Source organism: Colletotrichum paranaense (assembly GCF_030867605.1).
Source record: "Colletotrichum paranaense strain IMI 384185 chromosome Unknown Scaffold_8.1, whole genome shotgun sequence".
NCBI classification, from domain to species: domain Eukaryota; kingdom Fungi; phylum Ascomycota; class Sordariomycetes; order Glomerellales; family Glomerellaceae; genus Colletotrichum; species Colletotrichum paranaense.
The window spans coordinates 1,966,543-2,028,571 of NW_026848966.1; the positions used below are offsets into that span (position 1 = coordinate 1,966,543).

Consider the following 62,029-nt stretch of genomic DNA (forward strand, 5'->3'; position numbering starts at 1 on the left):
CTCCGGCTCATGAGCGTCGTAAGGTATCCCACAAGATCATCGACTTAGACCGCTCACTCGGGATACAAACATGTTCAACGGATCGATGTCAACTGTTCAACTTTTGTTTCAACTTGTTTCATTTTGAAGTTGAGCTGTACCTTACTCTTGAAGAGCCCTGCCGTAAGGTAGTATGCTATCGCGGTTCCTCCCGCTTCTAGGTTGTTCTTTCCAATTGTTGACGCCAGGTAACCTTCAAGTCAAATGCATAGGGTAAGTACCCATCAGTCGCTCCCTCCTTCACTTACACATCTCTCTTCAGGCACTCGAATCTCAAGACCTTCCCAAATCACCCAAACACCACGCTTTCCAGAAATCAAGGAGACAAAAGAAAGATGCGCCACCTCTCCTACAACCTCGCCTCGACCAACTTCACCCCCACGTCATCCCATCGTCCTCGTCGTCGTGATCGGCCAGTCTCTCTTCCTCTGCGCCAAGTTGGCCGATATCTTTCCATCTCAATGGGTTCTGCTCCCATCCCCACTCGATGTGGAAGTCCACACCGCGGGCCTCAAGAAACCATGCCACGAGACACTCTATTGAGCAAGGCGCCGGCGTCGGGCAATCGCTTGCCAGGGGACCTGACGGCATAACCTCGCATCCCGAGAAGTCACGGAGCGCCGGTCGAGAGGGAGTTGCTGCAAGGTCGACCATCTGTTGGAACCGGTCGTACATGTAGAGCCAGTGGCCCATGGCCGCCGCGCTTCCGTACGCAATTTGATCGGTTGGTCCTATTCGAGTATCAGGTCAGCTGTCATGTTACATTATTTCAGGCATCTCGCAGATATTCGCATACCGACACCGACGCGCCCGCTCATACGCGCACAGTAGAAGTAGTGTTCACCTCGAGGGTGTGGCAGAATGAGCGTGTTTGGGCCCAGCTCCTCCAGCGTCTTGAATTGTGGTCTCGCCCATAACGACGTGTCCGGCCGAATCCGCAGTACTGTGTCATGGGTGTAGCCGTTGGTGACACTCCAAGCCCACCACCTCTCCGCCGCCAACGATACGGTTCTCAGCTGATTGTTCAATCTTCCCAGTCTTTCGCCACACGGTGTCGCCGCCATCGCCTCCGTGCCGCCGGGATATTCCACCTCCGTCTCGCTCACAGGCAAAACGTCGACCGATCGCAAGTGTGTGCCATAGCACTCCCTCAGGTTCGCTTCAATGGACTCCTTGGTTCGGTTGAACACATCTACGTCACCAGGCTCGTAGAGCATGTAGGCGAAGACGTCGATCCTCGAGAAAGCCGGGTGGTCGGCGATGAGCTCCGACATGTGCGTCTTGCAGGTAACGTGGTTGGTCCTGTACAGGCCGGCAATGATGACAGCCAGACTGCGCTCCTTTTCGCGCTCACTCGGTGGCACGTACAAATCGCATAGCCCACGAATCGATAGTCTCCCCGTATCCGACAGCTCGAGTTGACCAGAGCTTCTCTTCGACTTGGTGATTGTTTGCGACCCGCCGTCCTCGCTCCGTCCCATAATGCCTCCCTGTGTCTTCTTGCAGGCCGGCTCGAGGTCGCTATGCCAAACCGTCGTCCACGTATTCTTCAACATGGCATTTAATACGACACGAACGTGGCCTTGTTGATTCTCAAGAATGACTGTGCGCCCGCCCTTGTGCAAATCACCTGTCGCGGTCCACCACACGGCATGAGAGCTGCCGTCATCATCAACCCTGTTGAGAACCAGGTCGCCGTCATCCTGCAGAACGAGAGCGTGACGACCGCTAGGCGATGTGAAAATAGGCGTTCCCGCGGACAAGAGGACCCCGTCAGCGTCCGGCGTCATAACAGCTGTACGTGAGCCAGCGCCGTTATCGCCACCATCGCTCCCGGCCGGCCCCTTGGGTGTAGACTCTGGCGTAGGTCGGTGTAAGCTAGGCACTGGTAGTCCGGAGCTGGCGACGTGCCAGTGTGGCTGCAGTACAAAGATCGCGGACAGTAAGAAGATGAAGAAGGCGCCAACGAGTACTTTTGACCGGCGAGAGGAGCCATTCCTCAGTATTGTCCATCGAGATTGGTTTGCGATCATGGTGTGGTCGTGAGTCGGACCCATGGTCCTATGGCTTCTGTTAAGTTTCCGCTCTCTTACTGCTGTTCCCGCTTGCTCCTCGTGCTGATGTTGTGAAGGAAATGAGTTGACAAGAAGGGAAAAAGGTATAATTTCAAAAATCCTTCAACGGCCCTTTCGGTATGAGTACAGGTGAAGGGATCCGATCTGGGTCCCTCTGCAGGAACTTGAGCGAACACCCCGCGCTATATCAGATGACGCTCGAACCGGCCGTTGAGCTCAGACCTCCTCCTTTTGGCAGGGTGAGTAAACAACTCCTGCGATCTGTGGACACAAGTGGGTTGGGCGAGAACGAAAATAGACTTTGTGTTTTGTTGCGACGACTCGTAAGCTGCCTTTTCTCGCCAGAGCAGCCCAGCGGACGGTAGCCGAGGCGGCAGAGGGCGGGCACTTCTTTTGGTCGGTGATGGAATCGCCCGCTGCGCAAATCTTTTTCCCCACAAGCCAATCCCGGTCCAGAAGAAGAGGCAAAAAGATTAGGCAAGGCCAGGAGCATAAAAATCGTGGAGAAGGAAAAGCTCAGAGACGGGACGAAGAGAGTTAAGAACCCTCGTCAAAGGTCAACGCAGCAATTCTGAGACGAAGTCAGGGGGGAGGTTCTGGCGTATGAATTGTACGGGAAAGTCTTGGCGGTCCGGACAGCCCGGCGATTGCCAGCAGAGCAGCAAACTCAGAGACAACCAAACTTTTGGAACTGAAATGATCTTCGAGGCTCGGCGTCCCAGCGTAGGGATGGCAGGACTAGGCGGTAAATTAGGACATTTTGCGTGGACGGCGTGGGCGGAAGAAGGAAAGAAAAAGGTTGTTTGATTACGCCCACTACTTTGGGGGCCAACAGAGCCGCCCAGCAAGGCATCCATCTTTTGGAAGGACAATATCACCAATCATCTAGAGATTTGAGGTCTCTGGATAAGGCCAAGGAGATTTGATCGCCGCAAGTGAGAAAGCAAGGATGGCGAGAGGCTGCGGGTAAGATTTTGGGCCAGAAGCACAACACGGCGCGAGCTTGGGGATACGCAAACACTTTCGAGGTTGTCGAACATGAACTCGAGGCCTCGAGAGTCTAGAGCAACAATCGTACGGATACACGTGTAATACGTGAGCCGGGCGAAAGCTTGGGAAGATGGCACAACCAATCGGGCGGCTGCCTTTTGACCCTTGACGTGGACTCAGTGAGGCGCAAGAGGGCGACGACGCAACTCTCTAGCCCCCGTCTCCCAATGGCGCGCGACTTTTTGTGGTCGTCGTGTCTTTTTTAGAGCGAAACGTACGCCCGTTTTGTTACCAACGAGAAGAGCCTCCTGGCCATGGCTTTTCACCCTTACTTGGCGTTGTTGTTTCTTCTCTTATCGGGCGACGAAGCAAGCGGGATGGGAAAACCGCAGCCAGGCGAGTAACCGCTGCTTACACCCTAAGGTAGACACAACACCCATCACTTAAAGTACGAGGGACAAAGGTGGTTAGTCATGTTGCCCGACTTCAGTAATCAAAAACGGGAGCCACTTCTGTCGCTTTCTCTTCCTGCTCTATTTCTCTTTCTAACTTTCTACGAAGCGCCGTAGGCCGCCTCGTCAAGATTAGAGATCTTGGCAAAGCAGACGGGGGACCGCCAAGAAACCCTCTTTTTTTTTTGGCCCCGAGTGCCCTGACTAGGAACGCCTATCGGGGAATCGGGGGCTAACGGGCTAAGGTAACGAAAGCTCTCGACTATCGATGGTGTCTGTGCCGGCGCCGAACGCAAGTTTCTTAGTGCAGAAGAATGTTTTTCTTTCTCGGGGGGGTTGTCTGAAGATGTGATTCCATGCCGCAGTCCCTTGCTGAAGTTACTATAGTTGAAAACTTGAAAATGCAGAAGAGAGACAAACGAAGGTAGATTGCCGATATAGTAGATAAGGTAAAGAGACAGCCGTGGCTTTGTAGGAGAAGGAAGCTCCTGGAGTCCCAGGGCCCAGGTAAGGGGTCAGTTTCGCAGAATCAAAAACTCTCGAGCCCTGGACCTGGGACGCGGACGCGGACGGAGGGGAGGGGAGGGACGGGAAGTGCGCGGGTATCTTTTTTTCTCTCTGTCGCAGTGCCGTGAATGCGACGCCAAATTGCAGAACTGCACCCTACGGCGCCTGCGCACGACGGTTACTACGTAGGCAGGTTCCATTTCTGCGGCGCCTGTCTGTGCCGCACGTACCCTTGATTCTTCGTGAACGACGTCGCGCAAGCGTGTACTCCGAAAGAGGCGTGCTCCCGTCGGCAGTCTTGGTTGGTCTACTGGGGCTTTTTTTCTACGAATACTTCGTTAGCCGAAGGTTCGTGGTTTCGCACTGCCCTCAGGAGGTTCCCCCCCCCCCTTTTCTGTGCATCCCGAGTGCGCCATCGTATTGCTGCAAGAGTTATTCAAATCTCCAAGCTTAGTAGTAGTAGACATGAAGCATGGTACTTGCTTCGAGTTAAATACCCACGGTGATGCTACACAGCATCTGGAGGTTATGGGACTTGAGAGAGAAGGATCTAGACGAGCAGATGCGAGGAGTGGGATACGTTAACTCCATACCGCGTTCGAGAAAGTACTTCTCCTCTTTGCCCGCGGAAGTGTGAAGCCCCCCTCCAGCCTCCAAATCAAAGGCAGATGCTTGTCGCATCTTGACGGCTTCGCATGCACGCATAACGCATCACAGAAAGAGAACAATTCCCGAGTCCAGACCGCTGGGTCTTCAAGCGAGGCGCAATGATTTGAGAGGGCCACCGGACGACCAGTGTCATCCGCCCCGTCGGTAAACGGTGACGATAAGGACGGTAAGACCGGACCTGACGTCGTTGTAAAGGGGCCGTGCGGCCTTCTCTTTCCCTCTTCCTTTCTCTCTGTCTCCCAGACCTGTGCTTCCAGAAGTTCCGATTCCATCCAAGAGAGACGTCAAACAAGTCATCGTCGTCAAGAGAAGTCCTCATCATTTGGGAAAACCTGGTCGAGAGCCCAGCGTTTGACTAGTTTTCACAATCATGACGCGGCAGAGACGCGGCAGCGGCAGCTTATGCGGGAACTAACGAGTGTTGGTATCCAATAGTGTATTGATATTAGCTTTAGTGTATATTTTAAAGAGAGAAAGATGGCGAGTTTTCCAGGAGGGAAGAAAAGGGGGCTTGCTTTGACAAGCGAAGCAAGCCACGATGACGACTCTTCTGTGCTAAACACTCAGATCAAGAAGTCAACATGAATCTTCCATCAACCCCCCTCCCGCCTCTTCGACCAAAAACTGCATATTTTCAATGGAGTCTTGACCTTACACGGTCCTTTCAGGCATACGCCGGAGGCTCAGCAGCGGCCATCTGCCTCTTGCGCGCCGCGTTGATGGCCTTCAACTTGGCCGTGCCGAGACCAGCAACACCGTTCTCCTGGTTGTCACCCAGCCACGGCTTCTTGGAATCACCCAGCATGCTGCCCGCGAGGAAGTACGCGACCTGGCCGAGGATGATGAGCACAAAGGCGATGGGGTACATCCAGTGGATGGAGTAGCCAAAGACGTTGACGCCGATGATGATGCCCCAAAAGTTGCCCGTCAGCAGCGAAATGTTGTAAAACGCGGCGCTGGCCATGCGCAGCAGCAGCGGCACCAGGCTGTAGAAGAGGCAGAGCGCAAAGGTGTAGCCGAGGAGGTAGCCGATGGCGGGGCCGTTCCAGGTGGCCTCGCGGAAGGACTCGCGGTCAAAGATGGCGGCCTGGACGCCGTTGATGCACATACCCCACATGCCCATGAAGGAGAGAACCTCGTAGACGGGGCGGCGGCTGACAAACCACTCCTCTGCGACGTTGGTCACACCGTACAGGGTCGCGCCGAGGAGGGCGAATAGGTCGCCCTTAACCATGTCGATCCCGGGACCGCCGTTGGAGCCGGTGATGTGGTCGCTAGCGAGGAGGACACCGCAGCCGCCGATGGCGACGATGATGCCGACGATCTGGAAGACCTTGTAGCGGACGCGAAGGAGGAAGAACGAGAGGATGATAACGACGACGATGGCCCAGAAGTTGAGGAGCTGGGCCGAGAGGATGTTGGTGTAGCGGTAGGCCAGGACGGTGAAGTAGTTGCCTTCGACATCGAGGAAGGAGAGGATGAAGTACTTCCAGCCGTCGCGGAGGAGGAGCTTGCCCCACTTCTTGAAGCCGTACTTGTAGATGGTAACGGGGAAGTAAATCAGAAACAGCAAGATGTAGTTGAAGACGGTCTGGAAAGCCGGGATGGAGACTCCATTATTAGCGAGAAAGGAGGTGAAGGTGTTTGTCGAAGTGATGCACAGGGCAAGAATCTGGCCGATGATGAGGACGATCCAGAAATCGACCGTGGTGAAGTAGCTCCACCAGTGCACCTTCCGAGCCTCGATGTCGTGCAGACCCTGGCCTACGAGCTCGGACTCGTCGTGGCCGGCGGCGATTTGTGTTGTCGTCACCGGGGCGGTGTTGAGGTTCTTGGTGGTGTCGTCGTCGGTGGCCATGGTGGGCAACGGTGCGTAGGCGTGACCGGGTCCGGTATTGGTTTCTGTGTTCCTGGTGAAGGGTAGGCGCGGTAGCGACAGAATGGACTCGAGTCGACGGGATGCTATGCTAGGCATACAGCGATCTGGGGTGAGGTTAGTCGTCTATTGCCTTTCCCACACGTAGATGTATTGGGGATCATCTTGTTTGCTGGGTTTATTCTACATACCTTGGTACGCACACGAGGGTATTCAGACGATAAATCGTCTGCGCGAAACGATCTCAACTCTCAGTCGAGTTTCGTTCTCGCGATATGTGATTATTGGTATGGATTTGTAGTGATAGTAACTGCTCTGGTCTTTCTCGTCCCCTGGCAGCAAGCGCAAAGACTCAAGTCGCTCGCTGTTTTGTCTATCTTACGATAGCACGGCACATGGACGATGCGCCGGGAATCGGTATGCGAAGAAGTTGGCCGAGACGACGCGCAACATATGATGATCGTCGTAGGGGTTCGAAGCGGTTTGCTGATGCCTTTTGGTGAGGCAGCGCGTGATGTAGTCGATTTGGTACCAGCGCAAAACTTTGTTTCGGGCTTTCGCAACAGAGGGAAGGGGAAGGAGAAGGAGGAGGAAGAATGCGACAAGAGGGTTGGAATTTTATCGCGGCAACATCCCAGTCGGTAGAGAACCAACAGCCCAGCAGAAAAGAAAAAAAAAAACTTCAGCTGCACTATCGCCCTAGGGAAGGTGGTGGTGGTCGGGATGCAGTGGTGGGGAGCTATCGCAGTCGCCACGAGCCTCGAGAGGGGGCCACGGGGGAAGGCCCGCCAGTTTCCTTCTTCATGTGACGCTCCCGCTCGCCTGAGTGGTCCGGCTCCTACAAGAACCACTGCGACAGCTGCACCGCAACCGGCCCAACGTGGCGGGACCGGCCGATTTTCAACCATTTTCCCACCCAGCGGGCCACCGCCTTCCCTCCCAGTGGACGGCGCGCCGGCCAAGACGTCCTTTTTGGGGGGTCCTGACCCCCGTCCGTCAGCGCACTTGCCCGGGATCTGGGTTGCACATGGCCCGTGTTGGCGTGCTTTTTGGGTGCGGTGGTGGGGTACTGCAGTGGGCGGCAACCGCGGGCTCGGCAGCGGGGTCTCTCCAACTCTGTACTTGAATCCTTCGGGAGCTCTGCGCATCAACCTCTCAAGTTCTTCTCTCCAACGTAAATCAAGAATACCTACAAATAGCGATGGCGAACTCATTCATGCCTGAAATCTCGACCGTTTGAAATTCACGTACCAAAGCCTGGGGGCCCTAGCAAATACGATACTTCTTAGCTTCCAATCTGCTACACTATGGCTTCTCTATTTCGAGAAATTTACTTGGACTCATCATTCAGCGCTTGATAGTCTTTTGCCATGCCGAATCTTTCAAACATACGAATGGTGCGAGGATTCTGGTCTCTGTTAGGTAAAAGGGATAGTACTTTGTGGACTGCCTTAAGCATCTAAACAAGTACTCAGAGCGTAACGACTGACGAAACTACATAATTGTAACTTCGTGAGCTGCACAGGGATAAATACCTGCTATTCCATTCTAGTGTTATTTCTCAGATATCTACCTCTTGCGTTGATCGCCTTCCTACACGCTGCCACTTGAACGCAAAAGCCCACAACATGGTAAAGTGCGTAGAATCCAAAGCTGATTTGCACGAGAATGGCTGCTAGTCCGTCGCCCCATCCCTTGCTTGGTACACCAGCTACATACTGAATGCTTATGACATAGGAGCAGTTGATTCCCAGTGCCCAGATCCAATACATCAATCTTCGGCTGGTGCGATGCGTGGTGTTATGCGGCGTCTCGAACCACTCATCAACTGCGAGCCCCGTCAAGATGACAGAGTGACATGCAACAGGATAGGTAGCAAGTATCAAGTAAAACATGCCACCCTTGATTTGGAAGAGGTAGACTAAAACGTCTGCCACTTTTCCATCTGTCTCTAGAATGTATTTTCCTTCCGATGTATAAGTCCAAATTCCAGGAACCAGGAAAGCATCGGTGGCAAACCAAAACAGGAAGAAGACATGTGTCCAAATCGTCATGAAGCTAGAAGTCATGCAAGGCGGCATCCAATCAGTCTCGATGTAATAGTTTCCCAATAAAATATTTCGGCCATTGATACGTCGGTTCTGATTAGTCGATGCCTCGATATTTGTTGCGTCAGTACGGCTCGGCTCATGGTGATTCTGTCTTTGGGCAGCCATTTCCCTATCGCGCGTCGCCATACTTGTCAATTCCAAGGTGTCTTCTTGAGAATGTCGACGATTTCTATGTCCACTGGAAGTATTCTCAAGCACTGTATTTGATACCTCGGGTCGTCCAACTGATAGGTTTGCTCCAGCGGTCATCTCAGCCGAAGTGAAGGTTCCGAGCAGGGCAACGAGGGGCGCAGCCAGGAGCAGAACAGGCAGAAGCTGGCCGAACTCCCATCTTGTGCTGGGCTTTTCTCCCTCTTCCTCTCGAGTATACCATTGCTCGTCGTTATATGCTGTCAGAACTTTGGAGGTTCCCCAGAGAAGAATTGCTAGTAACCAGCTAAGCTGTACAAGAGTCAGCCAAGTACAGGAAACATGACATTGAACTTACTTCTCCGAGCATGGAATTGAAAAGCTCGAAATTTGCCGACACGACTAGAAGAGTCGCAAGTACAGGTCTCACCACCAAATGCCGCCATGCATCAGAGATGATTTGATCGAGGTACTGTCTTCTACTGGCCTGTCTCTCATGGTTTGGAACCAAATTGTCCAGCTTCGTGAAGCAGTCAAGCGCGTAGTTGCTTACTGGCAAGGTGAACCTCCGATAGATTGTGCTAGAAGCACGACCTGACAGTTTGACTGCCCTCGAAGCAAACCCGAAGACGAGTAGGACTGTTGAGATAACCATTTCTTGCAATGCAGACGATTTCCCCAACCGACGGCAGTCGAAGCCATCGAGATAAGAGGGGAAATCTCGTAGACAGTTTGACTGTTGTTCTGATTCATTGGAAAATTTGTAACAAAATTCTGTGCAATTCCTCCTGAAACTCTCTCGATAGAGTTGCTCTCCACAAGCCAGGTTGAAGAAGCACGCCGCAGGCGATTTGGCTAAAGCTGCAGTTGGCTGAGGATCAGTAGAGTCAGCCCGTGGCGATTTCCAGTTGAAGAAACCGGATGGGATCATGGCCACTATGAGAATGAATAACAGGGTAAGCATAAGGGTGATTCGCAATGACCTTTCCAATGGGCGTGTCTGGAAATACCTCCTCAGGACCGTCAGACCAGACAAATGGGTGACACTGGAAAACCAAGCCAGGTAGGTGATGATCTGCCAATGGAGAGCCGATAGGTGTTCGTCCAAGCATATGAATCCGCCGATGAGAATGCTCATTCCTGTGATCATTTGCACATCGCAAATGGCGATTATGCACTGAACGCAACAGGTTACATGACTGTCTTGTTTTCTCTTAAGATTCAAAGAGGACACTCGGCGACTCACCATATCGAAACAATGCCTGACGCGCTTCGAGCGACTTTCGCTAGCGAGTGGGAGTGATGCTCCCGCAAAGATCAGAAGCCTTGCCACCCATGTTCTAACCAAAGCGAGAAGATTGACGTCGACCAGATTCGGTCTCAAATCGATGCAATCCCTAGAAATGTAGACATTTGTGCTGGGAGGCCCTGGGATATTCCCTGGTAGCCGTTCTAGACTCGTTGCTTGGCTTTGTCTCTCGTCATCACTCACCTGTTGCACCGGAGAGAGGTCTGGATCGTATGCTACGAAGTAGTGAACCACTAGTAGGAGGAAGACAAGATATCCTGTTCCGACGAACCCAATAAGGACCTGTGAAAAAAATTCTCAGTGATGTTCAGTGTCTTGTTCATTGAGGGCTTGAGCGATGGGTCCAAAAGCTTACCCCTCGACCAGCTATATCACTGTTAGGCTCCCAGGCGCCAGGTGATGTGCAGTTAAGCTTGGATGGACATAGAGATCTGGACATTCTCAAAATATGATCATCAACTCTCTCTATGGTTCATTATTTTCGACCAATAGTAATGCTATATTAAGCTTCATAAAATTGGAAACAACCACGGGCGAAACTTGTCCTTCTTATTTCAATAGCTGCTTGATCTCAGGGTGCGATGATTACATAGCAATCCTGATAGCGATGCTGCAGAATTGAGACAATGGCTCCTTTGGATCGTCATGCGCCCAAATGACAGGGAGGTCAGCTTCCCTTTCCATTTAGCAAATTAAGATCATTGATTTTCTGGCAGGGAGTTGAGATATTGCCCAAAGGATCAGTTCGTATCACCGCGATGGCGGTCATGGCGGACTAATTTAGATCAGGCTGGCCTATCGCTACCAGCCTGTGCCGCTGTGCATATCGTGAGCTGCATAGCGTTCTGCAAGTGCAACACCCACTCGGTTTGGAATCCGATCGAACGTAGGCAAAAAACATAAAAATACACCCCGACTTTCAAGTCATATTATACACGACAAGTCGCCTCAACTACCTATTTGAAGTGGTAAGTACAGTGGTGCGCGAAAAGGACGGCACCCGTCGGGTTAGCATCGGCTCCGGCTTTCGGCCCCACCAGGACAGCCGGCCTACCCCGGACCATGAGGCCAAACCCCCGAAGCTCCGAAAGTCAAGCTGGTTCTGAGGTAGAAGGTTACCAAAGGTTCCTTTGAATATTTACGTAGGATTCCGATCAAGTTTTGTGCGGGGAACCCCTAGAGTTGATAATTCACGGTGGGCAGGTAGTCACGGGCTCGGTGATTGGAGACACTTCATTTCTCGAATCCTTCCCAAGCTCTGTAACCTCCTTCATAAGCTGGGTTATCTATATATTTCGAGCATCCCCGCATGTGGATGTTCAAAGGGACTTTGCTGAGAAATTTTTGGCAGAGGCGTTTCAGTCATCGCTAACCGCCAAAGGGTAAGCTTTTCTGTGCATCTATGGTCAACTAGGCATAACAACGAGGTCGAGGAGTTCAAGAAATAATGATTTCAGCAGGTCTCCCCGTCTACATGAGCCCTTTTTCTCATTTCATAAGCCTCCTTAGGCTATTAATCAGAGATACGAGTTTATAGAGCCCGTACAGTACAATCGTGACAAGAATGACTGATCGTGTCTTCCGGCCTGAATTGACCACATCCCCACAGGTAATCCAAGTGTACAAGCCATATAACAGAATTGCGAAAAGCCAAAAAATAGCACTTGTAAAACAATATCCGAGTGTTCCAGAAGACCTACCTGTCCAATCGGGGACCGATAGTCCGGCTAAGATGGTGGCATGTCCAGCGAATGGTCAGCTTAAGAGAGCCGAATAGAAGACGCCTTCCTCTGTGAACATGTACTCCGTTGGCGTCCAATACGGCAAAAGCCACTCAGATCCTGCATAGATACCATTGAAGTTAAAAGACATGCAGTAGAATGTCGAGGTCGCATAACGTAAGAGAGAATATACATGTACACTTATCACAACGAGGCTTGAAGTCAAATAAGGCAGCATCCACTGCGTTTCGGGATACACATCCCTCGAGATAACAAAGGATAGACTCATATTGCTTTCGCTATTGTCTTGTTCCGTCAATGCATCGTTAGGAGAGTTTCCTGCCATACGTTTTGCCATCATGGTCGACACGGAGGCCTGTTCGGAGCTCTGGGCTCGATCGGTGCTAGGCGCAGAACCTTGTGTGGACTCCACATAGTCTGTATTACGATCTTTGCATTTTGGTTCCGAGATTAATGAGCCGAACAAGGTAATAAGGGGTGCCGCCAGGAGGAGCATCGGAAGCACCTGACCAAACTGCCAGCCGGTGCTTTGGGGGCTGTTCTCCGGTACTTTTGTGAACCATCGTTTGACAGCGCCAGCAACGAATAGCTTCGAGGTACCCCAGATTAGAAGCACCCAAAGCCAAAGTATCTGATCATCAGAGTTGATTAGCTATCTTGGTGTCATGTAGAGTATCGGGCTTACCTCTCTCAACATGGAGTTGAACAAGTCAGCTTGCGTACGGGATAAGATAGCCACTGAAATTACAGGCCTAATCATCAAAGCATACCGCAATGATTTGGTGTCTAACATGGCCGTTGTTCTACCAACTGCATAGTCTCGACGGAACACGAAGTTCTCTAGTCTTTTCAATCCGCGGCGGACAAGACTACCACAAGGAACGACGACGTTCCGTTGCATTCCCTCAGACAAGCGTGTCGGGAGCTTTCAAGCTCTCGCGAGGAATCCAGTACCAATGACTATTTGTGAGATGAGCATCTCCACAAAAGCAGGCGTATGGCTGATAGGTATGACGGTGTTCTGTCGTTGGTAGAGAGATTTTCCGCAGCCGATAAAGAAAAGAAAGACTACCGAGGTACCGATATTAGCAGCGCTGTCGTGTTTGTGTTTGATGCCTTCCTCCCAGTTGAAGAATGCCGTCGGTACCATGACCACATTGAGCATGAGCAAGAGGATCAGCATCAATACTAGACGGGCATATCTCGCCCACCTCTCTTTCTACAGATGTCTTCTCAACACCGTCAAGCCAGACATGTGGGTGACGCAAGAAAATCAGGCTAAATAAGCAATCGTTTTCCAGTGCATGGCTGACAGGCGATCATCCATACATATGAAGCCACTTGCAACAATGTTTATACCGGTCATAGTTTGAACGTCACACATGCTTAGAATCGACTAGGGAAAGCTTCATTCAGTCATATATTTCAACTTCATCCGAAGCAAAACCTTACGTGGTCGAAGCCGGTTTGTATGCGTTGACAACGAGTTATACCATAGACAGGCTTTGGGGCCCGGCACTTATCAAGTACTTTCCTGATTCGAGACCTCAGCCAAGCCAGTAAGTTTACATCAATCGGATTCGGAGCCCAACGAAGTGGAGTGGAAGATTCATCTTGGTCCGCCGATCCACTCGTCGATACCCGATGCACGGTAGACTCAAGCTGGCGTTCGATGCTGATATGTCGGGGTGGTGGTGGGACTTCTGGATCGCATGCGACGAAGTAATGTGCCAGGATGAGAGCAAAGACAATGTACGCTGTTCCAACGAAGCCTACAATCACCCGGGTAAAGGTTAGTGGCGTCAGACAGAATCTTCTCGCAAGGAATTGCAAACGCAAACGCTGATGCAATACTCGTCGACGTTCAGACTTACTCTAGTTCCTGGTACATCGCTAATCTGCTCTTCGCTCTTATCGCGTGTGCAATTGAGACCTACAGAACACCCATTAAGCTCCATAGTAGGAAGAAATGGAATCAGTAGAGTGGTGTGAAAATGTGGGATGGGTTATCTAGTCTGTCGGCGCCTGCCAGCGAAGATTCGTGGGGCATGTAAGGCAATACCATGGGGGGGAGAAGATAACAAATAGCGGTAAGCTAGGTCACAGCTAATTGCAGAAGACTTTTGAATTCAGACTCTGATAGACCTGTGTTCGGGCTGACGTGGAAGATCACAAACTACACAATCTTCGAGTGTTGTGGCTCCTCGTTGCACCTGTACAGTCATCTACTTGCCAGTGACTCCCGGCCCAAGCCCATGCTCCCAGCATCACAATACACATTCGGGCTTTTGGCGTTACGGAGGCTCCGTAGATTGCGTTGCGAATTCAAATCTTGCTACGGAAACTGCGCTATTGCTAGTCATGTCCTCTCAAGGGAAATGAGCAAGGCTGACAACTTTCGGGTGACGAATTTCAACCTGAGAGACACCTTTATCAACTTGGAAGGAGGCAGATCAATATCGATGCATTGAGAAACTTTGATGAGAAAGCGCGGCTTTTGACCATAGGTGCAGGTTATTCGAACTAACCCATCCGACTCCCCATAGCGGCGAGCAGCGACAACAATCTTTCATCGGCAGGCTTGAACCCGGCCCCACTCGGGGCCGAATCACAGTGCAGTCGGTCTTCCGGAGCCACCCGATGGACTACTTCAACTACCGTTGCAATGACACTTGGGAAGTGGCACGAGTTTCCATGCCAACGTTTTAGTTAGAATAACCTTTCTCAATTAATACCCGGACAGTTACAACCAAGTTCATATTTGCCTTTCGTTAACACCAGTGTACATGACGTCGGATCAGACCGGTCGTGGAAAGGAAGTATCATCCTAAAGTAAATTGTATGTCACAAGCAGACAGGTCTTCTGACAACGCACTTGGTACTGCCCGAATCTTTGGACCATAAGTACTACTATGCGCGAGTACAACTTGGCAAAGCTTCCTTCCTTGGCGTACTCGGGCACAATTTTTGCCTGCCATCCTGCCGCTGGCTCAAAGTGACCGGAAACCCCCAAGCGTAAAACCTTTTTGAGATAGACAGAGGATAACGTCAGTTATGGCGTCACCAACGAAACTTTTGCCTGTGACAGAAGCAGCGCTTAATTCCATCCGATCCCGGATCTGATTAGCCTTCCTCGTCAAAAAGTACAGATTGTCTCCTGCCGATTGTATATACTGAACGTGGAGCGAAAACAATGGCAGCGAAGGAGAGGTAATCATGAGGGCGTAAGCGGATTGGTAATCTTGTGTATTTGGTATATTTGATTAAAAAGTATGTTATCCTGTGTCTTTACTAGACAGTTGCGCCAATAGCAACAAAACAGGCCATGATCATAAACTTTTTCTTCCTACTTCTTCCGCCCATCTTCATTAAGTCTAGACGTCCAGTTGCTTTAATTCATCCTACACATACAATCCCTATGGCGTAGTTTCATCTACACGGTATGTGCGTACATGCTACCCCTTTCCAGGAGGCAGTTCCTTCCCATAACCATCGTCAAATGTCAACCCCTTTACAGAGCAGCAACGATACCAGCAATGGCAGCAAGGGCAAGGCCGCCAACAGCGACGCCGCCCTGGGGAGCAGCGTTGCCGGTGGAAGTGGCAGTAGCGCTGGCGCCGGTACCGGTGCCAGTGACAGCAGTAGAAGCGGTGCGGGAGACAGAGAGAGTAGCGCTGCTGACGGAAGCAGTGGCGTTACGGGCAGAGGTGACGATGGCAGAGGCGGAAGCAGAGGCAGAAGACAGAGCGGCGCTCGCGCTGGCGCTGACGGAAGCGAGAGCAGAAGAGACGGCACCGGAGACGGAAGCGGCGGCCGAGGAGGCAGCGGCGGAAGCGGAAGCGGAAGCAGAGGCCGCAGCAGAGGTAGCGCTGGGCTGGGCAGAGCCGGCGGTGGCAGCGTAGGCGGCGCAAGCAGCAGCGGCGGCGGACTGGGCCTTGCCGAGGTCGGCAGAGTTGCAGGCGGCGAGCAGGCAGGACGCGGCGACGGGGACGAGGGCCTCCTGCTTCTCCTTGGTGCACTGGCAGGCTGTATCGGTCAGGGCGCAGCCAACCTTGGGGATGGCATCGGTAAGGCAGGGAATCTGAGGGGAAGGAATGTTAGTTTGGGTTCATAGGGATGGCCTAAGGATTGTAACGTACGGCGCAGGAGGGCTGGCCAGAGAAGTCCTGGGCGACGACAAGGCCGGCGGCAACGAGGGCGAGAGTGAACTTCATTGTGAACGTTGTGTGGTTGTTGTGAGTATTACACGGTATTAGGTTGATATATCGGGTAAGATATAGGACGTGACGAGGTGGACGACGTTGAGATTAGTGGACGTGAAGTTGAGCAAGACAAGAATCAAGAAGAGGCAATCAACGTCAACCCGAGAAGACGGGATGGGCCATAAATATGAGTCCAACGCGCGCCAGCAAGCCACCACGTTCCTTCGAGAGAGACAGAGACAAGAGCGAGCGAGTGAGAGAGACCCCTGGCCCTGACTCTGAAGCTCTTCCCCTTCTGCCCTCTGCTCGCAAAAAGCTTATCCCAAATATCCGCACCGCGCAGCGGCGGGCGCGCGACGGCGGCGTCTCCAATATCCATTGGGGTGGACTCGTGGAGGGTGGAGGGTTACGTTAGCTCCGCTTGGGGAGGCGTTAGCTTTTCGCTTTTCTGCTGGGGCGACGCGACCTTGACTGGCGAGCAAGGGGGTGTGAACCTTGGGGCCGTCGAGCTACTGCGAAGAACACACACTGGGACTTGGGATCCTGGACCTGGACCCATTCGACCTACAACTAGACCCTAGGCTACGGACCGGGTTCTGGCCAGGAACATGCAACCATGATCTCTTTGGTCAATGGCAAGTTGGCTCCGGTTGGAAAAGGGTTGGCAGGGGCAGAAGAGACGGGGAATCAGCGTGATCATTCTCGAGCTGGGCGAGTGAACTGATTTGTGGCGCCGGTCATTGAGGTGACATCCAATTGACTCTTCTGGCTACAATGGAACGTCAGCGAATTGCTGTTTGATGTACGGATAGGTATCCCTTTTTCGAGCTCATTCGAACAACGGGCTGGCGCGCAAGGAGCTGGATTCTTTCGCGAGGTTGTCCACTATCCAGCTATCTTGCTGTCCAGCTGTCTAGCTGATCCACGCTGTCTCGCGGTCCGTCCGTCCGTCTAACCAACTCACGCTTCAGCTCTCTAGCTCGTGTCCTGACTCTCGATTGCCCGTCGACCTTGGCTTAGCGTCCAGCCTCATCAAAAGTGTGACAGCCGAAAGACGACTACGAGACGGACGAAATACGGGCATCTGTGCGTTTTGATTGGATGGCAGGTGGCTTGAGCCCAACCAAGAACGCGTTGAGCCGGCTGGCTGTGCTGAGACAACCATCGGATTGCATCGAACTGCCTCGACTTGCCCATCATCTATCTGCCCTGTGGCGTCGGCACTTTTCCTTCCCATCAGTCCTGCTTTGCCCCCGGTGCCCCCTCGGAGATTCTGTCAGTCGGTGTGTCTGCCGCTCTCACTTTCTTTAGCTAATCGGCCGCCGGGCAAGCTATCCGCACAGAGATGACTTAAGTTGTCAAGGCCCGACAAACCTGACGCGTCGCCGTCTTGGTAGTAGTACAAAGCACCCGAAAAGAGCGAGTTGATGGCCGGCCGGTTCTACGACCTGAGTGCCGGGCTGGCATGACATCGTGTGAGGTGACATGCGGGACCAGCAGACCAGGGGCCAGGGGCCAAGGGTCGGTCAGAATACTTACCACACGGGGAAACCCAAACCAGAGAGACCAATGGCCGTTTTTGCCGTACTGGTGACTTTGGTAAGGAAGGAAGAGAGAGAAAGGGCCCCACGGTAAACACCTGATTTGACCAATTTCATTAGAGTTTGTCACTGGCAATATGTTCCTTGCAGCAAAGAAACAATGAATTACTCTATTCTGCAGGTTGCCTAGGCGCCTTCTGGTAACTCTGTGGCCGAAGAGACTGGGATGCATACTGTAGAGTTTCTGATTAATTTTACTGAGAAGGAAAGAGAAAGGTTAGTTAGAAAGGCAAAGAAACATTGAACCTTCTAGACTTGCCTTATCAGGCGAGGGGTTTTCTTTACTCACTCAAACTCATCTCGGCTGGTTCAATCATCAAGAAAGATGGCGCTGCCGCGATACCGCGCTGCTGAATGCTGGCACTCTGCCGCTCTCCACGCACATTCTGTAGCCGTTTCTCCTGACCGCCAACTTTGCCATGTGTTGCAACACGCAACCCGGCAGCGAGCCCGTGGAGTAAACACGAACGATATTAATAACAGCAAGCCAACTCCTCGACGACTTGGAAGCTTCCCCGACCTTCGGCTACCAAATAAAACGTGGAGTTCGCTTCGGTACCAACGTTCGGACCTCTTGCTCCTAGTCGCTGCTCGACTCACACCTTGGAAATCTTCCTTGTGCTGCTATGCCGATCCCCGCTGGCAATAAACCCACTCGACACGAGCTCTGATCCCCGTCTTATTGTGCCCATGTTTGTGCCATGCAACTCCCCGCAACGATTCTCTTGTGGCCCGAATATCAACAACCGATGAAGCGTTTCTTTGTTTATATTCCGGTAACTCTGAGCAATGTCCGACTTTCTCCACTATTCATATTCTTTGCTCGTACGCGAAAGCTCGTCCCGTTTAAGGTCGCATCTAGCTGCCATGCTCACTCCCCGCCCGGCTGGTCATGTCTCGATGAAGCCCTCGATCGTGAACGCTCCGCAAGTCGGGGCTGGAAAGTCTCCGGTGGGTTGAATTGGGTTCGTTTTGTCCGGGGGTGGCGCTTGCATTCTTCAACTGCATGCGATAATCACTTGGACGGCCAAAGGTCGAAGAAGCTGATGAGGAGGCGAGCATTCATCGAAGATCAAGAGCGCCGAAGTGAACTGGGAGAAAGGTTATTTCTACATTGTCTACATCTATTCTTACTACTTAGCAGCCCCGCGTGCTTGTACCATTCAACCAGAAACACTTTTCGGCTTCTTATCCGCGTGTCTCAAGTCCATCTAACGCTCGAAGGCGCGACACAGTATCCATGATCCGATGTCAGGACCAATTCTCCATTGAATATCTTGACCCACGGGTCGAGGTAGAAACGGAAGCTTGGCTTCTCACCCTCAATTTCGTAGACCCGCACGATGATGAAGACATCCGTCGGTATCTTGCTCTTGTCCAAGCGATACTTTTGAGTCTACAGTAGTTAGTAAGCTTGGTATGTTTCCCCAGGAAGGATGGCCCCATGACTAGAGCAAGCAGAACTCACCAGATTCATCTGCTTCTGGCTTAGGTGGAAAGGCTCCTCGAGTCCGCGAACCGTTCCCTTCACTTCCATGTGATACGTGATGGTTCGGCGAAACCAGGTCTCCTCGACGATGCCCACGTTATGAAGTAGCGGGAGCATGTATCCTCCTCCTTTGTCCGTGTACGTGAAATCAGCTGTGACCGACTCATCACCAAGGAAGTCCGAGTAACCACATCTCTTCCGAAGACGGCTTGTCCAATGCTTCTCGGGCTCCCAGTCGGGTATTTCCTTGGAAAAGTAGCAATTGACCTACCAAACTTGTTAGCGGAGTTTTCATCGTGCTATAGAGTCGTCGCATACAAAATCTTCTGCCGCAAATCCAACTTCCTCGAACCTGTAAGATTGGGGATCATAGTCTGAATCATCGTCCCCAAAACTTCTATCATAGGCCTGAGCGTAGGACATTGTGGGAGTTGACTGCCTGGCAACATCCCCCATCCCGACTGCACTAGTCAGCTCTCTGTAAGCGACGGTGGGATCTTCCGTCGAGTTGGTCATTGAGCTGTACACGCCGGTGGAGACGTCGAGGTCGTCGTCGAAGAGAACACGAATGTTGACTCCTTCCAACATGTCTCGCACGTCGGCAAAGCTGCCTTTGAGGATGTGTGAGATGAGAAGGCCGCGCTCGACGTCCTGGATTGCAAATAGCCGGCTAAACAAGTCAGCGAGCTCCATGTCGACCCGTCGATTGGTATCTTTGAAAGGGTTCCGCAAGACGACGACATGAATGACATCTTTCTCTTCCGTGATAGAAATGTGCCCTTTGCGAGACTCGCCCACTGTTTCGCCGATTGCTCTTTGCACTGAAATGCCCAAGGCTAGCGAAACCTTGAAGGTAGGAATCGTCGGCGTCGCTTTGGTTCCGAGGCTATACGAGGTCAGTGAGATGCAATGACGTTTAGGTGAACGTGACTTACAGCGCAATGTACTTTGCTTTCTTCTGTATGTTTTCAGACCAAAGTGGATGGGCTATCGGTGCGCTCACGTAAGTGATATGCTCTTCTACCGCATTGCTGAGGAGTCGAGGAGAGAGGTGACGCCATGCTACCAATGGCATGATCTTGTCAATATCTTTGACGTCGAAATCCAGGAGGGAAACTTTCCCCTCAAACGCGGTCCGTAATGCCGTGCGGTCGGCAATGAACCAGCTATCATTGAGAGACAAGAACGTTGCGCCGTCTGGACCTCCTGAGTTGTGCTTGGTAGGTAGCATGGGGAAAACCTTGAAATATGGGAGTGCTCTTGGTTCGAAGCACTGAGGCATTTTTGCAGGATCCTTCATACTTGAGAGATACTTGCACAAGAAGAGGAGCACTGTCTTTATCGACTGCGCCTTTGAAGTGTCCGCTGATAGGCCTCCCAAACGCCCCAACTCTCTGATAACGTCAGGAATACCGGCATCCGGGATTTGGAGTATCTCTTGAAAGAAAGTCCCACATTTAGGATAGAACTCAGCAAGGGGTCGGATGTTCTCAAGGCAGACAGGAGCCTTCCAAGTGCATTCGTTCGGGGTGAGCCAACCATGGACTGGATGATAGACCGTCTTGGCGTGCTCGAAGGCTTGACTGCTCGGGTTAGCTATCTCGCCCGGGATCAATTGAATAGAATCTTACCGCTGAGCATCCGAGATCTCTTTGCTGTTGTTGGCCAGATACAGATAAATGTGACTCGCAGCCTTCATAGTATCCGCATCAATGGCCAAACCTTTCATCGTCTCGAGTTCCATGACGTAGGCCTCTACACTGGGTTTAGTAGTGACTGAAAAGGCTCCAAATTTCTGCCATATCAAGTCCTCTGGGTCAGGAAAATCTGCAAATGCAAGATGTGGACAGTGGAGGAGCAGAGCTTTGGCTGGTACCGCTGTGTCCTGGAGTTTCCGTTGGACCCCGTCTCGACAAGGCACTGTCATGGCCTGGACATGTGGGTGCAGAATTGAGAGGCAGTCCCTGTATTCGAAGAACAGCCCGTTTCGAAGCCACTCGTCTCTTAAGAGTTGTATGAAGCCCATGGAGTCATTTTTGAGAAGCCATCGACTTTCGCGACTAAGGACGACTTCCGAAGAGGACTGATCACGGACAAGTAACTTGAACGATGTTGCGACTCCGTGTTTGTTCTTCAACCACTCAATGAAGGCGCCTTTTTGGGCAGCGCGTTCTTCACCTGCGATCTCACCTCGACTGAAGTAATCAGGATGCAGCACGTTCATGCAAGCCTTGGGTTCAGGAGAGTGCTTGCTAATGAGGTTATGTTGGATCTTTGGGTCGATGAGGTAGACGGTATCGGCGCGGCAAACCTCGTTTCCGTTGGAGGTAGCAACCCAGAGGTTCATCTTTGGAAGCCAATGCGGACGATGATTGTGGAATAAGTAGAACGCGTCTTCGATGAGACGCTCGGTTCCTCGGGGGTCCCAACCATGATTCCGTTTGTTATGGTCTTGGAGAATTCGATTGCAAATATCGTTCGATGTGATCTTTTTGATCCCTAACCATTCAAAGAGGGCGTCTCTCTTGGCATCGGATCGCGCATCGGGGAGCACGAAGAAGAGGCCAAGGCCTTGAGGAGCACCTTGGATGTCTGCCTTCGCCGCCAGGTATAGGTCTGCCGTGCGCGCAGGAAGCAGATCCCCGTCCAGTGTTGGCACAAGTGGCAAGCGTCGTAGTCTCTTTTTCCAAGACTCAGAGCGGACGAGAATAGCAGCCACTTTACTGTGCCATTTCTGTGACTTGGTGGTGAGGTCGGGTTTCTCTACTGAAACCCATTCACAGAAATGTGACACAAACACGTCAGCAACCATGGTACTTACCCCCAGACGCATGAAACCTTTGGGTAGATTTCCTTCTTGAGAGTATTCGGATGCTAGATGGCGGTGACGTTGTTTCGGTGAGTCGATCAAAGGCACTCCATCCAGACAGTATCCAGAAGAAACGAAGACGAGTTCCTGCGGCTTTCGCAGATCCTCAATCCCCGCGCGACTCTGAAGAACTGGGCGAGACTGAAGATGTCTGATCAGGGATTCTTCCAGACCGTCCCAAAAGTCATCGTGAGAGGGAGATCGCACCAAGTACCGTGGCCAAGAGTAACGCAGTTTACCTCCACCTTTGTTGAATCTCTCGACTGACTCCTCGAATGCAACTGGAATCGCTTCTCTGATCTTGTTGTTCCAAGCGTTTTCGGCGGGAACGCGCTCCCGATCCGCGAGTAGAATGAAGTCGCTCTGAATGAGAAACTGAGCGTCCGATTAGTGATGTTTTCTAGAAACCAGAGGGATTTTGGTCCTTACTTGGAAGCCATAGTGGCCAACTGGCAGGAATGCAAAGATTGGCTGCTCTTGAACCTTTGGGCTACCATCCTGCTCCAGCGGAAATGCAAGAGTAACCTCTGAGACGCCGATGTTTTTCCTTGTAGATTCTTCTGGCATGTCTTCCACTGCCTTTCGGATAATGACGTACTTAGTTTCCGTCGCTGGCTCCGAATTGTTTGTGTGCATGGTAATAGTCCGCGTTTCGCAGTGGAAGTCTGTGTCGTGATCTGTGTATGTAGCCAAGTAGTCAACCTGCTCATCCGGTGTCTGGACAACGATGCGTCTGAGTCGGCGAAGAAAGAGCAGTATTTCGGGTTTGATCTTGGTAAGCTCCACGGCAATCCTTTCCAACTCGCTATTGCCAAGTAGTTGAAGAGCCATGCTTGTATTTTCAGACTCGCGCTGAGGTTTGATGAATTCCGCGGGGAGGGGCAGGAGAACCCCCAGCATGTCCCTTGTATTGTCGAGTTTGAAGCTGTAGAGCCCACTCGAGACATAGACTACATTTGCGACATTGAAAACAGACTTGAAGCCTATGCCCTTCTCTCCAATATATCCCGAATGGACCTCTTTCGATAAGCTCTTTGTGCTCTCTCCGATCGCGCAGAGAGCGTCGATTTGCTCAAGAGAAAAGCCATTTTCGTTGCATCCCGTTTCCAAGTAGTGAACAATTTCGCCGCTGTTGTCAATACAGCTCTCGATGCTCAGCCTGAAACTTGGGCGTGAGTCTCGTTGAATCGCTTTGGAGTAATCGTTGTCGTCGGCATTTTGAAGAAGCTCCAAAATGAAATGGGTTGACGTGCAATACAGATTTTTCGCGAGAACCTGGAGGGCGTTTCGTAGTTGTTTCTCCGTGAATTTATTAGCTTGCCCATTTTCTATGCCTCGATCGTGTACGATGGTCTGTAGCTGAGCATCCGCCTCTTCTCGAGACTGTGGTGGTGATGGCGGTTCCATGCAGGGCGCGGAGCGATTTCTCGCTGCCCGGCGTTTGATGGAATTTGTCAGGAAGTCTTGAAGAGACCCAAGAGAGTTGTGTACGATGATTCGAAGAATTCGATTGAAAGGCAGAGATGTTGGGATCGGGGCGAGATCAAAACAGTGATGGGGTGAGGGTAGTGATGTGAGTCGAAGGTGTGAGAGTGAGAAGGTGAGAGTGAAAAGGTGAGAGTGAAAAGGTGAGAGTGAAAAGGTGAGAGTGAAAAGGTGAGAGTGAAAAGGTGAGAGTGAAAAGGTGAGAGTGAAAAGGTGAGAGTGAAAAGGTGAGAGTGAAAAGGTTAGTGAGGGAAGGCAAGTGTAAAGGTGAGGAAAGGTAAGAAAGGCTAGGAGATGCGCCCGAAGAGGGAGATCTGGTGGTCACGCACCGTGTATTTTTCATAAGATTTGAATTTGCGCGGCCTTCGAGACCTAGGCTGGAGGAAGGCACGAGGTCATGGTTTCCATTGCTATTGAGGAAGGAGCCACCCACACTCTTGCTGCCTGATGTACATACACTACCTCGTGGAGAGGATGGCCTCTGTTACGTTGAATACTACGAATAAGCTCCCATTTATCAGTGATAGATGAGCCACGCAGCCTCATATTACCTTGGATTTCAAAGATCTGATGTATGAAACTTGGTTATTGTTGACTTCGTCACTCTCGGGTAAGCTCGAAGCAGAGCCGCTACTATTTAGCATCTATTGCATGTAGTCGTACTGATCTGTCTCACGTTTTAAGCGGAGCCTGCGTTCACGTCACTTCACAAAAGACACAATAACTTGATGTAGTCTATATATTACAATAGACTACATAAATCTTGTCCGTCACCCCGATCCCTTAGCCCTTAAGGGCTACGTCGTCATCACATCTCACATCCCCGGCCGTTCATCCAACATCTCATCATAGATGTCATCCGCATCCCATCCATCCTTCACCTCCTCATTCCCACTTTCAACTTTACTCTTCGCAGCCGGTCGATCCTCATACACGCTGCCCCCAAGATCTTCCGAGGGTCCCTGGAAAGCGGAAGCCAGATCACTGGCCCCTCGGAGGACTCGCCTGTGTACTTCGACGAAGGGCCATGTCCCAGCAACACGACGGGCAGCACTGCTGGCAGCGGAAGCGAGAGCGGAGACGAGAGAACCGAGGCCCGCGCGATTCCGGCCGGTGTCCTCCCCCACCGGATCATATAGCGGCGGTTGGTGATGACCGGCTTTGAGGTGAGGTTGATGATGATGGCGTCCATGGGATATAGCAGCATCTTCTCGTGGAGCGATAACGTCCTCCCGCTCAAAAGGCCTACCAGTTCCCAGCCAATACTTGACCCACTCATGACCAGTCTCCTGGAATTGGCAGAAGACCGTGACGTTCCCATCGTCGTCGATGAAATATTCGCTCCAGAGGTAACTAGGGGTTAGAATCCGACCAAATGGGATGCCATTATAGATATCCCGCGGCACAGGATTCTCTTCCAGGTAATTGATGACCCATTGGCGGGGCTGCTGGTCGACATATCTGCCGTCGACGTCGAGATAGAAAGATGAGACGTAGTACATCAGACCATCGTAATGGATCGCCTCCACAAGCTCTTGGGCCTCGTCATCGTTGAGAATGCCGCGGACGCGATTGAGAACGGACATTTGGTCCCAGTTGATCCTGTTCAGCGTGTAGTCCAACCCCATCTGGAAGAAGTCGCGACAAGTGACCTGCTCGCCCCTTGTATGGCTATACGTCTGTAACAAGACTTCGTAAATGTCTCTGACACCCCATGACTCTCCAGGGGCGTCGTGTTCCAGGCTGTAGGTGGCGACCCTCGCAAAGAAGTCGTCGACGGGGGACGGAGGCTGAGGCTCATCTGCTACACCCATCGCTATCGTGGCGTTCCTAAGCCACACGTTGAATTGATCTCGCTCATGGTGGTAGTCCTCAAGAATCAACCATAGAGGCTGGCAGATGAACTGGCATTCACATTCTTGCTGGCGACTAGGTAGCCAATAGCTGCATTGCTCGCAGGCGTTGTGAGGAACACCTCCGTTCGGCAACCACTCTCGGGCCCAGGATCGACCTGAGAGATAAGTAGTGAGGAAGTTCTTTGTATCCGCTTCTCTCAGTCTCCAGAGGAAGCGGCGGTAGCCCATGAACCTGTGGATGTCCTCCTGGACTTCGAGAAAGTCCCGCCACACTGCGAGCTCTTCTTCGATGTCTGCATCGTACGGGGCCTGGCATGCAACAGCGCGACGCTGCAGTGCTAGGAGAGGTTCACGCAGTCTAGGAGACACGCTCTCAGGATCGGTGTCTCCAAGGAAGTCGAATATGTCCTCAAGCCGTTCACGGCGCTCCTCAAAAGTGGGAAGGTTATGGGCGTCCATTTTGATATAACTGAGTTGGCAAGACAGAATAGAAAATTGGAAATTTTGAAGAGAAGGGGACTATGGTCGATTTTTGAGATGTTGGCCCGAAAGAATGGACTCGTAATGGAGAGCCTAAGACCTTATATATATCTTTCTAAGTTCTCAAGGTCTCAACATGGTTATATGTGTCGGAGATAGATACATTTGGCTGGCACTATAGTTCTCAACCCGTTGCGAGGTAGAGTTGGACTGTTGCGAATCAAGCCGTGCGCCTCTACGGTCCTTATACGACATATACAAATCGCCCATAGAGCCTCATACATACATCACCATGTATTCCGCTAGGAATCTGATGGCTTCCATAGCATTTCTTTTTCTTGGTGGGAAGGCCACGGGTTTTCCAAATCTGCTCACATTGCGGCAAGGACTCAGTCAAGATATCAGCAGCGAGGTACCCGGTATCTCCGATGAGCAGGCTTGGGCCCCAAAGTAAAGGATAATAATCGGGTGTGTCCATGAGACTACTGTGGTTTCTTGGTACTCGCCAACGTTGTTGTTGCTGTCCATTATGATCTCAAACTCTAATGCATACGGAGCCTCCAAGCCTGACAACCATCCCTCAGTTTCGGAAAGCCTGCACGAGCTCATGCAGCTTGTCAATGACAACCGGAGCAATGGCTCCGAGAGTGTCTTCGATGATCCTCTCGAAGAACAGCATTGATTCCTCCTCTGTAAGTTCCAGGTGAAATCGTTCACGAACCTTCAGCACCGCCTTGTCAGGCTCAAGTCGAATGTCAGGAATGTTCGCGTCCACCATCAAGCTAAACAAGTTGAGAATAAGATTGGAGGATTTACGCAAAGCAGTGTATGCCAGGAAGCAGTACTGCTTGAACTGTTTGAAGTGCTCTGAGTTGACTCCGCCCATACAGTCGACCATTTCCTTTGAGAGCTTCATGACCGGTGCAAATGGCTTTGGATCTCGGCCAAGAATGAATCCAAAGTCGGCGTGGAAGAAATGGCCGTCCGGGGCGAGGAGAAGGTTATCCAGATGCCGATCGCCGACGCCTAGAATGTAGGTAATCACGCAGTATCCTGCGCAAGACTTGATATAGGTGTCCAGAGTTTCTTGACGTAGACCTAGGGGTTGCCGGTCGTCTGGGTTGTTGGATTTCAAGTAGGTCAGTGCTGGGTTGTTTCTGAATTTCGAAGCAATGCTTTGGAAGCTGACGGATGGAACAAATTGAGAAGCGCCTGCTGTTGTGCTGGTAGCCAGAATTTTGTAGGGAGACAGCTTCAAATCCAAATTTTCTTTCTGCAGTAGTTGGTCCATGAGAGTAATGATCTGAATGACCAACTGGTCCTGGCGCAGGTCGTCACCAGTCTTGAAGATGATGGGATACTTCTTGCCGGTGCTGGTTTTGAAGGTGACCTTGATTGGGCAAAGAGATGACTTAAAGACCGTCGTCTCGTCAGGTACCACCCCGACCACTAGCATAGTAGGGTCGAGCGGCAAAGGCAATGGCGGGTCAATTGTCAGAATTTCATTCTTTGGATCTGCCAAGAAGTGTTTGACGCGGTCAGTCTTTTTGGCGATGGATTCGTGTGACGTTTTGACTTCCCCAGAAATCTTGGACAAGATGGCAATCAACTCAGCCTGTCTCAGGAGTGTTTTTCTCGATTCGACTCCATCCGGTTGCTTCACTAGTTCAGTCATGAAGTCGTAGGCCACCTTTCGGTAGATGTTGCGGTTATCCAATCCCTGCTCTGGGCTGTGATCGTCGCATTCGACCATCAGGTACCAATGGAAGTAGTTGCCAAGAAGGAAGTTACCGGCTGCTCGGGATATCAAGAATTGAGCCAGAGACGAATCATGAATGGCCTCCTGGGAAGAGTCGGCCTGGATATGCTCGTATTTCAAGGCTTGCACCAATTGCAGCAGATAAAGGAGCAGCTCATGATCATCCGCCTTACGTAGTCTTTCCACAGCATACGCTCGAACAGCTTGGTTGTCGAAGGTGGGGCCAAGCAACTCTAAAGCATCGTCGACGTCGATTTCGGTCCAGCGTCCCAAGACTTGCACTGCCTGCTTGGCTTCGCTTTGATCCTGCCAGTTGACTGATTTCACAAACTTGGTAACAGCCCGTTTGTCTCGAGTGAGATGATAGCGGAATTTCCAGATTAAATCCTTCTCCTCCGGGGTTAACGTGTGCGTTGGCGAATACGACATGATGAGATTCAGCTCATCTCGGACCTTGGCATTTGGTTTGAGATCCTTGTCGAGAACCCCGTGGCGATGCTGACTTCTGACAAGCCTTCTGTGCTTGCTTTCGGCTGGATTGTCGCGAGCACCAACCTCAGGGTCATAAACCTTCATCAATCGACTCCCAGCTGAATCGTCAAGCGCGTCGATACCAGGACCAAACTGCACTTCGGGCGGCGGCTTCAACATTACGTTAGACTGAGAAGCAGACACATGCTGAAGCGCCGAAATCGGCGGAGGATCATATTCTAGGTCCGCAAATACAACTGGGAAGTCGAATCGCGGCAACTCCACGTTGAGCTGGAACTTGGAAAACCCAGGATGGGATTCGGTGTTCACAATACCCTTGTCGTCTGAGGTTCCCTCCTTTTCGGTCGATGCATCTCCATTTGTCGTCCTCTGGCGTTGCATAGTCTTGAGTGATGCTTTTGCCGATTGTAGTCCGCGCTTTTCAAAGCCACGGAAGACAAGCTGATCAAGCCAGTCGACTCTAGGTATCTCGCCCATTTCGTGTTTCTTGAAAAGCTTCTCCATGCGCTCCAGCTCTTCAGCATCCTTATCTACCGTTGGAGTGGCTCCTTTCCTCGAGCCGTCCCGTTTCTTCCGCGGAACCGCAGGCGTAGTGGTATTGTCATTCCCATCGGCGTTCTTGTGTCGGTGGACCATGCATTTCTGCCGGCCCTTCTGCACCTGATTGTCTCGGTCGAACAGTGGGAGCGTTGTGCCGCCGAAGGGGATCGCATGGCCTCTCGCTTGTTTTCCACCAGCTGGTGATGAGTCCCATAATGTGATGGCTAAGCAAGAGTTTAGAGGGAGGGTTTTGTAGTTGATCGGCAGAGTGAGCCACTCGTTCCATCTACGCGCGCTCCGCGTCAGAGGTCTTTTCCCAGGATCATCCACCAGACGTAAGGGACGCGACTTACCTCCTCTCATTGCGAAACGATTTGTATGCCGTCTGGATAGGTACTGTCAACGGCTTCGAGCCGGCCCATACTTGCACGGTGACGTAGAGGTCGGAGTGCGAGCTAGCAAGTTAGCGAAGGCGACCAGCAGCCGTACGAAAGGTGTTACCTTGTGTTAGAGCCGATATGTCTCAGCTCGGCCTTTTCCAATAAAGTGGAATGCAGAAATGGTGTTTCGTCGCCCTCTAGATTAATACTATCACGGTAGCGTCAGTCACGCGCATTATCCGGGTTGGGAACGACGCAGGAGCTGGGCGCATACATGCGGATGCTGACTGGATAGTCTAGAGACTCGGAGCTGGCAAATGAAAATGGCTCCATTGTGAGGATAGGAGCTCGTACGAAGAGATTATGATTCCATCATGCAATGAAGTAGGCAAGTTGCAGAATGTCGTTCGGCGAATGCGACAGACAGCAGTTGCATGTGTTTGTGGGTAGGTAGCGCAGGTTGAGGTCACTGACTGCACCAGACTGGATAAGCACTGGTAGGCGGCAGCTGACTGTGGGAAGCTCCAGTGGAGTGCATTAGGCAGTACATCCCAGCATGGGCTAGCAAGCTGTGGATTTCTGTCGTCTGCGACCCCCGCCTCAGCCACATGTCTCCAGACCTACCTATATCTTATCGATAAGCCTGTCATCCTCAGCCACATTCACCCCACGCACGTATGGGTGCGATAACGATTGTTGGAGCGCGTTGAGTGGAAGGGTCGCCTGGGAAGTGCCTGTCGCGTCTTCCATGCCCAGTCGCAAATTCACGCGTGAGATCCTGCACAACCACCCGAACTCGTCATCGAACATCGTGCAGAAGGCGCACTCTTTGGTTCTACGCCAGGCCCTGCCTCATATCAAGCCAACATCCTCGACCACCATAACACCGAACACACAGCAACTCCTCAACAAGCAAACCGGTTAACATCGAGAATGCCGGCGAGAGTTGGAGGCTCGTCCTCCCCCGAGTCGAGCGAAGATGATGCGCCCCGTCCTGCGCGCGGTCATCTCGCCGCGAGAGACAAAGGCAAAGGCCGCGATGTCTCCATTGGCAAGCGGAAACGTACAGACACGGAAAATGGGGGTCATGCCGCACGTCGCCGAGCTACGCGCTCCGTTGAGAGAGAAGAAGAAGAAGAAGAAGAAGAATACGACTCGGACATCTATGACCCAGACCAACCAATGGAAGAACGTCGAGAAATCCAACGAAAGCTCCGAGACCTTCATAAGGGCATCAACGAAAACATGGAAGAGTACATGCTGCCAGGCTCAACGGGTCTGAAGGATACCTTGATGATGGCTCAGCGCGTTGCTAGGGGTGTGAAGCAAACTACGGAGGCGACAATAGACTCTCGCCTGCTTGTCAGCGCCGTCGATATGTCGTACCGCAAAACCGTGAGGTTGATGCAGGGAAGCTCCACCGAGGGTGTCGATGTGGATGAGTTCGTCTCCAAGTGCTGCACCTACATGCGGCAAGCCGGTGGAATCGCAGACGACGAGGCGCCAGAGCTATCCGGTACACAAAGACGGAGACGCCGCACCAATAACAATACACGCGATGATGAGGATGAAGGGAACGACGAGGCCTTCAACTGGAGCCATCTCGGACGCTTCGCTTCCTTACCAAATGTTCGTCGGCCAGCCTTGCCCGGCTTTCTCCTTGGTCCCTTGTCCGTTGAGAAGAAAGTACGCAAGATCTCGAAGCGCACCGCCCCCTTCAGACCCAATAACCTGGAAGAGACAAGACCCGAGGTGTTGAATGTCGAGGACCTTGCCAAGAAGGAGAATGATTTGACCGCTATCTGCGGTAAGATTCTGAAGCAGCTGGACAAGGTGCAAAGCAGCATTCAAACGGAGCTCTCTGAAATATTCGAAAACACCGAAATGGACGACGCCGAGCAGATTCAACTCATGCAGAAGTACGGTCTACGGGATACAGGCGGTGTTGACCTACTTCGTTTCGTTGTCAACCCCAAGTCCTTTGGCCAAACGGTGGAAAATATGTTCTACGTCAGTTTCCTCATTCGTGATGGAAAGGTTGGCATCGAGTTTGACAGCGACGAGTATCCCTCTCTCAGTAAGCCGGTCATCATCTGAACATGTGACATTGATTGTACTGACTGGACTTCAGATCCCATCAGCAATGGAGACGCAAACGAGGACGGCACAGTCAAGCGTGAGACAGCGAAGCAGCAAGCAATCTTTTCCATGGACATGCAAACATGGCAAGATATCATTGACACATTTGAGATTAAGGAGCCGATGATCACCCATCGGAAAGAAGCAACAGCGCAAGGTCCCGGTGCCAGGGGATGGTACAGTTAGAGGAAGACAAAACGGCGTATTTGGCGTTTCGGCATAGCATCTTAGTTCCGTCGTTCACTGGTGCAGGACGATATAGAATACCAGGTCAAAATGTTGCAATGGAGTTTTGTGGGAGGTTTTACAGAACGGAGGATTGGAGGAATATTCTCAAGGACGCCAGTATGGGGGAGTTGTTTGACCTACCTAGCAATGAATTAATGGGGCAGCTGACGCCCTCCGCAGCATCACGCTCTGGGCCGTCCCCGACTTGCCGAAACTTCAGAACGGGCTTGCTAACCTTGTGTTATGTCATAAGGTAAGGTACCAAGAGGTCATTGAGGCGAAGACGAGGTAGGGGAACCGGCCACAAAGACAGTCTAAGATTCCAAGGGATGTGCACGTCCGCAAGTCTTTGACCAACTCCAGAGTACTCATTGTTGGTCCACGCTCCCTTATTCAACATTGAGCCTTTGGCTTGTTATTTCCAGATTCCGGTTTGTAAGCTTTGTTGAGAGTTGAATGGGAGTTGCACTGACCAGGGCAGTCTGATCCGCAAACGGACGCATTATCATCTCCCTCGATTTGGGAGAATCTGCTCCTCCCTAGAAGTCGAATGCTTGTATCATGTCGATGGAATGACTCCGAGTATGCTTCCTACTTCGGGACTCCTCAAGGCCAACTCAATGTTCGCCATCCCAAAGACAACCTATGGCATAAGTACGGCGTGTCCGCATAGATCAAAGACCTTTGGGCAGCTTTTGTTGTTTTCATTCCTCTTCTTATCTTTCTCTATCTTGTTTTCCTTGCTGTTTTACATCATAGATCATATGAGAGAATTTGTAAGTACACCTTGCTTGAAAACTGACATACTTGGCACCGAGAGAGATGGCTGGGGAGATGGGCGATGAGGTTCCCGAGAGTGAGGTGACCCGAGGTCGAACGATTTCTCGGGAGGAACCTCCAACTACAGCAACATCTGCGAAAGATGAGCTAGATGTGCGGGCTTCATCGGACCAGGGCTCCGGACAACCTCCAGCAAATGGAGAGCAACAGCGAAGTGGAAGCAGGGCGTCCACATCATCAGCGCCTCGCGGTGACTCGTCAAACACAGCAAATCCTTCCAGAGTCTCCTGGGCCGCTTTGGCTGGGAAGGGTGCCACTGGAGCGAAGTTGGATATGCGGAGCGTGGCAAGCCCTTCGCGGGATGATCTCCCAACACCAGCTACGCCTGTATCAGCCATACAGGATGTGTCTTCTGGTCGTCCTGCAGGCGAAGCAGGGCTTCCAGTAAGTCGAGGTCTAGACGAAGGAGTGCTGTCAGATTCAGCCTCCGGAAGCTCAAGCGTCTCCCGGCGCGATGGTTCAGTATCCAGGGGCAGGCGTCGCAACCCCGGCGTTTCCAGGGGCACTATTCCCGTTCAGCAAGCAAGGCAGACAAGCCGCCCGAAGAGTCCGGCTCCAACCACCTCCGAGTCGACTCCGCTGGCCAAACAAGAAGGCGAGGAAACTCAATCGAGCAATCCAGCACCAACTGCGGAGCTAATTGAGTCGACTGAGTCGAAAGGGCTCGAGGATGTGAGAAACTATCTAAGAGGCCTCGCGGAATCACACGGCATTCTTCATCTAGTCAACAAGGAGCCGGTGCCCATAACATGCGAGCAACTCTTGAAGAATTTTGCCTCAAAGGTCTCCGAAGAATGCAGTACGTGGCAAGAGAAGCTTCAGATCGAGAGTTCAAAACTTGAGGCCTCGACGCAAGCACACGCGCAGCTTGAGGGGGAAAAGACCGCATTGCAACAGATCGTGGCAACGCAAACTGACAAACTTGGCGAACTTGGCCCACTTGAGCAAAAGGCACGAGACCTCGAGGTGCAGTTCACGAAGTGTATTAACGAGCGAGACAAACTCAAGTCGAGCCTGGAAGCAAAGCAAAACCAGCTCAAGACAGCTCAGAATGAGTGCAACGAGAAGGAGATTGCACTCCAGCACCGCACAGCAGAGCTCAATGAAGTTCAATTGCGCATCCAACAAATGGCTCCTCCAGTGAACGAGGAAGAGCTTAAGAGTACCATCTCTAAGCTGCGTGATCAGCTCAATGCCGAAAGGTCAGCCAGGGCGACAGCGGAGCGCAAACTTGAAGAAGAGAAGGGCGTGTGGCAGGCGAAGGAGAAGCGGCACGAAGAGGACGTTTCTTATATGGAAAAGCAGTTGGTTGACCACCAAAAGCAAGTCAAGGAAGCGCTAGCCACGGTAGAGAGCCTTCGGAAACAATTGACGGACCAGACCAGGAAAGTCTCCCAAGCCCAAATCGAGGTGGAAAACATGACTTTCACCGTCGACCACGAGAATGTTCCCCTTGCCGAATATCGCAAGCTCGTCGACAATGCGAGGGGCGAGGTCTCAGACTTGGAGATGCGACTAGCCCAGGCAGAGACGGAACGCGACGAGGCACTGAAGCAAGACGTTCCCATGGACGATATGCGGGACATCATCGGAGAGGTTGTCGGTTTCTACGGCCTCGCCATGGACGATGCCGCCAGCAACCTGTACAGCAACTGGCGGGAAGAGGAAGCTAGGCTAGCGGACTTGGTGTGCGACGGCAACGACGGCTTCCGTAGATACCCTCATGCCGTCGTGCTTTCCGATGAAAAGCCTTCGCAGTCATTTTCTGATGATTTGTTCTCGCCTCCCAAGCGGACTTCAGGGGCGGTGGCTTCGAAATGTGAAGAATCGCAGACCGAGAGCGAGCCTGAAGAGAGGCTTAATCTCGCGAAGGAGCTTGGAGAATTCAACAGCCAGTCCTCCGCGGTAAGCTGAATCGAACCTCGCAAGATTGGATGGAATTACTAATTGGATTCATAGGAATCGGAAGAGAACCAGGGTAGCCCCGATCGCACACTACAGACAATCGAGGATGAACTCAGCAGACTCGATAGAATTTCTTCGGCAGTGAGTTCAAGCAGCTCCATTCTTGAGGCGATACTGACCAGTACTCAGGGGTCCCAGGGAAGCAAGGTTGGCCAAGGGGACGTGTCCCTTGAGCTACGCAATACCAAAGTCGCATTGGATGAGTGCCAGCATCCTCGTAAGGAAGCCGACAAGGAGATAAAAGACCTCAAAGATGAGGCCAAGAAGCTTGTTGATGAGATTGCGGAGCTCAAAGCAAGCGCTCGGGTGTTGGAGCAGACCATCGAGGAGCACGAATCTAATGCTGAACGAACGAAGGGAGAAGCAAACAGACCATCTGCTATCCAAGCGCGCGACGAACAAGACTTCGAGACCAATCGTAAGGAAGCCGACGAGAAGATCAAGAACCTGGAAGTTTTGCTCCAGCAACGAACAAAGGAGCTCAAGAGGTCCCAGAGGAGGGAAGAGTTCATGTCGCAGGTCTCTGAGCAGCTCAAGGGGCAATTAAGCGCTGTCCACGACAGACTGGGAAAAGCTGAGGCCAAGGCTATGTACGCCTGCGCGCGAGAAAAGTTGGCGCAAGAAAAGATGGCACAAGAGGCTGCCACAGCGGACGGATCGAGCACAGGTGCGAGCTCGCTGGACGACTCGGGAGAACACCTCCAGCTGGTGGCCGACCTGATAGACCGCGTGGACAAAGCGGAAAGCGAGCAGGCAGCGAGCCGCAGAGATCTGCAAGAGATCCAACAGATGGTGGCAAGCCTCGATGAGGATGCCAAGAATCTTCGGGAGGAAAGAAACAGCCTGGCTCTTGAGAGGGATCAGCTCCAGGAAGAAAAGGTGGAATTATCCCAACAGAGAGACGCATTGAAGGAGGATCTCAAGACGTACATGGATTCTGCGGACGAAATTGCAGAACAAAACGTCAGGCTCCTGGAACAACTACGAGAAATCGAGCAGGAGATGAGGAAGAAGATTGAGGAGATCAAACGCAAGGACGAAGAAATTCGACACAAGGATGGGAAAATACGAGAAAATGATCTTTTGCTCGGGGAAAAGATGGAGGAGTTGAAGGCGAAGCAGAAGGCTCTCGACGAATGCCACGAACACGGCGAGCGCCTCAATGCGGAAGTACGCACAGTTGAAGAGAAGGTGGTCGAATTCCGGAATAAATGGAGCTTTGCAAATCAAAGATACGACAGTGAGCTGAAGAGGCGTCTCATAGTGGAGCAAGAGGGTGTCGACCACCTCGAAAACATGATCAAAGGCAAGCTAGTTGAGAAAGACAAGGAATTGCGAGAAGAGTGGATGGCGGAGCACAAGAAAACCGTCGAGAGGTTGGAGAACGAGATTCGACCCTTGAAGAGGAGAGCCGAGGTGGGCGAGACTGAGCTGGAGAGGACCAAAGCTACGCACCAGGAAGTGGTGGATGGCCTCGAGTCCAAGATCCGCGACCTGGAGAGCCGCAATTCAGCTGCTGGCGAGGGTGCTGATCCGACAGAAATCGAAGCTCAACAGAAAACAATAGAGGAGCTCAAGCTCAGAGTTCAACAACTAGAGAGTCGGAACCAAGCGCCTGACGAGAATGCTGATCTAGCTAAGATCAAAGATGAACATCAGAAGACGGTGGATGCCCTCGAACTCAAGATCCAGAATCTGGAAGAGGACCACCGGAGGGAGTCGGCTGGACTCGAAAGACAAGTCCTCGCTCTGACGAGCGAGAACGAAGGCTTGACACGGGTCTTGTCGGGCACGGCCGTGCCGAGCGGGATCATGATCTCTCACCAGGGCACGCAGACTCACTACGCGCCGCCGGTCGAGAGCTCGACGCGGAACCCCGATCATCAACCGCCCATCGAGGGGACTTTGGGGACGACATCAGGCACCCAAAGCCCCCCTCCTGAATTTAGAGCCATGCACCAGCAGTTCCAAGATGCATTCAAGAGCCTGATACGAAAGCAGTCGGCCACCGCTGACAAACTTGATTCCTTCTTCAAGAGGCTGTGCGACACACTTGGGAAAATGGAGCTACCAGAAAATCCTGACGAGTACGAGGTTGACCGCCTAGTAGAGCTTCGTGACGCCTTCAACGAAGCTCGTACTAAGATGTACGAACTAGGCTTGCAGAAAAGACACTTTTTTGAGACCAACATTGAGAACTACCCGGACGAGCTGTACGAATTCGCGCAAAAGATTCACATGTACAAAGAGAGGCTCGAGCGGATCGAGGTCAGGGCGGCCACCACGGCGGCCAACACGATAGCCAACGCGACAGCCAACGAGAATAGCGGCGGAAACAACGCCGGCGGGAGTGATGGTGACAGCCAACCTCATCAGTCCGAGGCTGGCGACTGGGTGACTGCCAGCAGTAGCGAAACTCCTTCTGGCGGCGACGATGATGATTTTGATATAGACGGACCGGACCCCGGTGACGATCCAAAGAAACTCCGCAAAGCCATTGTCGCATTGGAGAGGATGAGGGATGAGGCCGGTGCAACCCTAGCGCAAGAGGGGAGGATATTGCGCAGGAACATCGCTCATTACGGAGGGATTTTCAACCGGCTATACCAAGATCTCGGCAACCCGCGCGAGCCAGCCCGGCAGCTCCAACGAGAACGGAGGGCCGTGGGACAAGCCGTCAGAGACCTGGCTGGCTCGGAGGCCACCGTCGCCGGGCCAAGCTCAGCCGCCGGCACCCAGCCGAACGTCGCCGAACCTCCACTGCCCCCGGACCTTTCATTGAATCGTTCATCAGAGGACCTGGACAAGTGGAGCGGGAAGAAGAAGGCTTACAGATTCCCGGACGACGGCGATCCAGGAAGTTCGGGCGACAGCACCGTCGATGGAGACATCGATCAGTATGGGTCACCCAAGCGGACTCCTTGGGAGGCACGCGTATATGCCATCCGAGAAATATTGACACAAACATATCGGGAGCAACGTGCTTGCATGTACGCTCGAAATGCCATCATGGAGGCCACGCTGAATCTGCAAGTCGCCGATGATCCCGTCCGTAACCAGCCAGGACCGACGCCTTCCGGCGTTTCTGCACATCCGCTCCCCAGCGCACCCGCGGATCAAGGAGGCCCAGGATCTTCTCAGGCGGGACCATCGTCTACTGCCGCGCAGCCAGCCAGCCCGGACAGCCAAAACGACGAGTCTCGGCGGGCATTCCAGAGTCACAACGCCTTTGACGACCTCGTAACCGAAATTTCCTCGCAGGCATCAAGTGATTTCTTCAATTTTCCCACAACGGATCGAATCCTACCCTCCTACCTCCCGAGAAGCATCTGGGACCCCCTGAATGATTGGTCCATGAGTTGTGAGAATGTCCAAAGCAATCTTGAGCGTCTCAACTATGCCATCGAGGGCCTCATCCACGACGGCATCAACTCTCAAAACTACGAGTTCCTGCGCAGCAGAGCCCGACAGCTCAAGATCATGCTCGAAAAGGCCAACGCGACAATTACCGCCCTCAAGGCGAGGGAGGTCAACGAGTTCGTAGGCCGGTCTGACAATGAGCTCGCAGAAGAGGCGCAGCGACTCAAGAAAGAGAACAAAAGCTTGGAAGAGAAGCTCGAAGATTTTAAACAGATAGCCGCGAAGCGACAAAACGACGAGAGGCTCAAGCAATTTGCTGCAGATGCCCGCGCATCGACTTTGGAGAATATGAACGAAAAGCTGAAAGAGACTATTAGCAAGCTAGAAAAAGACAAGAAACAGGCCATTGATGACGGCGTGGACAAGGAGATCCGTGAGACGGTGTACTACTACGAAGAGCAAAAGAAGGAAACTGAAAAGTTGAAACGCGAGATCGCGAAGCTGGAGAAGAAGCTTGCCGAGGAGCAGTCGACGAAGAGCGCCGTATTCGATGGTACCGTCGAAACCATTAAGGACCTGCAAGAAGAAATCCGCCAGCTGCGGAGGGCCAACGAAAAGTTGGTAGACAGAGGCAGGACGTTGGCGACCGACATGGAACGGGCTCTGGACGTCACGGCGGGTACATCGGGAACCGACGCACAGAAGTTGGCCCGGATGCGACAGCGCATCACCAACGCTCTACATCTGGACGTCCCCGACTACCAAGAAATCGAAGACTTCCCACTTGAGGCGGAGTCGGAGCGAGAGCAGGAGTTCGTTGACGCAATGAAGGAGTACGAGAGGCAGTCGAAGAACCTGCGAGATCTCAACGACCGACAAGTCCGCCAGCAAAAGCGAGATTTTGACGACCGGCTGGCTAAACGAGACGCTTCTATGAAGCTTCAGCAGTCCAAGTTGAGAGAGATCTTGGCTTCTCAGAGGCAGCGACTCAGGTTGTGCGAGACGGAGTTGGAGGCCGAGAGAATGCAGCTCCAACATGCCAAGAAGAGGATGGCACTGATGGAGAAGCAGCTGCAGGAGCAAGCTCGTGTCAACGTGGATTTGATGATTGACCAAGATGAGGATAACTTGAAGGCTACTGAAGAGGGGACATCTGGAGAAGAGCCTAAGGAAGATAAGAAGGATAAGGGGAAACAGCGCGCAGGCGCACCCGGTGGTCCTGATGGTGATCCCGACGACGGCGACGATGATGATGACAACCACGGTGAAGGTTCCAGCAGCGGTCCTCGAGAAGCCGGCAAGAAGCAGACAGGAAGCGGCAGGATGTGTGGCTGTCCCTGCCTTGGTGCCTGCGATACAGCAGGCAGGCCGATAGCTGCTAGACAAGAAGTCATCCACGACCTCGTCACGTTTTACGCCAAATACAGACGCTGCTGTGGTCGTAAAGCCAACATGATGAGCGCCGCAAGCCAAACGACCGCCGAATCCGCCTCCGGAACAGAGACGGCGGAGGTCCCCGAAGACGACGGCCTTCTCCTGGTGCGACTGGCCGGCCTCCTGCACATGGACAGCGACACGAGAAATCGAATCGAGAACCCGCGCCTGAGCTACCTCGCGCGCCTCCTCCTCGCCTTCTGGAGCTGCATACGCATTCACGGGGTCGCGTGGAAGCAGACGCTTTACTGGCTGGTCGCCGGGAGCCTTTACTCGGCCGTCTACTACCTACCCGGCAGGCGCTGGAGGCCGGGTCCGCCAACGACTCCGTCGCCCAAGCTCGTGGCGCTGGCGATCAAGGACGCGATCATCTTATACTGGTTCTACTACTTGTACCAGGCGCTCATGGCGACGTGGGCCGTGCAGAAGGTCTACGATATGGCCAACGGGTACACGAGGGCGTACTATGTCGAGAGGGCTCTGCATCCGGAACGGTCCAGGTGGTGGGGTCTCGACGGGATCGACATGCGGCTTTCTGGGTTCTCTACGACAGAGCCTCTTGCGCCTGTTACTACTGACGATGGGGCGGCGGGCATCAGGAGGGGACTTTGAGGTTTGGAGGAGAAAAGAAATGCGTGAAAGTTTGTGCCCGTGGAAGGCGCGGGAGGCGGAGGACGGCAGATGAGAGGGTATCCCTCGGAAGCGTCTTGGCGGGGTATCTGTCAGTAGACGGAGATTTTTGGCAGTGAGCAAAGTTGCGTGTGGTAGAAGCTTTTCGTCTGATGATGGGCAAACGATAAACGGTGTTGCGTGTGCATGTCCGGGAAGTCTGCATGGAGCAATTGTTCGGATCGTCGGTTTAGGGTTCCACGGAGTTCAACGGTGTCGGGAACTTTCTGTGACTTGTTGTATTTGCTTACCTCATGATTGAGTCGAGAGCATTGGTTCACTGGTTGTACGGATGAATACTGTTTTGGGAAATAGCAAAGGCAAAGAGATTTTGAGAACCATGGCATCATTTACCAGTTGACGATCCGTGTGCCCGCTCTTGACAAGGTCTTGACAGAAAACGAGAACGAAAGGGCTTTGCGTGACTGGCTGAACCGACCAGCGAGTGACCATTGAACAAACTGACGATGACCTCCGCTCAGCTCTGCGACGCATGATTTGGAATTCGGGGAACCAGGCCCATGTCGTGTCATTCACGTCCAATTTCCAGTTCCGTCCCGGGACCCTGGGCCACCATGTTATCTGCAAAAGAGAGAAGAAAAGATGGAAAGAAGCCGCACTTTACGGGGCGGAAAAGGGCCTAGCGCCCCGGGCGCCCCGCTCTCCAGAAGATTCCCACTTTCGGTCTAGTCCGGCGTCTGTGCCTCGGCCCCGTACCTGTTCTGTTTTGCACCTCTTGCTCTGCAACGGAACGACTCGTCTCCCCGGTTCCCATAAAAAAGGAAAGGAATCGGAGGAAATGTTTCGCGGAACCACAAGCGCGCCTGCATGCTGGCAGCTGGAGAACGTTTTGGATTACCAAGACAGGCAAGTTAAGTGAAGGAACTAGGAAGGAGGATCCCGTCACCCGGCCCGGCACTTGCTGCATCAGCGGACCAGCACATCGAACTCCATTCGTTCGGGGCCTTGAACGGCGTCTACGATCCGCCGTCCCCGATTCTACCTCGGCCGCGAGATACCAAGCAGAGTAATATCGAGCTCTTATCTGGAATTGGAGCTTGGGCTTAGCAAAAGACACTATTATGCTATTACAGATGGCTGCTGGCGCCTGGCTTACTAACAGCGCGGCAGTGTCAGTTAGTGTAGGGCGCAATGGAAGATGTCACTCTGATGCGGTTCCACCTCACACCACCCAGCCAGTGATGTCATGACTTGGGGGGGGCACGCCCAGCGCCTGTCAGTGGGCTGTGGTGGGAAACAACGTTCTGACTGACAGCAACCTGCAGAAGCACCCGCCGCGGCTGGTCCGGAGACCCAACTGACCACCCATCGAACACCAATTTGATATATTCGCATTCGCATGTCAATTCAAATTGTTTGTACAGAGACTTTTCGCTACAGCCAGAGGCTGATCGTCAGTCGACATCAATTACACATTGAGATTGAGGGTCTACGGATACAGCAAGACACAACCAGAAAGCGGAACAAAGATTGGCAGACAAAGGGCAAAGCTTGCCGAAACAAGAATAGAAGAAGAGTTCTGGTTTGGTCTGGTCCTAAGAAGTTCATAGGACAGCTGAAAAGAAAAAGCTCGGCCGACCCGAACAAGGCATTCGAACCTCATTTCCCATGCGCCGGCCACCCCATCGGATTCCATGAAACGTCTTCTCCCCCGACTCAGCACCATTTCCCGACCACACCCGGACGATCTCTCTCCTGCGCGGAACCCATCCCAATCACCTATCAAACCGTTCCCAGGTCACCTCTTGAAAAAACTGGCGAGCCCAATTTGCTGACGGCATCCCCCACTCCCGCGCCCTCCCACCTCCCCAATTCTAGAACGTCGTCTCCCTCGGACTTGGACCCTTACCGTAAGGTACATACATCGAATTTGAAATGGTATGTGCTTTTTTAGCTTGTGAACTTGCCTCATCCCAGCAGCCCGCCGCCCGCCATTACCTCATATATAGGTAGTCGATCACCCTCCTCACTGAGCACACAACTCATAAAGAGCTTCAAGATTTGCTACTTCACACCTCGTCACGCACGTTCGCATTTCTAATCACGTTCCTCATATAGAGACTATCAAGATACCCGGCTATAACAGCCCACGCCCGCACCCTCAACCCCTCACGCATCCATCGCAGAGCATTCACAGCAACTCATAACGCACAAGCTCGTTCCCAAGCGCAAGAATCAGCAGGAGGGACCTCATCTCATACCAACAACACAAACACCAATTCGCAGTCACCAACCCAGGGCCAACACACCCTCGACTCGCCAGAGCAGCAACTCAAAGATAACCACACCAACCCCCTCAAATCCGCCAAAGACAAAGTTCACAACCTCACAATGTCTTCAAAACTCATCCCCCAAAACCCGGCAGACGTCATGGTCATCCGCGACCTGACCCCAAACATCACAACCTTCTCCGTCCCCTTCTCCCGCTTCGGCACCCTCAAAATCGGCGGCCGCGCAACCCTGGTCCGCCTCACCTCGGGCTCCCTCGCCGTCTTCAGCCCCGTCGCCCTCACCGACGCCGTAAAAGCCAAAATCGCCGAAAAGGGCGGCAACCTCGCCTACATCATCGCCCCCGACATGGAGCACCACATCTTCATCTCCGAGTACAAGGCCGCCTACCCGCAGGCCAAGATCATCGGCCCTGACGGCCTGCCGCAGAAGCGCGCCAAGCAGACGGGCGACCCCAAGATCAACACGTCGGACGAGTTCTTCGTCGTCTTCAAGGACGGTGCCGAGAAGCGCAGCACCACCATCACCCCCGAGTTTGACGCCGACTTCGAGTACGAGTACGTCGACGCCCACGCCAACAAGGAGCTCGTCTTCTACTTCAAGCCCGAGCGCGTCCTCATCCAGGCGGATCTGCTCTTCAACTTGCCCCCGCGGGAGCAGTACTCCAAGGCGCCCGAAGGCGAGCGCGACACTTCCTCCGGCTTCGGGAACAAGCTGTTTGGCGGCCTGCAGACTACCGAGGGCGACGTCAAGTGGGTGAAGCGCTTCCAGTGGTACGTGATGAGCAGCAAGAACAGGCCGAGCTTCAACGAGAGCATCCAGAGGATCGATGCGTGGGACTTTGATACGCTCATCCCTTGCCATGGAGATACGATCCAAGGCGATGGAAAGGAGAGATTCAGAAAGGTGTTTGAGTGGCACCTGGCTGGTACCAAGAAATAAAGTAGGAATCAGTGTCTTTTCTTTTGATACTGGGGACAGGGGATGATGATTTCATGGTTTGCATGACGGCGCTTGTGTTCACTTTGGCTCGATACCACGTTAGAATCTAATAACTCACATGACAAGTATAATTTCGCGACTTAGTGTTCAAATGTCATGTTATTCATGGACAGCATGGTAAAAAACACGAGTCACTCTGGTCGGTGAAACTGTATGAAGCTGTTCTCTTATTGATTGCTCGCATCGTTGTCCTGCCTCTATCACTGAGACTTGTTGAACTGATGGCAAATTGCGACTACGAAGAATGAAGGTAAAATGTATGCCTCGCTAGAGATAATGGGCGTCTCACATTCTTCGTCTTGCCTCGTCTCCTTGCCCCAAAACTCCCCCAGTGAATGACCAAAACCCTCCTTCCGAGCATATCATAGCGCATCTTGTGCTTGGCAAGAGCCAGTGAGCAACAGAGCAGCTCTGTGATGATTCACCTCAGGGTTTGTTGCTTCACTAAGTCAGTAAATATATCAGAAGAGAAGAAAGTGAGAAACAGATACCTAACCGTGAGATGGAGTTTCTTCATGATCGGGCATCTCAAGTCCTCGACGTTGGTGTGAGTTTCCCGGTGAGAATGGCTTCTCTTACTTGGCCAGTAGAGGCCACCTGGACTATGCCACGGTTCTGAGTGAAGCTGGTGTATTGAGAAGACCACCAGAGCATCATGTTCGCCAGCCTTTTGTATTTGCTTGACGCCAAGCTCACGTAGTTTGCTGCTTCAGGACGCTCCTTATCAAGGAATAGAGCCCAGGCAGCCTCGCCAGCGGTGTATCCCAGAGCAGACACGGAACAGACTGGGTTCGTGAAGACCTTGTCGATAAAAACGAGAACACGAACCTTGCTCTCGTAGGACTCCAGCGCAGTCATAATACGCTTCTCAACAGTCAACATGACTGTTCTGACCCTGAGTCGACAGGCGAGGATCCAGAGCCGGACATTTAGTTTTAAATCGGCTTCAGGGACATTCCATTCAATGGTGCCTTGGTAGAAGTAGTCCAGGAGGTGACGCATAAGCTCCGGTTCAACGTCTTCAAGAACCAACACGCCATCTTTGTTCTGCTATCTGACGTGTCAGTTCTGATTGCTTCATATAGAGATGACTGGAATAGGGCAACCTGGAAATCGTCATTGAAAATAGTTTCAAAGCGCCGGGAGTGGCCGGCGAGTATTATCTTGTGAACGTTGATCACTTCTCCCCGACAGATGAGTTTGAAATCCGACAACCTGCCGGTTTCAATCATCCATCGATGATCCTCTTCGGCCATGTTGCAAGCCTTTCCGATTGGGTTTTCTGAGTAAAGGTTGGTCTGTGGCAAGCAGGTGTGAGATACTGGCATAATGAGAATGAGAATGAGAATGAGAATGAGAATGAGAGTGAGATGTGGGGACGCTTTGCCGCAGAAGAAGAGGGTGAAAAGTAAGCAGGGAATGATCAATTGTTTTCCAAGTGTAGAAGGAAAGCCTGGGGGCTGAAGTTGCCTGAGCTACTGATGAGAAGGCAGGTGCGACTCTTGAAGTTCGCAGGGAAGGAACGTGGGAGAATGGAGATCAGATACTTCCCGATTGAGGAGGCTTTGCAGACGGGTACTTTGTTGACGATTCGTTAAACTGCAGGTTATTTATCATGAACAGAATCTAAAGAAATAAAGTACGTTTGTCAATATATAAATGCGAAAGGTTATATTAATCGCAAGCAGTGCACCTCCGTTGGTTTACATGATCGCAGACATGTCATGAAAAATAGGCCTGGCGTTGCGGATTGATAACACCAGTCCTAGACAGGATCTTCTTAGTTTTCGCATGTAATTCTCTATTTGATCTACAGACAAGGAGACGCTATGCGAGAGGAATGCCGTACACATATTTATTACATTGTGACGAGTTCTGGGTTACCCATCGGAAGCTCTACTAGTTCACGCTGCTCTTCCGCGACAAATAGCGACTGTCATCTGATTCGGTTCAAGTCCTGCTGTGTTCAACCTTTCGCAAAGCCTAATCTAAGGCTTCTTTGCATATCATGGTCTTCGGCGCCGGTGTATGAAGGTCGGCGGTGGGGGACCCAGTCGGTGCATCTAGACTGATCGGATCATGAAGCTTGATCCACATGCGTTGCACAACCAGCTGGGCCAATTTGTAGTTCTCCATCAGCTTAGCAACTGCTTTATAGGCACCGCCATGGGCACTACCTGCCCATGGGTACGTCTAGCTGGTCTCGTCGTAGAAGAGTTCGTAGCTCGCCCCATCGTCCCCGAGAAGGTATCTTCTGGGTTGGTGCATTTAGCATATCATTCTGATTTGCATACATTTCCATGCTACCCAATATGACAGGCATCACGGCCAGTAGCTGCCCTCTCACACCTCGATAATATTCTCCTCCTAATACACGGACAGTAAGTAGAGCTGAGAACTGGACAAAGAAGGAGGTCGATAAATAGAGGCGTAGCTTTCTTTACTAGATATATTTCAACTGCCGCAATGATTTCTGCGACGAAACCGAATCTCTAGATGATCAGCCGCCGTCCAAGATGGACGGCACGACCCCTTTGGATCGTCTTGCCAGCATTCAGCAAGTGATTCCTAACCGCCCATTATATACCAGCGCCCTAGAATATGATTCGCAAACTAGCTTTAGCTGAGGCTCTGCGCAGCTCACCAAATACTCCGACTCTTCGAAGGCCCTCCCATATTGTCACTTGCCTCAGATGAGAATTCAGAACAGTCGAGCGGTGCCCATACATCCTTTCTCCTTCCCATCGAGTAACTTCCACATCACATCCCTCCTGCATGATGTTCGATTCTCCAAAGGCAGACGGGACAAGAGGCTTCTCCTTCCTCGAAACTTGATATCGCATGTGGACACACGCCATTACCCATCACGCAAGTGGAGGAAGAAATTCAATGTCAGTAAACATCCGGATCTTATTCTCCAACACGCTCATGCAATTACAAAGATTCTAACATCAATCCAACCGCCCACGCACCACCGTATGCAACGCAGACCCAAAGCTCAAACGACAATGCGTAAGATAATCCCCCTCGCCATGGCCCCCTATTCCTACCCTTCATCGTCGTCGCCTCACGTTCCTCACGTTCACGCGATACATAAGCATCTTTTGCATGGGAACAACTTCTTTCGAATTGTTCCGGCCAGCCGCTCGCCTGTCTCTCTCCTTCTCTCCTCAGATCCTCGCCCTTCATCCTTTCTCTCCCGAGTCCTATCCTACTCCCTTGGCAAGCCCTTCCACATCCAAGCCTTTGCATGCGGACGAGCTGCTTTCCCAGTCGAACAAGAATCCTCATCCAAGTAGAAACAACAATGCCAAATAGAACCACGTATCGACGGCGAAGCAGGATTGCCTTCACCCCTTCTACATGAAACATCACCCCCGACACCGTCGGCCCCGGAGATTGGCGCACAACAGGTAGAGCGCAACCCTCTCCATCGCCAAAAGGCTGCCACGGCTACGGCTGAAAAAGAATTTCTTGAGTCAAATCACTCTGGTATCGATCTTTAAAACATGTTTCCCCTCGGAAGACGGATGAGAAACAGCTCACTCGTGGAGTGAAATCAAGGGATTTCGGATCTCCTGTTGCTCTTCCAAAAATCGATGGCTTCGACAACGTCCTCTCCCTTCTCGTCTTCATACGCAAAGATAATCTGTAATTTGTTAGTGAGGTGCGTGATAAGCGGGAGACAGGAAGCATTACCTCATGCGTGCTGCTGTGCAGCATCCGAATGTTCTTGTGCGGCACAATATGCACAGCACCATTCTCAATGTTCCTGAGCTCGATAAAGTTCTGCTCGAACGCCAGAATCCACGGGTAGCTAAGAGCGAAGCTTCCCGGTGTACCCTCCCAGTCGATCCGCCATTCAGGTCTCGCGCGCCATCCATTACGATTGACGAAGAACGAGAATTCGGAGTAGTTGAGGAGGAACTCGCCGTTGAGGCGCTCAATATGAATCGGCTTGACATTCTCCTTTCTTGCAACGAAGTCGAGACTCGTGTCTGCCTGGTCGAGCAATGATTGCGTCTCAAGAGTCTCAAGTGAAACCACCTCAAATCCACGGGCACATGCCACACACAACTTGGACTTGAGGAAGTGTACCGACGATGATTCCGTGGGAATGTAGAACTCCTTGAACGGCTTGAGCTCGTCTTGTCCAGCAAACATCTTGCCGAAGCCCTTTTGCTTCTTGCCCTTCGACATAGCATCGTTGGGTTCATACACCTTTATTGTAGTCGAGAGAGCTGAGGACTTAACGCAGCACACAAGATGTCTGCCGAGGCAGATGCCTGTCTTGAAGAAGTTGCAGTGACTCTGGATTTTCTTGGGTCGCTTCGAGAGAGCAGGTTCGTTTGGATCCAATGCTCCAAGCGGGTACGAATAAAGCGCCTTATTAGATAGCACCAGAAGGAGGCCATATTCCTCGAGAACATCAAGCTGGGTGACGCTCGTTGTCTCAATGACACGCTTGGGCATCGCATCTCTGCTCTTGCGATCAGAAAGGTAGATGCCATTGTCCGTGCCGTACAGCAACTTGCGGCCACCATCGTACGGCGTAACGCAGTTGACTTGGTTTGTGCCCACAAAGAAGCCTGTGGAGATTACACTTGTGTTGAAGAAGTCGGCGCGGGCTCTCAAACGTTGCTGGGCGCTATCAATAAACTCGAGCCACTTCTTACGTGCAGCCTGGTTAGACGCGTAGAGCGTCAGTTCGTACCCGGCTTTGCCCAAGTGCCTGAATGTGATCGGCCAGCCTTCGCTCTTCTTATTGTCGTTTGTGTTGGCTCGAAGGGCGGGAAGCAAGCTTGATGAAGATCGCTTCATGGCACCGGAACCTGGGATGACCTCTTCCATTTCACGGATAGCGAGCAGCTCCAAGGGGATCGGCCGCCTGTATGCCTTGATTTCTTCGCCCTTGCCAGCCTGCTTGATTCTCACCAGAAGGACTGCGTGGTCGAACAAAAAAGCAGTGATCTCAGACGCGTCTTGCGGTGTCTTCTTCAACTGACTCTTGAATACCAACTCTCTGCCTTCCTCCGTCAATCGTAGATCCACCCTCTCGTTTGGCCGAAAGCGCAGTTGCTCATGGAGTCGCCTCAGGTTGAATCTGTTCTCGGCCTTTCCTGACTCGGCGTTGACTCTCGTCAAGAGGTCGCGAATCAACTTGAGCACCTTGGGGATGTCTTCCTTGTCAGAGCTACCGTCCTCTGTGTACTTGAGCACGTTTTCCAGCAAAAGTGGGTAACGAGCCAAACGAGTCGTCGGCTTGGTGAGGTAACCATTGAGTTCCAGCTTGCGTGACTCTTTTCGCCGTTCAATCTCATCAACAAACTTGGCAAAGTAGGGGTTGGCGGATCGTTCATTCTCAAATTCGAACTTGGCCTCCAATTGCTTGGAACCATACCAAATAAATGGCTCGAACTGAGGTACACACTCGAGGAAAATGTCGCCAATAGCACCAACAACCGGGTTCTTCTGTTGCCGCTCTGTCAACATCTTGGCGAATTTTGCGCTCACAGCATGCAAACTTGGGTGATCGACAATATTGCTGAAAATGGCCTTAACAACCTTCTCCCTCTTGTTAGCAGGAATCGGAGAAGCCTTGGAGCGCAGAGGCAAAATCCAGAAGTCGCGCAGATATTCCAAGTCCTTCACGAAGTCTCTCTCGGTGTAGCAGATTTCTGAAATGACTTCCTGCCTCTTCTTCTCCCTGTCGCCGATGCTGTCGGCCACTTCCTTCGGAACGGAGTTGATCCAGAGCTTCTGTTCATCGGTTTGGTCGACATCATCTTCATTAGAGACGTTCTCAGACTCCTTCTTCAGGCCAGGCTGGATCTTCAAGTTCAGCCGAGATACCTGCTCCAGTCTGCGAGGGCACGCAATGGAGTAACAGAGCTGATCTCTTGTACAAGTCGGCGAGTAACACTCGGAAAGGAGCACAAAGACACCGTCGACCGCAGGTCTCTCTTCCGTTTCTTCCATCAGAGTTTCTCGGAATTGGTACATTTCTGACGTGGAGTCTCGCAAGCGATGTTCGTAGGTGACGTCGTGGAAGAACTTTTGGGCATCCAGAGCTCGTCCCAACAGCAGCGCCAAATTCCTGTCTGTCGTCCTAATAATGTACGACAAGACATCCACAGCTTCGGCACCACTGAAGGCGTTCTTATACGTAAGCTCGTTCTTCGTCCGGTCGCCAGTGATGATCTTTTGCCGGAAGCAGTCGGCCACTCGCGATAGCAGTGCGGGATAAACCAGGGGGGGTCGAATTTTGCCAGTTGGAGGTCGTTCACCATCAATAGACTTGCTCATAGAAGGTCTATGCGTCAGGGTCGCGTCGCTCTCTGAAGGCGTGATCGTTGGTGCCACCGTAGACGCCATCGACATCGTCCTCTGGTTGTTCGGGTCACCGGTTATTGAAGAAGCCATGCTCATCGTTCTGGTCTGAGACCCTGGCGCTGGTGTATAGCCTCCTCCGAAACTTCCATTGGTGGCCGGCAATTCCACGGGCGCCCTTCTATTCGGAATGACCCGGCCACTCATAGTCTGGTGGGAATTCTGGTACTGGTGCATATCGCGGTCCTGCGGGTGATAGCCAGTCATTGACATGGCTCGATCGTCTTGGCGTTCTGGAACGACCCTTCCTTGTGCTGTTGTGCGAGACGAGCTCGGATTGTACGGAGCATGGCGGAAAGCATTGGCCGGGGCCTGGTGATTCGGTTGTGAGCCGTATCCATTTGAGGAAGGCTGGTACATGTTCGGTCTCGGGGCGGAAGCAAGAGACTGCGAGCGGTATGAATCGTTATTCATAGCTGGCGCCGCGCCTCCTGCTCCTTGGTAAAATCGCTGTGCTGCTGTTCTTGGTGGGCCGTACTGCCCTTGGGACGGCGGCGGCCCCCTTCCATCACGCTGGGGGATGGGCCCGGCAGGTCCTCCGTAAGGGCGGCGAGCCTGTTGTTGCTGCATGTATTGTGCTTGCGGGTTGGGCACTTGATAGCCGCCGGACGCTGAGCGTTGTTGAGCCGGGTAGCCATTTGGCTGCATAGGAGCACCTCTCGGAGAGCCCGGGTCGCGGTCCATGTACTGGCCTGGAGGCACCCTCGGGGGCGGTTGTCGCTGCATAGACGACATGGAAGATGACATTGTCTGTGTCCTTCCTCCCTGCTGTTGTGGCATCATCTGGGGAGGCATCGAAGAAGAGGTCATTGTCTGCGAACGTCCCGGCGGGGGATTGGCGCCGAAAATGTTAGAGTAGGCGGCTTCACGCTGGTAGTTGGACGAGTGACCCCTCGGGTCGCCGCGGTAGTCGGACATGATGGGTTCGATGGAGGAAACTGGAAGTCGGCGACAATGCCCTTATCAGCTTTTGGTCGTTGGTTGGGTTAAAGGGGAGAGATGGCGAGTGTGCCAAGGTGGAGAAAAATGTGGTACAAGAGGATGGAAAGAGAGGTGTAGTGAGTGGTACTAACAACGTGAGGCCTCAACGGCCGCCGACTATGGCGAAGAGACACAGGACCACGCAAACCGCTCAAAGGGCACAATTGGCGAAATCAGAGGCAGATGTCGACGCGGCGGTCGTCAGTTTGGCGGAGAGGCGGTGGCCAGCGTGGGGGAGGATTTTTTTGGTGGTTGCTATTCGTTTCCCCTTCGTTCTAGGTGTTCTGCGTCCCCTTTCCAGGATGGGCCGGGTGACGTTATGGGCCTATGACTTGACACACGGCCCTGACCCGGGCGATTGTCGAAGGGGGGGGGGGGGGTGAAGAAGAAAGGAAACAGGGAAGGCGACGAAAAAGAAACCGAGCCACGGCAGATCTGGCAACTTTTGTTTATGTCGAGACGATGCGAAAAGGAGCGTCGGGTAAGGTAAGGCAGCGCAGTTGTGCTTGCGGGCAGGCGATAGCAATGCTGAGTAACTTGTTGCTGGCGGCTAGGAAATGTTGCGGGCAAAAAGTCGAAGGATGGTGGTGGCCGTGGTGGTTCGTGGTGGAGGAGGTGGTGGTAGTGGTGGAAGAGGGTGCTGCTGGGTCACTGGTCGTCGTTGGTGCTAAGTCATCGGCATTGGGCTAGAACTGGGTCGGGAACTGGAGACTGGGGTTGCTTCCAGGTTGGTTGGGACAGGCGTCGAAAGCTGGGGATAGTTTGATAGGACGGCACCAAAACTGGCAGACAGCCCAAGGTCTACCGTCTGGATAGGTACGGTGGTGCATGGAAGATGGACGGGATACCGCTAGGAGGGGACCAACCACCTCTTGTTGGTGTCCAGAGCATTCACTATGTACGTACTCTCCAGTAAGTATTCGTCGGTGGAGGGCGCCTTACCTTAGTCAGGGTCGGGACGAGTACTTTTTTGGATGCGCCGTTTTCTCCTGCGGGAGGTGCACATGTAAGGTACCTTTTTCACTTTCTTCATCTATCTTGCCTTAGGTACGGAGTAGGTAATTCCAGGTTCTACATACTGGCCTGACTCTCTGCCTGCCTACTTGCTTGCCTTCGGTCATGCTACCTGACGGCGTATGCCTGTTGGACAGTGATGCATCCTGCCTGCGGGTTTCTCTCTTTTCCCTTCTTTTGCTTGGCCAGGAAAGTGCCACAAAAGGTCACGCTTACAAAGGCAACAACTGCTGTGCGATCGACTTGCGCCCATCCCTTTCCATTCGCTGCTGTTGGTGCTGCTGCTGCTGCTACCCAGATCCATCCGGTATGGAATACATACACGCAGAGAGAGCAAGAGGCGTGCCTGGTGCACGCCAACAACTCGCGAATGTGCTAGGACAGTAGATCAATCAAACCAGTCAATGTCAAAAAGGACGGCCGACCGCCAAAACGTGCAATCTGGACGATCCACCGAGACGCCAGCACAGGTGGACTTGGAACTTGGGAGAGACTTGGCCCGATCCATCGTCTCCCTTCCGCCCGTGAATTAGACGCAGCGCCCTGCTTCTCTGCATCTAATATTAAAAGGCGTCGATTCGCCTGGCCTGGGCATTCCTCTAACATGCGGTCTGGCGATGTCAAAATCTAAGAATAACAATGTCTGACTTGTGATAGCGCACTCTTCATTATTCAAGAACCTTTGCTAGAAACAGGGGGGCCAGACTGGAGACCGTCTTAACGCCGCGTGAGGTGGGCAGCGTGACTGCCGGGAAGAAATGGAGCTTCCTCATGCAAGAACCGCACGCCAACAACGAGGCCCCCCGGCCTGTCTCTTGTTTGCAATGCGCCCATGTTTCGAGGTCAGCTTGACTTTTTTGCGGTCGGCATTCGGGGTGGCTTCGAATCAACAACGTCCCTCGAAGCTCTCCTGCCCTCTTTGTCCAACCGGAAGAGTCACTTCCCTGCGAGTGCTAAAGAGACGCGACAAAAGGTTGATTGTATTCATCACGCCAAGGCACGTCCCGCCCCTCCCATTTGGCTGTGAGTGAAGAACGCAAAATGCGCCAAAAACATGAGATAGAGCTGTGACCTGCAGTCGAAGGGGGTGGAAGTGAAAGTTGGCCAAAAAGCCCAGGGATTCCACCCGCTGCTCAGATGATGCGCCGCGATAAGGCTAAGGTATGCATCGATAAGAGGAAACCAGAGATTCCAGACCCCCGTCAGACACGGGCCACCTGGAGAACGCTGCTGCAGCCGCTGCGCCGCACTCGAGCACCGTCTCCATTCCTGCCAACCCCGCCCAGCCACACTTCCAGTCTTCAGATGCAACACCAGCCACAATACCGTTGAACTGGGGCTGGTGTGTCGGGCCGGTATGGCGCCGAGTCACGGGTTTCTCAGCCTGTCCACAGTGCAGTCCTGATTGGGCCTCGTCACCGTCACCAAGCTCCAAGGTCCTGGATCCAGGAAGCCAACATCGCGGGATCCTCGACACGCATATCCCTCCCCCCTCCGTCGGCCATCAACACGCACCCCCCGCATCGAGTCCGACCACCATTTTGCCCACCATGGCTGAAGACTCTGTCCTCGCCCCCAAGTTCGCGCCGTTCATCGGAATGGTAAGCTCTCGCCCCCCGACGTTCTGCTTGCTCGAGTAGCTGTTACTCCAGCAAGCTACGGACAGCTACGGCATTTACCTTCGAGCCTGTGCTGACATGTCTTCAATCTAGGCCGGCATTGCGGCTGCCATGATTTTCGGATGTACGTTCACTCTGCAAGCATAGCTGTGCTTTTACCCGACGCGACGATAAATGGACAATGTACTAAACAGACTCTCCTCGACAGGCATCGGCGCCGCATATGGTACCGCCAAGTCAGGAATCGGTATTGCTGGTGTCGGAACTTTCAGACCCGACCTCATTATGAAGGCATGCCAATAGAATATTACACCCCGGTAGAAAAGCGTCTGCTAACACTGCAGCAGTGTCTGATTCCCGTCGTCATGTCCGGTATCATTGCTGTTTACTCTTTGGTTATCTCGGTCCTCATCGCCCAAGATTTGGTCCCTCCCGGTGCTGGAAGCAACTACAGTTTGTTCAAGTTAGTAGCAACAAAACATACGATTACAACAAAATCCTGTATGCTGACTCGAGAATAGCGGTTTCATGCACCTTGCCTGCGGTCTCTCCGTTGGCTTCACTGGCCTTGCGGCTGGTTACACGATTGGTATCGTCGGCGACAAGGGCGTGCGCTCGTACATGGAGCAATCACGCATCTTCGTCGGCATGGTCCTCATTCTTATTTTCGGCGAAGTCTTGGGTCTTTACGGGTATGTCACATGGTTATAGATGATGCCAGGTGAATAGATGCTGACCAGCGTAGACTCATCGTCGCTCTTATCCTGAACACCAAGTCCAAGGGCTAAGAAGCTACCGAATTCCCCGAATAAACCAAACGGCGATAATCTACTACAACTTAACACCACCCTTCAACGAAACAAACTGTACATTAAGCCAGGAAACCGCCGGACGTCAGGTTGAAGAAACATCAAAAGAGAAGGTGTACGGGTGGTTTCTGGACCAAACCAGCATATGGCACGGCGTTACAATAGGACCCTCGTGTAGATTTTATGTATGATGGGCTAGAAGATGGTCTCGGGAGCTGTGGAAGGTATGATAGGCATCCGGGTTCAGTATCTTTGAATTTTTTCGAACGCAACTTGCTTCCGTCGTCTGTGATGAGTGGCATATGTGCCAGACCAATCTGTGGTGGAGCCGCGAGTAAGTGCATGGAGTTCGGCTGTCTGGTATAGACCGAGCAGCAACGTAGCTCGGCATTATGATGAGAAGGAGGCATGAATTCCTATTGTTCCGTCACCCCAAAGCTCCCGTGGGAAAGCCATGTGCAGTATGGTATCAACGTCGGCAACTGTCTCTACACTACTTCCCCAGCAGAGAAACTCTGTGCAACACAAAGCTCTCGAGGTCTAGCATAATCGACCTCGTATCGCAGCCTCAGCTTGATATCATACCGACTCTCAGCTTATTCCCCTGGCTATGATCGTGAGCTCGACAGTGGGCTCGGCGTGTAAATGGGAATGTTGTGCAATAGTGACCGAGAGACTTTTAAAGCATCATCTCTCGCGAAAGGTCTTGCTTTAGTTATCCCTTCGTGCCTTGACGGACCTTCCCAGCGAAGGCCCAAAATTTGCGACAACAACAATAGTGAGTGCCAACAAGTAAAGCCCGTTACCAGTGTCATCGCCCGCGACTTCCTCATCTAGCCAGAGGACACAGATCGCAGCTTACTTCTCTGACCATCGTAAACACCGAGAGCCAATACCAAAGAAGAAGACTTGATTGACCATAATAGCAAAAGATTACCCCCCCCCCCCTTCCGGTGGCGAACGGGGGCTACATCTCTAGGTACACATGCTGGGACTCGAACACGGGACCTCTAAGCCTTCACCGATTAGGCTGTTTGTGGACTCGAACCACTCCACCACCCAGCCAATTTTGACCTGACCCCCCGAGGGGGGCGCCTGCTGTTTGGTGACAAGAATGGATTCCAGGGGGTATATGGAGGGTCTGGGGGTCTCTTGTTGTGTATTCTGGTGGAGGAAATGGGTTGAATATACGCGAGGTACGTAACACGCGGTCGTGCTCTTAGGGGGTATGGGAGGGCCTGGACGAATGGACCGGGTGTATTCCGCGTGGTCTTGATAATTCGGCAGGAAAGCGTCGATGTGTGTCCAACACGCATGTCGATGAATTATAACTCTTGTCGGGATCTCGCTTGGTGCTCAAGATACTCTTGAGAAAAATGGATTTTGACCTGCGTGTTCGGGCACATTGACGACCTTGAACCATCTTTTTTATACGTTACCGCCGAGTGAATGACCGCTGTTGCGTTGTAGGCTTCGATACATCCTCGTAGACCTCGTCGACGATCAGGAGGCGCTTACTCATGTTCCGTTCGTCAGACTTGCAAAAGCGCCGAGGTCTTGTAAAGCTGACAGGTTTGGGAGGGTTTCCTTCTTTTATTCACACCAAGAATCGCGATTGGAGTGATGGTACCTAGACAGCATTTATGTGTTCTTGGAAAGACTTGAGTATCAACATCTCACAACTTTCCTCCACCTCCTGTCTAGAACCAACTAGTGCCACCTTATTAACTTGGACGGCTTCACTGTCCCGACGAAGCGGCAAAGTTCTCAACTCGGGCTGTGAGTAAATCAGAGATCCAGTTGCCCCTCGCCGGACAATCAGAATACAGCGTGGGATTGAGAGCTGGTTCCAGGAGATTTGACCGCAGGGAATAGAAGCAAGCCGGCTCAAGAGACATTGTGTTAAGCCACATGTATATCTTTCGCACTTAGAATAGTCACCATGACGCGGGGCACAAACTCAACCGTCTTCTCGCAAGAACGGCCTTTTACCAACTCTTAGATAGTGTATCCTCCAAGCGTGAGCGCTTCATTTGTCTTATGGAAATTAAACTAGGCTCGTGTGAGAATTCTCGCGAGGGAAGCGAGACTGGATGAATGTTTTCACCTGGTAATCAAAGTCAAGAGACAAACCATCACAAAGGAGTACCAAGTCATCTGTAGCACGGTTCCAGACGTAGATGAAATATCTTCTTCAATTTGGTTCCGTGTATCCTGAATGTCAGGAATCTAGGCCTAAATGTTCCTACTGTCCATATGAAGAAAATCAATAAAGCTAAGGTAGGCAGCATGTCTTCGGCCTTCCCGAATCCTTCCTTGAATGCATCTGAAATCTGGGTTCGATGCCGAAAATTGTTGAAAATCTACCCTACCGTGCCCGGATCAAGACCTTAGGCAAGACGAATGTCGTGAAAGAAAGAAAACAAGGCTCAAATGCCTTGGCCTGTACCCAAAACCAAAACAGAAAATGCCTGAGTGGAAATCATCTCCTTTCTAGGAGGAATCATCGGCTTCCCTATGCTCTATGCAGAGACGCCGATGGATGAATGATAAGAGAGAGAGAGAGCAAAAAACGACAGACTCCTTTTTCCAGATACATGACAAACCCTTGGTTTTTCAGTCATGTCATATGCGCATCAAAATGTGGTCGCGTCAAGCGGTCTACCAAAGACGCCCTGCAAGGCGGCGGGTCAGCTTCTTGCGCTGTGCTGGCGGAGGCTGACGCAGATTTCTCCAACTACTGCGATCGCGGTCCTCCCAAGTTTGCATTTGCGCTGCCGGAATGTTAGCGAGCCATGTTTACACTCTGAAAGAAACAGATAGTGAGAAAAGACCAAGACTTACCGAGAAAGCGGTTCCAACGGCGATCCTCGTCCCAGAGAATATCCTCACCAGACTCGCGTGCAAGTCTCTCCCTGCGAGCACTTGCAGCGGCCTCCTCGCCGACCAAGTAGGGGTCCTCGAGCGGTCGGAAGTCCCGAGCTCGCTGGGCCGCCTCCTCCTCGGCCATTCGCTCAGACATAAAGCGACGGAGGTGGGCAACGGGATCGGCACCTTGGTTCATGCGTCTTCGGGCGACGTTGTTCAGCGTCGGATTTGTGTGCACCGTTGACCACGTGGGAATGCGGAACTGATCGAGTCGTGGGGCTGCGCTGGGCGGCGCCGGAGGAATCGGGGGCAGGCCGGTGGTTCGGTGGGGTTGGGGCGTCGAGTTCCCGGAACGGCTCGGGGCCGGGACGGCAGGAAGCAGGGACGTTGGGTGTTGAGTGGAGCCAGCGGCCGTGCGGTTCACATTGTTGTTGTTGATAGGCGGGGAGTAAGGAGGAATAGGCTCGGGATGCGGAGCGATCGAGTGGTAAGAGGGCGCGTCTGAGACTATTGTTTGGTGTTAGCTCGACCACTTCCATTTCGAGGTATACTGCGACATGTCTTTGTCGGTGAAGCTCGAGCATGTCAGGTGCCGGCATGGCGTCCCGTGCGAAAGCAAAGAAGCCATCCCAACGTCCCACATAAGGATGGCTCGTGACAAGAGTCAACTTACAATAAGACGGCGCGGCAGAGCGGATCGAAGCTGTTTCGAAATCATCGTGGCTCAGCGCATCATGATGCGAAGGAAAGAAACGTGGGTGTTCAGCTACGGCAGCGGCCATTTTGTCGCAAGTTTTCTTGGTGAAATAGAGCGTAAAACGGTGGGCAAAACTTCCAGAGTTCAAGAGTAACCGGTCGAAGGTAAAGTGCGGAGAGTGGAAGGATAAATGTTGACCATCTGGTTGCGGAGGGAGATCCGGGCCTTTCAAAACTAACTGCGCAAGCGCAGCCCGAGGATCAACGTAGCAGGCAGGTCAAGCGAAGATCTCTGGCCAGGGTGTATTGCTGTGCGACTCTAACTTGCGCAGAGGAAGATGGCCAGAATCCTGGGCAGGTTGAGAAACGAGCGTGTAGGATGTGTATGACGGTTTCCGAGACCCAAGTTCTAAGACAAGTAGGTCAGGGGAGAGGAATAATAAGTCGGTCACGCTCGAAGCGAGAGAGACAAGGTGGACGCCGCCTACGGATAAAGCAGCCCAGCGATGGCTGCAGTCCAGTCCGAGCCGGCGGGAACTGGGATGCCTCTGCCCGAAAGGTGGGTGCCCTTGGTGCGTAGTTTGCGTGATGGAGGGTGGGTGTGTGGAAGGTTGGAGCTTGGCGCAGCGGTAGCGTAGTTGTGAGCCTCTCGTGCGAATGTATCTTTGTGTATCCGTAGACTGCAGTGGCCTCAAGGGTCGAGAACTGCTACCCTGTGCTCCAGATTGGATGAGGGAGGTGGTGCAGGACACGTGAGTAAGGGACTAGAACGATAACAGAAGCCCAGCCGGAAGCAGGGTACAGGACGGCTTCTCTACTGTGCAGTATTGTGGTGTTGAGTCCAGGCAAGGGAAGGCAGGACGATGCAGGTCAGATGTATCGTTTTCCCTTTTGAGATGCAGAGGGATGGGTGAGGGGTCGAGGCAACAGGAAGGGAATGAGCAGATGAGGATGGATGGCATGCAGGTTGGGTTGGGCGTGGATGGTCCCCTTATACTAGATCAGGATAGGTAGGTACAAAACAAATTCAAGAGGAAATAGGCCCGGCGCGGTGTTTTCTCACATACTTAGATTAGTTGATAGATGAAGACGATGGGGACTCTCTTACGTCGTGGAGGGGCTGAGAATAAACAACGACCAGGGCAAGAGAACGGAGAAGAGACTGGATGGAAACAGCAACGACATCAGCCATGGCCTGAACGAGCTGGAGAGACCGGAGGGAAAGTGGCTCCCCAAGGCGTCGTGTTCCTGGCGCAAACGTGCCGTCGCCCAGCATTGGCTGACGACGATGGGGCATCTGTCAGCTTAGCCAGGAAAGCACCCCATTTGGGACTCTGGGGGCGTGGGCAGAGTGGAGGAATAAATGGATATTGAGCGGCGTATTGGGGGGGCCATGGCCAGGAATAGGATTCCGATATGGTTCAAGCCGGCACAAGCTGAGCCAAGGTGGGAGGGAACGACAGGTACGGTGCATAAGCCATCATCAGTACAACGCCTCCGGCCTGTCACTGAAGGGAAAAGACCGAGTTTCTGGGATGGCTAGGAGGGAACCGGCAAAGAAGCCGTAGACATGGGCATTGATTGCCCCGAGGTCTAAGTGGAGGCATATGCTGGAGATGATAGACGAATACCCGCTTCAGGAGGCTTGAAGGATAGGAATTTTAGAGAGAGGGAATTATTTTCCAAGTGGAATCAAGACGATTCTGACAAGTACCGACTAACAGGTTTGGATATTCTCGGCCTGCGGCAGTGATATGGAGTGAATAGAAAGAAGTGAGAAGGGAGAAGGCGTCAGTAAGCGCGGGGTTAATGACAGAAGGTCCACTTGAACCTTCCACTTCCATGTTCGTCTGGTTGTTTGACTGCGGGTGGCATGGGGCCGGTTTACAGTCTGGCGGAAGCAAGCACAGCCCAGTCCAGGTCAGGTCCAGCCCAGCGCCGTCTTTCCCGTTCTCTGAAAGCCTCAAAGCCGTGGGAAAGTGCTCTAGTTTGTTCCATCTCCACCGGTTGCCGACGTCCCCCGAGACCGCCGAGAGGGGTAGCTTATACCTGCCGTCGTGAGTTGCTGTGTTGTCTTTCTTTGGGGGTTGATTTCTAGCTTTACGCACGGCTGCGTTGGCTGGCAATATGGCCCGTGGGAATAAGACGATGGAAACCTACTGCCACGGTACTTGAGTACGGATGTTTTGTTTCCTTCTTCGCGTTGCGGTTCTTCCCAGCCAGTCGATGGATTGCGAGGTGCTTTTGGAAGTCTTGGCGGGGAAACACCGGTCTGCGGAGAGACTCCAAATTTGTGGAGACAAATCGACGTGCCTTCCATTTGTATTCCAGAGTACTCGGTACGTACCTTACTCTGATGTCTCTCCTGTAATCGACAGGAAGGAGGAGCGATAGCGGTTGCGGTTGCAACTTCGGGTTAGTCCACCACGCCAGCCATCTGGGAACAGGACAGGCATCGTCCCTACAATGATACCATGGTAGCTTCACAATAATGGGAATATTCCAAAGGGAAGAAAACATGGAGCCAGTAACACCAGTCAACAGCAAATAACTTACAACTTACAGCCAAGACAGAGCGGGAAGAGGCAGAATATGGGGCTCTCTACATGGTAATCAAAATCATGCTTCAGGAACCACACCTTGCCATCCCGCCATCACACCTTGACAGCATTCGAGGATGTGATGAGACGACGGCAGAATGAGGTGCTCCGCGCAGTAGCCAGCTTGCCCAGCCATCGGGACGACACGGATCCCCCGCCGCTACCCCACCAAGGCGCCAACTCGAGCCAAATCCCCGATCTGAAAGGGCACAAGAAAGAAACCCATCAACGGATTCCGCTATCCAGAGACGGACAACAGGATCCCTCGGCCCCCAATGACCAACATCACTCTGTCTCTCCAGCCCCGAACGTGGTTAGGTTACGCAAACCAGCCCGTGCCAACGGCCCAGAACCTGTAGACAGTATTCATGTGTGAGAGGTTGCGAGACAACCAAAACCTCAACATGTTGCTAACTGGGGCTACGTGTAGCCCGCCTATCCACTATGACGACCAGGCCACCCAGCAGCCCTACAGTTATTATCCAAAACCTGCTTGCAACCTACCTTCTACGAATACTCTGTACGAAGTACGGATACATCTCCTTGCACACGCTTTGTTCACTGGCCATTCTCCTCACTTCTCATCTCGGCTTACCTTGCGGAAATAATGTTTCTTGTTGCCGTCTCGGTCCGTTCTAAGGGTGACGACCGCACGCTATGTGCTTCGACTTGATCCTGACGACTGGGTAACTATATGATGCTGTCGCGCAGGACCAAGTGGACATTTCGCGGGGAGCATGAGAAGGCTTAGACTTCTTGTGGTCGACCTTGACGACTATGGAGTCCTTCCAGTCGCCGCAATGCTATACCTATGCCTATTTTGTATACAGGAGACATGTGAAGCTGTACTTTCGAGTCCAAACCGGTCGACGAATCAAAGCCTGGACACTCCACCACCGCAGCCACACCTACACAGTACGGTAAGTGTTTCACTTGATGGTACATCGACAACACCGCCAGATGCAACCCCAATCCAGGTTTCTTAGAGATAGTGGCTTGAACACGGGTCTAGACGTGTGGCACATGAGCACACGACACAAGACACTCTCACGCGACCACTCTTTGATCCTTATCAGAATCACCTTGCAAGGAGAGGCAGAGAAAAAGGGTCTGGAGCCGCCCAGCATGCTAGCATGTGCATGCACCATCGGAGCGGTTTCTCCAACTGATCGTCGCTTTCCTCTGAATGCCGCAAGAGGGTGTGTGAGGTAAACGGTAATAGCCAAGTTTACCTACGCCCTGAGGGCCCAAGAGGGGGAAACGAAACCACCAGATCGACGTTGCCGCTGCGCAAGCTGCCAAGAACCATAAACCGCCGGGGCTATCAAACTCAGAAGTCTCTGGGAGGGTGTCGCATTAGCACCGCATTTCAACTACCTACCTCGAGTTTCCATTTTCATTTCTACGTAGTAAATCCAGATTGAGTCGGATTCGCGCGGCCCGCGAAACGATCGTCATAAACAAACGTTCTATCAAACCACCTCTGACATTCCCATTAATCTTAGAGCCTGGGCATAAGGCAAGAATGGGTCCGGTTCACGATAATGTCAGTATGCCGTCAGCAATCCCATGTCTCTGCGAAAGCAAAGGAACTCGTCACGGGATCGGCCCCGGATCCTCTCAATTCCCATAGAATCGTGGGACCATTACAATAAACCCTGGGGGTTTGTACTAATCTTTGCGCAGACTTGCCTACACCAGGCCACGTAATATGGCGCTCGCTTGAAGAGTGCTCAAGTCTTGGGTTCAGCCAAGGCATGGGCCGCGTACCGTTTATCTTGGCTTTTTCGAACAACTCATCACTTGACAACTGTTAGTTACCTTAAGTAGCTTGTCCATGTCAACCATCAGTTGGGTTTAGTCGTCTGATTTCCCGCAAAAACTCAAACCCTTCCGCTGGGTCGACATCGGATTAAAAGGGGCATCTGCCCAAGCTGGCCGGTCGACGCGAAGGAATTATTGAGGTATTGATCGTAATGGCAGTTCAATTATTGCTCGTCGCACCACGAATGTACTCATGATGCATATACAGCTGCATCATTGCATTGACCGCGCGTGATTGCTATTTCTTTCCCGCCTTCCAGGTCGTTCAGTAAGCGTGACGAAGTTGCCA

The 62,029-nt window shown here is 52.4% G+C and overlaps 15 protein-coding genes across 15 annotated transcripts; 4 read left to right on the plus strand and 11 right to left on the minus strand.

The window, feature by feature from the left end:
* Positions 1–411: 411 nt before the first annotated feature.
* CPAR01_10490 (uncharacterized protein) lies at positions 412–2,096 on the minus strand (the record flags this gene model as incomplete). The annotated part of the gene is made up of 2 exons (XM_060494750.1): positions 412–770; positions 836–2,096. 2 exons carry the CDS (start codon positions 2,094–2,096, stop codon positions 412–414), a joined length of 1,620 nt encoding a protein of 539 aa, XP_060346932.1.
* A 3,300-nt stretch (positions 2,097–5,396) lies between these two features.
* CPAR01_10491 (uncharacterized protein) lies at positions 5,397–6,590 on the minus strand (the record flags this gene model as incomplete). Its single annotated transcript, XM_060494751.1, has 1 exon — positions 5,397–6,590. The coding sequence occupies one exon, from the start codon at positions 6,588–6,590 to the stop codon at positions 5,397–5,399; it is 1,194 nt and encodes a 397-aa protein (XP_060346933.1).
* A 1,469-nt stretch (positions 6,591–8,059) lies between these two features.
* Positions 8,060–10,596, minus strand: CPAR01_10492 (uncharacterized protein; the record flags this gene model as incomplete). Its single annotated transcript, XM_060494752.1, has 5 exons — positions 8,060–8,067; positions 8,206–9,160; positions 9,207–10,025; positions 10,095–10,439; positions 10,513–10,596. 5 exons carry the CDS (start codon positions 10,594–10,596, stop codon positions 8,060–8,062), a joined length of 2,211 nt encoding a protein of 736 aa, XP_060346934.1.
* A 4,814-nt stretch (positions 10,597–15,410) lies between these two features.
* CPAR01_10493 (uncharacterized protein) lies at positions 15,411–16,113 on the minus strand (the record flags this gene model as incomplete). The annotated part of the gene is made up of 2 exons (XM_060494753.1): positions 15,411–15,980; positions 16,039–16,113. 2 exons carry the CDS (start codon positions 16,111–16,113, stop codon positions 15,411–15,413), a joined length of 645 nt encoding a protein of 214 aa, XP_060346935.1.
* Positions 16,114–18,560: 2,447 nt separating this feature from the next.
* CPAR01_10494 (uncharacterized protein) lies at positions 18,561–18,764 on the minus strand (the record flags this gene model as incomplete). The annotated part of the gene is made up of 1 exon (XM_060494754.1): positions 18,561–18,764. The coding sequence occupies one exon, from the start codon at positions 18,762–18,764 to the stop codon at positions 18,561–18,563; it is 204 nt and encodes a 67-aa protein (XP_060346936.1).
* Positions 18,765–18,903: 139 nt separating this feature from the next.
* Positions 18,904–23,467, minus strand: CPAR01_10495 (uncharacterized protein; the record flags this gene model as incomplete). The annotated part of the gene is made up of 6 exons (XM_060494755.1): positions 18,904–19,098; positions 19,171–19,458; positions 19,510–20,077; positions 20,127–20,774; positions 20,823–22,435; positions 22,490–23,467. 6 exons carry the CDS (start codon positions 23,465–23,467, stop codon positions 18,904–18,906), a joined length of 4,290 nt encoding a protein of 1,429 aa, XP_060346937.1.
* Positions 23,468–24,360: 893 nt separating this feature from the next.
* On the minus strand, positions 24,361–25,860 carry CPAR01_10496 (uncharacterized protein; the record flags this gene model as incomplete). Its single annotated transcript, XM_060494756.1, has 1 exon — positions 24,361–25,860. The coding sequence occupies one exon, from the start codon at positions 25,858–25,860 to the stop codon at positions 24,361–24,363; it is 1,500 nt and encodes a 499-aa protein (XP_060346938.1).
* A 601-nt stretch (positions 25,861–26,461) lies between these two features.
* CPAR01_10497 (phosphatidylinositol 3) lies at positions 26,462–29,385 on the minus strand (the record flags this gene model as incomplete). The annotated part of the gene is made up of 4 exons (XM_060494757.1): positions 26,462–28,958; positions 29,026–29,127; positions 29,174–29,260; positions 29,327–29,385. The coding sequence occupies 4 exons, from the start codon at positions 29,383–29,385 to the stop codon at positions 26,462–26,464; spliced, it is 2,745 nt and encodes a 914-aa protein (XP_060346939.1).
* A 600-nt stretch (positions 29,386–29,985) lies between these two features.
* On the plus strand, positions 29,986–31,377 carry CPAR01_10498 (uncharacterized protein; the record flags this gene model as incomplete). The annotated part of the gene is made up of 2 exons (XM_060494758.1): positions 29,986–31,129; positions 31,184–31,377. The coding sequence occupies 2 exons, from the start codon at positions 29,986–29,988 to the stop codon at positions 31,375–31,377; spliced, it is 1,338 nt and encodes a 445-aa protein (XP_060346940.1).
* An 864-nt stretch (positions 31,378–32,241) lies between these two features.
* CPAR01_10499 (uncharacterized protein) lies at positions 32,242–39,630 on the plus strand (the record flags this gene model as incomplete). Its single annotated transcript, XM_060494759.1, has 3 exons — positions 32,242–34,164; positions 34,219–34,305; positions 34,354–39,630. 3 exons carry the CDS (start codon positions 32,242–32,244, stop codon positions 39,628–39,630), a joined length of 7,287 nt encoding a protein of 2,428 aa, XP_060346941.1.
* A 2,409-nt stretch (positions 39,631–42,039) lies between these two features.
* On the plus strand, positions 42,040–42,879 carry CPAR01_10500 (uncharacterized protein; the record flags this gene model as incomplete). The annotated part of the gene is made up of 1 exon (XM_060494760.1): positions 42,040–42,879. The coding sequence occupies one exon, from the start codon at positions 42,040–42,042 to the stop codon at positions 42,877–42,879; it is 840 nt and encodes a 279-aa protein (XP_060346942.1).
* Positions 42,880–43,467: 588 nt separating this feature from the next.
* Positions 43,468–44,195, minus strand: CPAR01_10501 (uncharacterized protein; the record flags this gene model as incomplete). Its single annotated transcript, XM_060494761.1, has 2 exons — positions 43,468–43,989; positions 44,046–44,195. The coding sequence occupies 2 exons, from the start codon at positions 44,193–44,195 to the stop codon at positions 43,468–43,470; spliced, it is 672 nt and encodes a 223-aa protein (XP_060346943.1).
* A 2,303-nt stretch (positions 44,196–46,498) lies between these two features.
* CPAR01_10502 (CNH domain-containing protein) lies at positions 46,499–50,247 on the minus strand (the record flags this gene model as incomplete). Its single annotated transcript, XM_060494762.1, has 2 exons — positions 46,499–46,588; positions 46,639–50,247. 2 exons carry the CDS (start codon positions 50,245–50,247, stop codon positions 46,499–46,501), a joined length of 3,699 nt encoding a protein of 1,232 aa, XP_060346944.1.
* Positions 50,248–52,874: 2,627 nt separating this feature from the next.
* On the plus strand, positions 52,875–53,731 carry CPAR01_10503 (V-type proton ATPase proteolipid subunit 2; the record flags this gene model as incomplete). The annotated part of the gene is made up of 6 exons (XM_060494763.1): positions 52,875–52,925; positions 53,037–53,067; positions 53,152–53,201; positions 53,291–53,406; positions 53,465–53,635; positions 53,689–53,731. 6 exons carry the CDS (start codon positions 52,875–52,877, stop codon positions 53,729–53,731), a joined length of 462 nt encoding a protein of 153 aa, XP_060346945.1.
* A 2,682-nt stretch (positions 53,732–56,413) lies between these two features.
* CPAR01_10504 (uncharacterized protein) lies at positions 56,414–57,402 on the minus strand (the record flags this gene model as incomplete). The annotated part of the gene is made up of 3 exons (XM_060494764.1): positions 56,414–56,526; positions 56,597–57,127; positions 57,294–57,402. The coding sequence occupies 3 exons, from the start codon at positions 57,400–57,402 to the stop codon at positions 56,414–56,416; spliced, it is 753 nt and encodes a 250-aa protein (XP_060346946.1).
* Positions 57,403–62,029: the final 4,627 nt, after the last annotated feature.